Raw genomic sequence first — 72089 nt, 5'->3', positions numbered from 1 at the left:
ATTTCATGTGTAGACAAACAAAACTTCACAAGGAGGTATAGCACTTATGTTTCAATCATTATTTAGCATCTCCCTCAAAAGGAGAACATTTCCAATTCTGTAATTCAGTCATATTTCATTTCTATTTCATGTTTAATTCCAAAATTGGAGTTTGACCTAAGGAAAACCCCTATTTCCAACCTATTTCCCTTCTCTACTATGTGTAGGAATGGAGCTATGATCTTCAGGATAAACTTTATTTACAGAGATAAATCGATCCCACATTGGAGTGCAAAAAGTGTGGAGGACTAGAGCGACCATAACAACGGTCTCGACAAATCAAAAGCTCCTTCTGGGAACAAATGTGAATCCTCTTACAATCCTCAGATCCAAGTTCATGTCTAGATCTAACGATTGTAGCTTATTGTTCATACATTTCTACATGAATTCTAGCACATTTACCCTAATTTTAGCATTTTTACAATTCAACTTAAAAGAGGGCAATTCAATCCGAACCCCTAGTAAATCTAATAGAATTCTCAACCCTTAGCCTTGCTGGTTTGTAACTAGATCTATTAGGTTTACATCCCTCATTTAATGTAATTCTCCCTAAGTCACAAAACTAGTGGTTTCTTCCTTCTATAGTGGAAACCCTAATTTTTTACCATTACATATATATATACATATATACATATATATGTATATATATATACATGTATGTATATATATATATACATGTATGTATGTATATATATATATATACACATGTATGTATATATATATATATACATGTATGTATGTATATATATATAGATACATGTATGTATGTATATATACATACATACATGTATATATACATGTATCTATATATATATACATACATACATGTATATATATATATATACATACATGTATATATATATACATATATATGTATATATATTTATAGACATATACATGTTATATATATACATATACATATACATATACATATATGTATATACACATGTATATGCATATGTATATGTATATGTATGCACATATCTATACATATATATACATACATATATACATACATACATACATATATATATATATATATATATATATATATATATATATATATATATATATATATATATATATATATATATCCCTACTCACACAGAGTATCGATAAACAAAATTATTAAATTGTCCCCCCCTCCCCTCCTGTACTAACACCATGAGGTCAATTTTTCTAGGGAGTGGGCATTTAAAATTATTTTGACAAGCCTATTTAATAGTACCATGTGGGAAATTTCTCCCGCAATATCTCCTGTGCAGGCAATTTTGAAATCCCCTCACAATGACTCCCTTGCAACGTTGGACCCTATGTTGGGTGCTCCTTCTGTTGTTGTCATGGCCATGGGTAGTGGCAATGCTATAGTGGACATACCTGGTGGTGGATCTTTGTGGCCCTCAACTTCACTAGACTCTCTCCCGGCATCCCTTGTCGGGGGCCTTGTCTCCTCCTTGGTGGGTGATGTGGATGCTTCATCTCATCCCTCTACATTTGTCATCGGTGGTCTGCAAGGTGTGCGGTTTTCTGATCTCCCTCCTCCTATGTTTGCTAACGGAGGCTCTCTTATGTCTTCACACATGCCCTCTACGCAAGGGTTTCAGGCTGGGTCCCCCATGGCTGGTGTCTCTGACCCAGTTTTGGATTTGGAGGCCCTTGTTGTTGTTGCGGGTGATGCTCAGGGTGAAGATGATCTCCTAGGCCCTTTGCTGGAAAGCGTAGCTTTGCCCATGTGACTAAATATGCTGCCCAGACTTCTAAGGGAGTTCGTCCTCTCACTTGTGCCAAGACCTCTGCTTTTATGGTTTGTGGCTGAGAGGTTATGGAGAATGTTGATTTCTATCAACGTAGCGCTCTGTTTTGTAGATTTACTAGGTTTTGGCCTTCCCTCCTGAACCTTCATCGCTGGGTGAGTAATTCTTGGAAGTCCCTTGTTTCTTATGGCATTGAGATTTTCCCTTGTGCTAAGGGGTTTTTTGTTGCCTCCTTTACCTCTACTCATGAGTGTGATTTGATTTTGGGTAAGCTTTGGACTTGGGGGGATCCCTCCCTCTCTATCAAGCCCTAGAATCCTTCCTTAAACCCCCTTACGAAATTCCTATTTGTTCATCCAGTTTGGGTCTGCCTCCCCAATCTCCCCCTCCATTTTTGGGAACATTCTTATTTTGAGGCCATCGGTAACTCCATTAGAAACTTCTTGAAGGTTTATGATGCCACGTTCTCCATGGGTCATTCTACCTTTTCTCACCTTTTAATTGATGTTGACATATCTCTGGCCCTCCCTAGGGATGTGGTTCTTATGGTTGGAGATAGGCCTTGGATCCAACTACTAGATTATGAGTGCCTCCCTTTTCATTGTCGAAGGTGCTTCTCAATGGGTCACCTTGCTTCTGACTATTCTCTCTCTCATTGCACAGGTGTTGCTACTTGGTGGAAAGATGCTACGGAAGACCACTTGATGATTAATGCTTCAGATTCTATTTCGGTTGAATCATCTCATGATGAGGTGCCCCTTACTGTTGATGAAGGCCTGGTTGATGTTACTATTGTGGAGGACCCTTCCCCCTTGGTTCCTGCACCTGTTGCTCCTGCTCCTCACCTTCACTCTGCTCCTGGCGTTTGTTCTCTTGTTGTTGCTCCACTGCAACAGCCTATTGTAACTCTGCATCAGCAATCTGGCAGTGACCCTGCAAGGTCTTCCCCTCTTGATTCTTCTTTGAAAGTTCCTAATGATAGTGTTTCCTAGATGGTTGTTTGTCATAGGTGGAAAGGAAAATCTAACCCCCTTTCCCAAGCCCCCCTGGTCAAGTTCTAGGTTTTTCTCCCCACTCTTGATTTGGGTTGGGTTGTTGATGGTTTGATAGGTCAGTTTGGCCTATCCGACTTTGTTCTTTTGGGATTTGCTCCCCTGCTTGGTCTTTTTAATTTTGATAGCCTTTGTCTTTGTAAAGGGTTAGCGCCCTCTTTAACACTGCTTTTTTAATCAAAACCAGTACCATGTGGGGGATATTCCAGTTTAAACCAACCCACATATTATGGTTAAAAGAACAAACTTTGAACTTTTCATGGAGAATGGACTGGATTTCATAGCTAAATAATTTCTTCTATATATGTATGTATGTATGTATGTATGTATGTATGTATGTATGTATGTACATATATATATGTATACATATATACATACATGCATACATACATACATACATATACATATATATATATATATATATATACATATATGTATATGTATCTATATACATATATGTATATGTATGTATGTATGTATGTATGTATATGTATGTATGTATGTATGTATGTATGTATGTATGTATGTATGTATATATATTTATCATTTATTAACATGGAAATCAAAACATTTATGAATTGGTTGTTAAGAGAATTTTAAAAGTCTTTATCACCATGTAGTGGGAGACTTGGTCGAACCCCACATGGTGGGCTAGTTTGGGAAAATCCACCAATCACCATGTAATGGTGAGATGGATCACTATCCACATTTTTAGTGCTAGTAATGCAGGTAGAAAATACCATGTAATTGGTAGTAGTGTGAGGAAGGGTGCCCACCATGAAATCGGCATACCCTAGTCACATGAGAGTGGGGACTATTTCATGTGTGCCCTACTCACATGGAGTATGGGTAAACAAAATTATTAAACTCCGCCCCCCCCTCCTGTACTAGCACCACGAGGTCAAATTTTTTAGGGAGTGGGCATTTAAAATTATTTTGATAAGCCTATTTAATAGTACCATGTGGTGGGGGATATTCCAATTTAAACCAACCCACATATTATGGTTAAAAGAACACTTTAAACTTTTCATGGAGAATGGATAGGATTTCATAGCTAAATAATTTATTCTCCTTAGCATAGAAAAAGGGGTGTTTTTTGGAGGAGGCACACACTTGTGCTTGGGGGAAATTTTAGGAAATGAGAATTAGCTTTGTTTTGCAAAGTAGTTAGTTTGGTGTTTTCTCTTTCATAGTTAGGATAGAGGAGAGATTTTGCATTCGTCTTGCCTACTTAAGAAGTTTGGGAGAGATATTGGAGGAGCTTACTTTGTGAAGAATTCTAAGGCTCTCTTCTTCTTTCGTCTCAATTTTTTTGAAGCATTATCCAAGAATGTTCTACATCTTCTTGGAAGTCATTTTTATTCATTTTGATTGATAATATAGTTGCACATTATATATGCATAGAAAATGCATCTTTTTATTGAAATGCTTGTATGATAATATAGATAAAACTAATTTTGGTTTAGATATTATTGTATTATCATATGAATAGAAGCTCTCAATATGCATGTGTAATCGTGTCTATTTTCCTTCTTATGCATGTCTAGATATACCTGCATATATTATTCTATGAGAGTTATAGAACTTGAGAGTTGTTCTCCTCCTTGGAGAGAAAATTATTGTTTAATGGATAAATACCAGATTTCTCACTGACAACTGGTTCGATAATGAAGGTCTACCGCCCTGGGGGTGAAAACAAATAGGAGATGTACTGTCCAGCTCTTCAAAAAGCACTCCATTCGTTGGGCCCTATTAGAAAGGGCTCGCTTTGTTTAAAGGTGTTGCTAAACGAACTGCCGGTTGACGGAGATCCCTATAGAATGGTAGGCCTATAGAATGGTAGGGAGGCATCAGGAATGGTCCTACACCCCCTATCCTCCCATCCTACTCCTTTCCCTCCCCTGGATGGCCTTCAATCAACAAGAGAAACCGGATCTGCTGCTGTAACCGGGAAGACAGCCGGGCTTGCCTAAAGGTAGTTTCATTCTTCTAGCCCCATTCCAGCTTCTTCCGGGTTAACGCTCAGTCTACAACCAGCGAACTATATTGCCTCCCAACCTCAACTACTATAAAGACCTTTATCACCCGTTTCTCGCCCCCCCCTACAATTCTATGGGCTATACCCCACCAGGCCCCCTCAAATTCTATGGCCTTTGTTTCTATCCTGATCGATGTTTTGTTTCAGGTGTGTGCTGTAACAATCAGGATGGAAAGTTAACCCCTACTACTTTCTAGGCCAACTTTAGAAGACCCAGATTCCTGCCATTGGGGTAGAGCAGTTTAGAGGCAATTATTTAGGGAAATAGGTTGGGAAATCACTCTAATTCCTGCCATTGGGAGAGCATCGTTCATAAGAGATAATAAGGCGTGAAAGAGGAGATAGCACCTGGCGTTAAGCAGAGTTAGGTGCCTTTACTGCGAGATCACACCGTTAACAGTCCCCCTCCTGCCTGTCGTTTAGTGGGCTTCACATCCCGAATCACGACCTGCGGTTGAGATCGGCTTCCCTTTTCTTCCTAGTAATATCGCTTTCCTCCAGTAAGACCGCTTTATTCCCGTTATTGAAGAGGTGCCTTAAACATCTAGAAGAGGTACCTTTACTGCGAGGTAAGACCGTTAACCAGCCCAGTTCCTTCCTTGAACTAGGTCGGCTTCACATACCGAATTATGACCTCTGGCACCTCTCGGATTCTTCCTTCCACTCAATAGAGTATCATGATAGTATAATTAAGATATGTATATACTCAATAACTTATGGCCTAATTACTAGTTACAAGATAATGCAAGAAGTTACCATTAGTCCAATTAATAATATTTGGCCAAATGGGTTCTAGACAAAGAGTTATATGTTTATAATTTATATTATTAAGAAGTCTTATGTATAGGTCTGTATGGACTAAGTGTGGTAAACCCATAGCCTAGTTTGAAGATATTAAAGAGGGATTCTGTTAGATAGTGTACTTTAATAAATTTCATGTTTGGTTTTAAGACTGCTTTTTTGTCTTGAATAAAGAGTCAAAACTTTCTAAACCCTAGGATGAGAGTAGTCTCCAACTCGAGTAAGAGGTGAGTGAACTTATGAATATTTTAAAAATTAAACTTTGGACAAAGTGTTGCATTTGTCACTGCATGCAACTATTTAGTTCACAAGTGTCACGAGAACATAGATCTTCCAAATTGGTCATACTTAGAAGATATTCTATAGTAGTATGGTCTGAATGAGATATGTGGCACACAACACATGTACTCAGATGGATCGAGATAGGTCCCTTTGTGTATACTCCTCATCAAGGGTAGGGCCACTTCCAATAGGAAGGTGTGGAGGAGATTGTTGGTCTGTGGTTGGAAGAATAGCACTTGGATGATGCTCTCCCTCTTGTAGTTGACTAGTTGAGGCTTGCGAGGCAGATACAGGATTCCTAAGTGGGTAATTTTAGTATTTTTTGTTTATGCTATGTAATGTATTAAAATTTCAATGCAATAAAAAGAAATGATTACCTTTTCATAAAGTTTTATGTGAATATATTTATGCATTCTATTAAATGATTTTTTGCAATAAAATAATTTTTTTCATGATTTACTATCTTTTAACTTGTAAAAAGTAAAATGAAATTCATTTCTTTAGTAATCACCTTAGTAGTCGTTACATAATTGAAATTTTATCATTTGATAGTGCATGTATATATAAATTTTAAATATTATCTATTATCTAGCACAATTTACATATATCATCAATTAATCATAAATTATAATAAAAATGAAAGGTTGGCACTACCAAAATCCTTTCTATTTGCAAGGTTGTAGTCTAGCAGAGGTCAATTCAATAGTCACATCAAATAATAGTCTCAACTTCAAGTCCATGCCAATTGAATAACAATCACATCAAGTAATTTTGCAACATCGTGAATTTGAGGTGGGATCACTTTCATAAAGTTGTTGTATACAATTATTGTGTGATGTAATATAAAGGTGACACTTGTCTCAATTTCAGTGATGCTATTTAGGAAATTGGTTGTGGCAATGTATTGGCTTGGAATTAGATGTACATCCTTGATATTCAATCATCTAACAATGTTTATGTAAATATAAATTTTAAATATTATCTATTTTCTATTGTAATTCACAAATAGCATTAAAATACAAATTAATATAAAAAGGAAAAATTGGCACCACCAAATTCTTTTCCATTTTCAAGGCTATAGTTTTATAGAGGTGAATTTAGTAGTCACATCAAATAATAGTCTCAACTTCAAGTATGTCTCAAGTAAATACCAATCACATCAAGTATTTTTGCAGCATCAAGACTTTGACGTGGGACCACTTCCGTAAAGTTGTGATATGAAATCCTTACACAGTGCAATAGAAAGGTGACACTTTTCTCAATTAGTTAAGTTGTATGAGAATTGATTTGGCTAATCTCATGTCATTTATGGAAACTTGTGTGAATTACCTCATTTCTAGCTTACTATGGCTTGACCATTTCAAACTTAATGTACTTCTATCTATTTTTTTAACAATTTATCAAATTGAATAAACTAAATTAATGCAATAAAATATTTTCTTGTTGTTTACACTCATGTGAGCTTGATTTATTTTGACTTCAAATTCTCAAGGTTTCATTTGCCAAAACATGTAAAACTAGCTAGAGTTTCCTATTTGTATTTGGAAAACATTTTAGTCATGGACACACCAATTAGGTTGACAACAGATTTGAGGTAAATGGCCTTCCTAAGATCAATTTTAGATGGACATTTGAAACGGACTTATAAAATTGACATGTACTTGGTTATACGAGTAGTTAAATGGATCATGGGAGATGAGTTTTTGGTTTCAAAAACCAGATATAGAGTTAAAACATACATGTCCTTTCTCTTTGTAACATATCATCTCAAATTAGGTGAGGATAAGGATACTATCTTATAATTGAGTGAGGAAATTATCAAAGAGGATTTTTTAGGTGGCATGAATTGGAGTTTGTGTGACTCTAAAACAAGATATTAAAATATATCTTGAGACCGAGGCTCGTGTGCGCTGGTATTGGTTCCTAAGAGGCTTTGACCAAAATACTCTAGCTATGCATCACAACAAATCATGTAAGGTGTGTCAATTATTAAAGAGGCTACTTGTGATTGAGCCCATCAACAACATGTTGTATATTGACGAATTCATGGTTCAAGTTGTTGTAGAACAAAGACATCTTTGAGATGTATTAATGTCCTCTTTGTGTTGTTTTCTTACTATCTTTTGGTCACTCTCTTTGATTCCTTTAAATGCTTAGTGGGTTTTGGTCTATTTGTGTCATTTTTGAATTTTTGAATCCATTCACTCTATGTAATATCCTAGTGCTACTTAGTACTTTGTAAAATTTAAATTTTGGCCAAATATAATGAAATACTACTCGTTTCAATTATCATTTTGGCATATGAGTAATATAGTGAATAAATATCATATAAAAGAATTTTTTTATCTTTATGTCACATGAATTATTCCATTTTTGAAACCTTCAAATATATAAATTTAAATAATTTTTTTAGTGTTTTTAACTCTGAAAACTACCTTAATCTAATCTTTCAAATGCATGAACTTGGAAAAAAGATTGGTGTGCTTCATTTATGAATCTTTAAAACACATAATTATAACACAAGCTATTTTCATTTATTTTTGGAATGTTTAAACGCGTATATATATTAAACTTAAAATATGGACAAAAAATTATAATTGATGTAGGAGCATCCCCGGTTCACAACAATCTTGCATCAACCAAAAAAAACATTTTCTTTTCTGTTTTGTTTTTTGTTTGCAGTTTCAGTTTTCCTTTTTGTGTGTCCCGGTTTGGCTCACTAGATCCTGTGGAGTTGGATTCTACTTGATCAGATTTCCCGCTTTCAAACCACATCTCATTTGGATCACTTACCGACAAGATATTGCTACCAGTTTCCATGACAGTTTCTTGTTACCGGTTGTTCCTTTGTTATCGGCTACCTAAGACCTATTCTGGTGATCTATCGAAACCCATTCCAAAGTTTGCAGAGCCTTGAGCGTTGATCTCGATGTTTTTTTGGCATTTAGCTGACCTTCTTCATTTCATCCTTTGGATTTTTTGTAGTAATCTCTTGGTGGAGGCTGACCTTATTCATTTTTGCACATTAGGTCTTGTTCTTCAGGTTTTGATCCTTTTGGGCTGATTGGATCCTTTGGATCGATATATATATATTTGTAATCATGCTTTATAATGTAATCAATTAGAATCAATTAGAGTATCGGATAGATAAACTATGCCAAGAAGATATATCTTTCGATTCAAGGTCCCGGTTGTGACCTATTCTACCAAGCTTGTGGTGTTAGTATGTTGTAACCTGGTTGTTACCAGTTGGATGTAATAAAATTTCATTCAATAAAACTATTTGTTCTGCATTGCCTCCATCATATATGTGTGCTTTTGTTGTGTTTACTCTTGTTGCCTAGTCTGGGCTTATCTCATTGAGGTCCCTCCTCACTGGTAACTGCTTCAAGTGGTATCATAGTGAAGTTTTGTTCCAGAGGTTGTGTGTCCTAAAATTTTGTTGTAGGGTGGTGAATTGAACATCTGACCTATAATTGTAGAGGACTAGCGTGAATCAATGATGCGAAGAGGAAATAGGAATGGTGGATCACTTGGGAATGTAGACCCTGTTGTGATGGAGATGTTGCGAGGAATAGAAACCCAAAGAAGAGGCCGACATATTGAAGATGTAAGTGAAGATAAAGGAGAAGAAGCCCGGACAGAAAAAAGTGAACCTACCAATTTTTGATCTAGATGAAGAAAGGTTTTTAAGGGTTTTGAGTAGGGCGAACACTAAACCTCATTTTGCCCCACTGGAATATGATGGGAAGTCAGATTCAAATGAATTGATGGATTGGATCTTGGAGATGGAGAAGCATTTTGATTTTGAAAACATTGGAGAAGAGAGGAAGGTGAAATATGCTTGTACCCAGTTGAAAGGTCATGCATCTCTTTGGTAGGAGCATTTGCAAGTTTATAGACAAAAAAGAGGTAAAGAAAAGATTAAGACATGGGGTCAAATGATTGCTAAGTTAAAATAAAAGTTTGTCTCGGTGAATTATCAAGTGGATTTGTTTTGGAAATTGCAGAACCTGAGACAAAAGGAATCTAGTGTGAAAGAGTACACTGAAATAGTTTACAAATTGAACATCAGATTTGGACATGTTGATGATGAAGTTGAACAAAATACAAGATATTTGAATGGATTGCAGATGTCTATACAAGATGAACTCAGTATGATCCAATTGGAGAGTGTTGAAGAGGCTTACCAATATGCACTAAAGGCTGAAGAGAAATTAAATAAAAGACATGAGCAGAGACAAAGAGGTAGAGGTGAATGTTTTACCGAAGGAAGATTTGAAGGAGGAAGAGGAACCAGTACAAATTGGAAAAAGGACAAGGAAGTGAGAAAAGAAGGTAATTCATATCGGGAGGATGATACAAATTTCTACTGGAGGAGAGAACTAGATGGTTACCGGAATGAGAACTTTGGAAGACAAGATAAGAAGACATTTAGAGGAACCTACTTTAAATATGGAGGAGAAGGACACTACACATTTGAATGTAAGAAGATAGAGGCTACCGGAAGAGAAGCAATGGTGGAAGAAAAACCCATCGGATTGAACAATAAACTAGAAGATGGAGAATTGTTGATGATGATGAGAGCTTTGTGTCATACCAGAGGAGATGAAAAACCCTTGCAGAGGAAGAACTTGTTCAAGACCAAATGCAAGGTATTTGGTAAGTGTTATAAAGTTGTTATTGATAGTGGTAGTTCAAATAATCTGGTTTCAGAAGAGATGGTGAATAAGTTGAAATTGGAGAGATTGAAACACCCTAAGCCTTATCAGATAACATGGATTCAGGATGAATATAAGTTGTTAGTAAGTGAATAGTGTTTAGTAAAATTGAAAATCAGGAATTATCATGATGAAGTTTTGTGTGATATTATGCCTATGGATATTTATCATCTTTTGGGAAGACCTTGGCAGTTTGATAGATGGGAAATACATGATGGGAGGAATAATACCTACACTATTGTGGCCAATGGGATGAAGAAAACCTTATTAGCTTTGGAGGAACCTTTGAAGAGTGAATTATATATGAATACCAGAATCTGTTTAGTAGATGGAACGAAATTCATGGATGGACTGAGACATAAGAATGTGTATTTTGCCTTAATTCCTAAGAAGACTAAGAGACCAAAACCGGAAGGAGAACACCTGACAAAGATAAGAGATTTGCTGGCAGAATATGAGGACATCATTTCAGATAATGTACCTGATGGATTGCCACCTGTTAAAAGTATTAGTCATTGCATGGACTTGGTTCTTGGAGCTAGTTTGCCTAACAGAGTTGCACACCGGTTAACACCGATAGAAAATGAAGAACTGAGTAGACAAGTGTAGGAGTTGTTGAAAAAAGGTTTGATCAGGGAAACTCTGAGCCCTTGTGCATTGCCAACATTATTAGCACCTAAGAAGAATGGAGAATGGAGGATGTGTACCGATTCAAGAGAAATAAACAAGAACACAGTAAAATACTGATTTCCTTTGCCTAGGATGGATGACATAATGAAATGTTTGAGTGGAGAAAAATACTTTACAAACATAGATTTGAAGAGTGGATATCATCAGATCAGGATCAGAGAAGGTGATGAGTGGAAGACAACATTTAAGACAAACGAAGGACTATATGAATGGTTAGTGATGCCTTTTGGATTGACTAATGCACCAAGCACTTTCATGAGGCTACTGAAGAAATTATTGGGTAAGTTTATTATTATGTATTTGGATGACATTCTAATTTTCAATAGAATAAAAGAGGAGCATTTGTTGCAATTAAGACAAGTTTTGCAGAGGTTGAGAGAAGATAAGTTGTTGATCAATATCAAGAAGTGTACTTTCATGAAGGATGAGTTAGTCTATTTAGGATTTGTGATATCTGAGGATGGTTTGAAGATGGACCCTGAGAAAGTGAAAGTCATTGTTAAGTGGCCTAGACCAAAAATCATTAGAGACGTAAGATCATTTCATGGATTGGCTAATTTTTACTAGAAGTTTATCAAAAATTTCAGTTCAGTTTGTAACCCTATGCCTGAGACCCTGAGAGGAGATCAGAAGGAATTCAAGTGGACCACCAGAGAAAACAAAAGTTTTGAATTGTTGAAGCAGAAAGTGACTGAGCAGCCTGTGTTGGCTTTACCAGATTTCAATAAGGTATTTCAAGTGGATTGTGATGCAAGTGGAACAACAATAGGAGCAGTTTTGAGTCAAGAAGGGAGAGTAGTAGCCTATTTCAGTAATGATGCCCGAAAGAGATATTCAATGTATGATCAGGAATTTTATGTCATAGTTCAAGCCTTGAAGAAATGGAGACACTACTTGTTGCCTAAGGAGTTTGTATTGTTTACAAATCATCAAGCTTTGCAATATTTGAACAGTCAAAGTAAATTGAATCAAAGACATATGAGATGGGTAGAATTCTTGCTAAGTTACACCTTTGTGTTGAAGCATGGAAGTGGTAAATCTAACAAAGTTGTTGATGCATTGAGTAGGAGAAGGAATTTGCTGACAGAGATGAGAGTGACAGTATTAGGTTTTGAAGATTTGAAGACCTTGTATGATGAAGACTCGGATTTTGCAGAACATTGGAAAGCATGTAGAGAACTGATTATGGTTGATTGGAGAAAATGATTGGATGATTTTATTCAGGATGTGATGTTACTAAAAGGAGTTCAGTTATGCATACCTAAGAGTTCCATGAGAGAGAACCTAATCAAAGAGAAACATAGTAGAGGTTTAGCCAGATATTTTGGCACTGATAAAACAGTTGCATTAGTGAGTGAACAGTACTTTTGGCCCCAGATTCATAAGGATGTTAAGAGATATGTGCATAGTTGTAGAGTCTGTCAAGTTGCAAAAGGTAGTAGTCAGAATGTGGGAATGTATAAACCTTTGATAGTACCGGTAAGACCTTGGGAGGATATAAGGATGGATTTTGTACTTGGATTGCCTAAGACGTTGAGAGGGAATGATTTTATATTTGTGGTAGTGGATAGATTTTCAAAGAAGGCTCATTTAATACCTTGTAAGAAGACATCAGATGCATTACATGTAGCAGACCTATTTTTCAAAGAAGTGGTGAGATTGCATGGATTACCTAAGAGCATAGTTTAAGATAGAGATACTAACTTTGTTGGCTATTTTTGGAGAAAACTTTGGAAGAAGATGAAGACATATTTGAAGTTCAGTTCTACTTTTCATCCACAGACTGATGGACAGACAAAAGTAGTAGTTAACGGGATTTTGGGAAACTTGTTGAGATGTTTAGTGGGAGATAAAACCAGAAGTTGGGATTTGATCCTTGCACAAGTAGAGTTTTCCTATAACAATTCAGTGAATAGAAGTATCAGAAAAACACCTTTTGAGATTGTTACCAGAGTGCATCCTAGAGGAATAGCAGAATTGAGAGACATTAGCAACTTGAAGACTTGAAGAGTTCAAAAGTAGAAGAATTTGCAGATCACATAGCAGCATTGCATATTCAGGTTAAACAACATTTGGAAGACATGAATAGAAAATATAAGGAGAAGGCAGATGAGAAGAGGAGACATAAGGAATTTGAATTTGGCGATAAAGTGATGGTATAATTGAGAAAAGAGAGATTCCCATTTGGAACTTATAATAAGTTGTAGATGAAGAAGTTTGGACCTTGTAAGATTTTGAGGAAGTTTAGTTCGAGAAATGCATATGAAGTATGGCTACCAAATAATCTAAGTATTTCACCTATATTCAACATTGTAGATCTTCATGAGTACCATGAACTAGAATTCAATGAGGGCAGTGTTGCAGACCTTGAGAAATAATTGCCCTGAAAGGAACCAGATCAGATTAAAGAGATTTTGGATAGTACAATTGGGCGTAGTACCCGAAATAGTCAATACAAAAAATATCTTGTGAAGTGGAAGAGCAAACCAGTCAAAGATTCATCTTGGATTTCTCAGGAAGAGGTAGACCGCCTTGGTTTCCCTCTGACCCTAGAAATGTGAGAGGATCACTTTTTTATTAACCCTAGATGTCTGATGCAGGAGCATCCCCGGTTCACAACAATCTTGCATCAACCAAAAAAAACATTTTCTTTTATGTTTTGTTTTCTGTTTGTAGTTTCAGTTTTCCTTTCTGTGTGTCCCATTTTTGGCTCACCAGATCCTATGGAGTTGGATTCTACTTGAAGACTTGATCATCTTTCTTTCTTTCAAAACGTATCTCATTTGGATCAATTACTGACAATATATCGCTACCGATTTCCATGACAGTTTCTTGTTACCAGTTGTTCCTTTGTTACCGGTTGCCTGAGACCTATTTTGGTAATCTACCAGAACCCATTTCAAGGCTTGCAGAGCCTTGAGTATTGATATTGATGTTTATTCGTGTGTGGTCAACCTTCTTCATTTCATCCTTCAGAGTTTTCAGAGGAATCTCTTGGTGGAGGCCGACCTTATTCATTTTTGCACGTTAGGTCTTGTTCTTTGGGTTTTGATCCTTTTGGGCCAACTGGATCCTTTAGATCTATATATATATTTGTAATCATGCTTTAGAGTGTAATCAATTAGAATCAATCAGAGTATCATATAGATAGACTATGCCTAGAAGATAGATCTTTCAATTCAAGGTCCCGGTTGTGACCTATTCTACTAGGCTTGTGTGATGGTATGTTGTAACCTGATTGTTACCGGTTGGATGTAATCAAATTTCATGCAATAAAACTATCTATTATGCATTTCCTCCATCATATATGTGTGTTTCCGTTGTGTTTACTCTTGCTGACTAGTCTGGACTGGTCTCATTAAGGTCCCTCCTCACCATTGACTACTTTAGTAATAAACATATTGATTTCAATTCTAAGGACTTTCAAATTTATCTCAATATTAGAAATTAAATTCACCAAGTACATTAATTATTATCATTTAGCATTTTATATTTTTGCCAACAAAATTATTATCATTTTAATATTTATATAATTCATTAGTAAAATTGTTGTATTTGTTTTATATCAAAGCATAATTTTTGAGGTAAAACTTTATAGTTTTTTTTATTTATTTATAGAATTTGCCAAGTAAAACTATATAGTTTTGTATATTTATATAATTCACCAGTAAAATTATTTTATTTGTTTAATATCAAAGCATAACTTTCCAATTAATATAAACTTTTCAGTGACTTCGATCTCTTTTATAAAAAAAAAAGCGTAATTTGACAATGAAAACAATTATTCTAATTTTAAGAAATGCTTGATTTACCAAAAAAAAATTACATTTATTAGAATACAGTGAAGAATCACCAACAATATAATTTTTATTTTTTAAGAAAGATAAATATCTCCAACATTTTCTACTAAATTTGAGCGATTTCAAAAAATTCATCAATCACATTAATATTTCGATTCTATAAATAACTAAAAAATTACAAATACAATTTAATGTTAATTCTATAAGTAACAAAAAAATTATAAGATTTTATAACTTTTTGAGGGGAGTTCTTAAAGTTTTCGTTGATGGTAAAACCTTGACGTAGAAAGCTTAAGTCGTGACTTAAGCAACTGACTATATACACTACCTAGTCAATGAGCAAATATAACAAAAGTGCTCATGCCAAAGACTAAGACTTGCGGTTGAAGGATGTGATAAATATGCAAACCCTAATCAAACTAAAGAGCATAAAAAAATAGTTTAAGAGAATATTAACACTTCTACAATTAGAAACAAATAACACCATATAATTTCCTTGCATGAGTTCAATCTATAAACATCACTGCAAACAACAATCTCCTCTTATGGTGAACACTCTATTAGTCCTACACCATGACATCAATGATTCACTCTAACATCAATGACAACACTAATGACCAATAGTTTCTAGTGATTTTCTTTCTCTCACAAGTTTTATTGAAAATGTAATATGAGATTAGAATGATACAATTAATTAACCAGCTAATCAAATGCAAGTAAAGGGAAAAAAATTAGAAATGACTACATTCAAATCAAACATGATGGGTTCACCAAAATGAAATATTGGGAAATGGGATCATAGGCCAATCAATGCAAACTAAAGATTTCAATTTCTTTCATAACATTAGAACAAGAATGGGCCTAACCATAATCCTAAAAGGAGAAGTAGGCACTTGGATTGTGTTCCTTTGTCACAAAAGAAATGAGATAGTGAAGTGTGTGTAGGATCTAGGTTAATGATGATTAAATAACTAAATTTAACAATAACTAGCAGATACAAAGTCAATAGTTGAAATAGTAAGACAAACTTGGAATAAATATAAAAAGATGAACCAAAATTTGAAACTTAGAGTAGTATGTGCTAGACAAGGATGTTAGACAGGGATGTTGGATGCCCTAGTCTTAAGGTGTTTAAAATTGTGATAGATAATAAAAAATGTAGTCAAGAAAATAAGGTAGGGTTGGACATGAATCAGCATAAGTCTTTTTGTCTATTCAAATTCTATCGTAATATGTCAATGTCTACTTTGCACTCCTATAACCTTCTCATGTAGAAACATCCTAGGTGTTTGTGCAATCCTCATCTCATCATTTTTTTCTTCTTTATCTTATTTTAAATAATCTTGAAGCAATCCTAACTTACTTCTTTAAGGTTTCTTTTTTTCCTCAAAGTTACTCAAAGTTCTTTGTTCCTCTAACCTGATTTCATAACTTAGACCTTCAAGCTTTCTTTTTTTTCACAAAGTTACTCAAAGTTCTTTGTCCCTCTAACCTAGTTTCATAACTTAGACCGAAAGCCAATGAAGTTTTGATACCTCAAACTAGACCCAACAAGATTTCTCTAAATACAAAAGAGTGTCCGTCTAACTTGGTTTTGAAACTGAGCTCACAAACCCAAAAAATTCAAATTTGGTTTGAAATTCATCCATATTTCCAACAAAGAGATTTGCTTTGTTCTTAAGGCAGCAAAGGGACAAGTTCACGAACTACTTCATTTTCCTGAAAGGTTGCTCAAAGAGGTTCAGAACTTGACAATATTTTTAACAAGTGATTTATTTCATTCTCAAAGGCCTGTCGGAATTTGTAGGAGGTTTCTTAACTTGATTTGGAGCCTGTGGTTCTCTGTTTTGGTTCAGTGTTCGACCGTGTCTCTTTAATAAATGAATTTCTAAAATGTCGATACTCTTGCATATTATTATCAATGGTCATCAAAGAGGGTAAGTGGAGAGCATTTTTATTATATCACGTGTAAGAATTTGATTGAACTATTTGATTGATTATTGAGCTTTCACATTTTTATCATTATGTTGAGAGGCATTTATAGTGACATCAAAATGTCTGTAAACAAAAATTCATTTTTGAAACAATTTGATATGCAAATGACAGGTAAATGTATGAAATATGCCTTCTTTCAGCTTTTGTGGAGGTGTTATTTTATTACTCCAGATAAAATAGAACCCTCGCCACTTGTCTCCAGCTAGATTCACAACTTTTTACATCTAGGACTTTAATGGATTTGTATTCTTTGTTTTTAGTATTTTAGAAGAACATTTATTTTAAATATGATTCTCTTCTATTATAAGATATCTCTCGGTATATTTTACATATATTTTTTAAATAATAGTATACTGGTATAATTTCAATTGGTAGACAATTGAAGGTGCTACGTTAGATAGAAAGGAGAAGTAGGGAAGTTGCCATCAGAGGAGCTTGAGAAGGATTGTGGAGGGACTACTAATCTTGGAAGTTGCAACAAAGGAAAGATCAGATTTGTTGATTTGAACAATATAATAATAATTGGATCTTGATGAAAGTTCTTAAATTTTAATGTATTTCACAATGGTTCACTAAACAATTCATAAAGGATATCACTATTTTGTTGTTGTATATTTAAATTCTCTAATTGCATATGGTGTGTGGTGTGTGTTTAGGCTTATCTCTGGGCACAATCAATCCACTTTCTAACTATTAGATATGCATCTATACGCACAAAAAATAGGGAAAATTATTGTGTTGTTTAGGACCTTACCTAAGTCGAACTCTATGTTAGAGTTTCCACTTCCACCATGGATAATGATGAGATCTAAGTGTGTGACTTCTCAAGGGAAGAGGCTAAAGTAATAATGAAATGTTGAATTGATAGTACATATTACCTCAAGTATGAAACCCTTTCATGGAATCTCACACAAGGCTTGATATGATAGATTGAAGTCCTACAAGGTGTTAGCACATGCTTACACCATGAAGAAACATAATGTAATTGATCATTATTGTTGCAATAGAATTCAATGCTTGAATTATTTGCTCCTTGAATGTAAATTAGTACTTAAATGAATGTTAGGATTATGCAATTCTTATTTGAACTTGCTAGACTTTGAAATGGGAAAGGTAGTTATATTAAAATTACACCTTTTCAAAATATTTTCTTAGGAAAGATCAACAAAGAAAAGTAAATCTTCACTATTTATAAAAATGACTTCCATTTATCAAAAGTTGAGCTCTTTTTTCCTACTTAGGGGTACTGGGCACCCTATTCCTATAAAAACAAGCCATGAAAAAAGTCATGAATATGCAAACAAACTAGTTTTATAAAAATGATCTTAATATTGGGCATAATCACACACAAATTAGGCGCATCTGTCAAAATGGGTTCAAACCTAGTGTTAAGTTGTTAAGATCAACAATTTATGACACTACAACAACAAGAACTTCAATCACGTATATCTTAAGAATCTCACCATTGGGACATGCATATAGGGATAGAAGTAGGCTTTTAAAAATTCTTAGAACAATGTTTTTTGGAATATCATCTAATTTAATAACTCCCTCACTAGTGGGTTCATACGATAGACCTTAAAAAAAAATCTTAAGTGTTATAGAACTACTTGAACTAGACTCAACCATGAAAAGTAATGTAGTATGTTTTATTGGTATATACTAACATCAAATAGAATTGGTTTTCTATCATTTTTCTTACCTCACTTTAGATGATTTGTAGAAAAGTAGGAGGTTCTAAAATTACTTTCAATGCAGATCAATCATTTGATTCTTCTATTTTCTTTTCAACTTTATCAAGGATTCTCAGTCGCTTCCTCTAGCATTTTCATTTTCTTTTAGAATTGAGAGAAAGTACCATCATGTAATATTGAAGACAAATATTTTTAACCAATCAATGATGTTGACTACATTTTAATTATTCAAAATATACCACACTAGATGCCCAATACACTCTTAGTATTTCTATTATGTGATAAACTACTTCACTTTGTATTAGATGGGATAATTTAGATTTTTTTTTCTAAGATAACTAATATTTACACCAATTAATGGTAAAAACCTAAAATTATGGGTCATAGCCCCACCAAATAATCAAGCTTCCCCATTTTGTTATTTGGATAGTACTAGTTTCTTTATTTATTCTTAATCTCTACTACCTTCTTTTAATCTCTAATTAGGTAATTAGGCTAAACTTGTTGTTTCTCAATAGTCACTATAGGTGCACTCAAAGAATAAGATTCATAATATTCAAAAGTTAAGAAGGTTTATTTTGGTATTGATATTTATACATATAACTACCTATTGAGTATAACTGTTTTGGGATACTATTAGATTTATTTTGGGTTGTATTTATTATAATTATTACTCTATATAGGAACCAACCATTTTTTCATGTTGACCAAGTTCCTTGTTTAGCTACAAGGTCTTCCCTAATAATTATGACAATTTAGAGAGGGCCTATAACATTGGTTTAGATTGGTGACAATATTGTTTCAATTTCAGGTATTAATTTTTTGATATAATCATCTTTAAATAATATGTTATTGTATTTTAAGAAAACTAACCTCATTAAAAATATAGTTTCTAAGCAAGCTCCTCATTTTATCAAGGTTACTAAGGGTTGATAATTGAAAAAAATGGCATTATAGCATTGGACTTCATAGAAAAATATTTATAAGTGATACATTTTAGGTCACTCTACAAGTGTTAGTTCTTCTAAAGGCTACATTTTTTTTGCTTCTTAGTACTTGTCATAGGTTTATATAAAGAAAAAAATTCACAACCGACCCAAATCATGAAGGATTTTTTGGTATTGATCATTTTAGATAAGTCTTTTCCTTACGCAACTAGATAGTTTGATTGACACTTTGACTCTAGTAATAATAGGAGTTAATTTGAGATTAATATCATTTGGACATATAGAAAGAGCATGGGGTGTGGAACAGGGGTGACACCATAAATTTACCTCATGGGTATATTTTTTTGGTCTTGTATTAGATCTCCATTTTGGGTGTATATAATTTATTATAATGGATATTATATATGAACCAAATAATTTTGAAAATGACCAAGTCATTGCCTAGCTAAAAAGTAGGCCTTTGCTGCTAATTCAAATAATTTTAAAGATTTCTATAGCCTTGATTAGGTATGTGATTATATGGTTGCATATGAGGGCATTTATTGTTACGATATATTAGTCATTAATGATATGTTTAATCTTTTGAGAGTAAAAATATTATTTTAAATATTTATAAGCAATCTCCTTATTTCATCAAGTTCACTATGGGTTTATAGTTTACCAAAGTACTATTATAGTACCAACCTTTCTCTAATAGGATTCATAAGTGAGATATTTCTAGGTCACTCTATAGATGTGAGTTGGTATGGATTATAAACATTAGCAAGAAATTACATGAGAGGTGAGGTACCAATATTTCAATCTATATTAGATCATTGAACCACTAGCAATAACAATATAATATACACATGGAAAAGTGTTTCCCTCTTATATTTAATCATCATAGTAATTATAAATTTGTTAGGTCTTTAAAGAACATATATAAGAGATACTTCATATCTATGGTAGAATTTAATTATAAATTTGTTACCTTTAAAGAACATATATATGTGATACTTCATATCTAGGGTAGACTTTAATAAGGATTTATTACCACGTCTTCTAAAATCTAGTATTTAAATCATCTAACATCTCCATTAATTCCGTCATTGTAGTGTTGATTATCTCTAATAGTGACGTAATATATATTTATTCTCTATAAATATATTCACTATGGACTATGGATGTAGTAACACCCAAGAGCTTCATCCTTGAATGGATTGGATAGTAGTTTAATTCTAAATTTATTTCAACACGTTCCTCTTTAATATTATGAATTATGAAATTATCCAAATGTCATGCATACTCTTAGTAAAAATGGTTAGATATCTATATTTCAAATGTAGGAGAAAACACAATAGAACATATATAATACATCACTATACAAAAGGTTTTCTAAGCAATATAAGTGGATGTCTAATGCTCCATGTAAGGAATAATATTGTTGTTTCTTGTTATCTTTCGAATATATAATTAATTTCTTGGTTTGTGAGATTATGGTTGCACAGTATAGTTCATGACCTTAATCTTCTATGACAAACATAAGGGGTTGTACAAGGATATTTGGGTCCAATTCTTAATAATATTATGGTAGTTCTAAAGGTCACAACAATTCTACATTATTTCAAAAGGAGTCAATAGGTAATATCAAAATAGCTTATGGCCAAGAATCAACCCAAACTTGGACAACTATGGGTTTGACTTCTAGAATGAAAGTTGAAGCCTTGAATTGGTTCACATCCCAGTCTGTGTGTGAAATAATGTTGAGAGGTCTAAAGATCTTATTCAAGACCAATAACATAGTGGTTCTTGTTGGCTTTCCAAGATATAATTAATTTAATGGGCTTGAGATTATGGTTGTGGTATGGTTCATGACCTTATTCTTTTATGACAAACATAATGGGTTGTACAAGGATATTTGGATCTGATTCTTAATAAGCTTATGGTAGTTCCAAAGGTCACAACAATTCTATGTTGGTTAAAAAGGAGTCAATAGGTGATATTTGTCATGCCTGTGAAGTGTGTACCTGTTATACCTACATCTGCAACACAAAACAATCAATAGATCATTACAAGCATGGTTAGAAAATTTAAAACAAAGAAAGATAAACCATAGCTAAGTGATCTATTGCCTCCTAGTAAATGGGAGTATGATTTTTTCTCTCAGATATGCTTATGCAATTCCAGTGACTTTACTATACCTAGATGGAGGATTTAAGATGATAATGATGATGAATTTAAACTAGAAATGATGAGATTAACCTAGACGATAAGCAAATTAAGCTAGAAATAAGCTATATTTAAGCTAAAATTGATCATGATAACAATGCTAAAATGCTATATGCCTATAGTAACAATGCTTGAGTACAAATGAGATGGATTCAGGATCCTTTGAACTCCAAAATGGGGTCTATTTATAGGATTCCCAAGGCCAGGCGTGAGGTGGCAGGAATCAATGGTCAAGATTAAGTCTGAAGATATCAATGGTTAAATTGGAGGTGATTGGAGAAGAGGTTGGATTAAAGGGAGCACTTGGAGGTTGGTAGGAGAAGGGGTTGGATGAAAGGGGACAATGTCATCTCCATGGTGACAAGTGTCAAGAAGCTTCTAGAAGAGTTTGGTTGAAAGGGAACACTTAGTGACAAGTGTCACAAAGCTTCTAGAAGAGGTTGGATGAAAGAGAACACTTAGTGACAAGTGTCACAAAGCTTTGCTCATGAGAGGAAGAAATGTTCAAGGAAAGGGGACATGGTGGTTAGGATTTGCAAGCTAGGATGGGGTTAGGCAAACCCAGGGTTAGATGGAATAAGTTAGGTTAGATGGTTAGAAGTTAGGAGAATTTGAATTTAGAAATTCAAATAATAGGAAAAGGCTAATTAATTTCAACAACTCATTAATTGATTTGTTTTAATTAATTAAAGGATTTAGAAGAAATGAATTTGATGGAAGGAATTAATTAATTTGAATTAATTAATCAAAGGGAACTATTGAAATGAACCTATTAAATAAATCCTTAGATTTATTAATAAGTAGATGAAAGGGAGGAATTTAATCAAATTGTTGATGAATTCAATTAAATTAGGAAGGGAGATTAATTAAATAATTTCTTATTTAATTAATTATCTTCAGACCATTTTTAGGTGTATACATTTTGCCCCTCTTTAAAGTGAGGTGTAATGACACGTGGATTCAAAAAATAATTGTCTTTTGATGATGATATTGATTTGATAGGATGCCCCAGTCCTTGATTGATAGATTGCATTATGTTGATGTCCCCTCAGGAGATTAATTGAGATTTACAAGATTGATGTCCCGATTTAGAATTGATTTGATTTCTGCAATATTGATTAATGAAAATGTGATTTCTTTGATCTCGATGATACAATTCTGATTGATTGATAAAGCTTGATTTGATATGATAAGATTGATTGAGATTTATTCTAGTTTCAGGAAGGATACATCCTGTATAAGACAAAGCTGATCAGAGCATCTGGTTTCAAGAAGGATACATCCTTTATAAGACTAGATGAGAACGTCTGGTTTCAGGAAGGATACATCTTGTATAAGAATAGATCTGAATGTCTGGTTTCATGAAGGATACATCCTATATAAGACATAATCAGATAGATTAGATGTAATCGATTGACAGAATTGATAAGATTGATTAGATAAAGAACCGATAAATTCATTGATATCAGGTGCAAGACCAATTAGATATATTGATGGTAGTTCTGTTTGGTGCGGTGATAACATAAGATCTGGGCTGGGTTGACAACATCATGAGAGAGATGAGTCATCATTTTGATTGTGTATACTTTTGTGATGATGCTTCGCTGATTCCTGTGATAGACTTGACCTTGGATAAGATGAGCTTGTAGGATCTCATGCAAGAATGAAATGCAAGCTAAATGTAAATGCAAATGCAATGCAATGCAAACTATGACTAGACTAGTCACTGGATTATTGCTTTTAATCATCATTGAGCTTTATGAAATGTGGGAAGTGATTGCAAACATCGATGGTATAATTAAACCATGATGACCTGAGCATTATTTTCCTAGATTTTGATATGGAAAGTTAACACAAGCATCAAGGTATAAGTAAATAGAGATGACCTGAGTGTTGTTTGCATAAAATAGGTAGTATTAATCATTTCAATATGCAAATCAGAAATGTCTTCGATGATACACTGATGATCATGTCCCAAGATAAATTTGCACATATTAATGATTAATTTTCAAACAACAGACAAGAAAAATATTGTGTTTCTTCCTTGTTTCTCTAGTCAAAGACATCTTGGAGTCACTAAGAAATCATGATAGCGAAAATCAAAATAAAAAAGTTGAACAATCATGCTAAAATCATTATCCAAAAGATATTATCCATTGAAAAGGTGTGTGAATGTGCTTATACTGACTTTGTGATAGTTTGATGGTTGATAATTTGATCTCGTGTTCAATGTTGGATGTGTTTCAGTTTTTGCTTGATAAGAGTTGTCTAACGGTTTGTTCTACATGTTTGATTAAGCTCAAGATGATCAATAATTTTGCCCCCAGCTAAGTGTAGGATTTTGCCCCAGGACTAGAAACAAAGTCATTATGATATACTCAATGATCCAAACCATGGTGAGAGATTTAGCTGGGATGCCTACGTATGTACAAATGCTTATGATGGATATGGATAGTGTTGATGGAGGATGAATGCAAGCGAAAAGATACATGAACTAATAGATGGAAGAGCTAGCAAACAAATAGCGCCTATTTGCTAGGTTTTCACCATTTGTTTTTATTACACTTTTTCTCATATTTTTTTTATTTTATTATTTTTTTTGACTATTTTTTGATTTTTTGCTTTTTCACTGTTTTTTAATTTTTTTCTGCTTTTTCACTATTTTTTCGTTTTCTATTTTTTCAGACATAAAAATTCTTCAGATGCATGCCATTGATAGGTTCCTCGAGATGATCACCATCTTGTGTTGATAGTTGATATGCTTCTGACCCAAATACTATTGTGACCACAAACGGACCTAACCAATTTGGTTCAAATTTTCCTTTCTTTTCTCGATCTGACTGGTTTCATGGATTTTCCTTTTGTACTAGTTCCCCTACTTGAAAAATTTATGGTTTGACCCTGTGATTATAGCTCTGACACATTCTTTGCTGATATACCTTTAAATGATCAAAGGCATTTTGTCTTTGTTGATGGATCAATTCTAGTTCTTGCAGTCTAGATACTCGTTGTTCTTCATCTGGGATGAGACCTTTTAATGATACTCATAGAGAAGGTATCTCTACTTCTATTGGCAGTATTTCTTCTGATCCATAAACAAGAGAGAAAGGTGTGGCATCTGTTGATGTGTGAATACTGGTATGGTAGGCCCATAGAGCAAGGTTTAATTGAATATGCCAATCTTTTCCAACATCATTCACTATCTTTTTGAGGATTTTCAGAATAGTTTTGTTTGATGATTCTGCTTGCCCATTCCCTTGTGGATAGTAGGGTGTGGAGAATTGGTGTTGGATCTTGAACTTCTCACATAGCTCTTGTACATCCTGATTCTTGAATGGTCGCTCATTATCAATGATAATTGTCATTGGTATTCCATAGCGATAGATGATATAGTTCAAGATAAATGCAGCAAAAAAATTTCTTGTGATGTTGATGAGAGGTACTGCCTCAATCCATTTTGTAAAATATTTTATAGCTACAAGGATGAATTTGTGACATTTGATGAGGAAGGATTTATCTTTTCTACTAGATCAAGACCCCATTGACAAAAAGGCCAAGATGTTGCTAAAGCATGAAGTTCTTGTGCTGGTGCATGAATCAAATTCCCATGAATCTGACATTGTTTGCATCTTCAAGCTATCTGAAAGGAATCTTGTTTCATAGTCGGCCAATAATAGCCCAAGCATATGAGTTTTTTCGAAAGGATAAGACCACTTGAATGAGTGCCACAAATATCGTTATGTAATTCACATAAGGCCTTCTCAAATTATTCTTATTCAAGACATCTTAAAAGAGTATCGTCTAGACCTCGTTTAAATATGGTATCTGTGACGAGAGTAAAATGGGAGGATTGGCAAATAAAGTTTTTCTTTTGATTTTTTGATAAGTCAGGAGGTAAGATATTATCTTTTAGGTATGTGTAAATTTGGGCATAGCGGGAGGAATCATGCCCCACAAGGTGGCAAATAGTTTGGGAATCCGAACAATTATGAGCAGGGTAAAACAATTATTCCACCAAGAATTCATAACGTTGTTGATTTTCCTGTGTCTAAAGGAGAGAAGCAAGTGTTGCCATGGCATCTGCTGCTTTGTTATCATTCCTTGGAATCTGCTCAAAAGTTATTTCTACAAAGTATTTCTTGATATCATCAACCATCTTCTTATAAGGCATTAATTTTTTATTCTTTGTTTGATAGTCATCATTAATTTGATTAATGATGAGCTAAGAGTCTCCAAAGACTTGAGCTTGTGTAATGTTTCATTATATAGCCATTTTGATACCTGTTACCAAAGTTTCATATTCTATTGCATTGTTGGTACATGGAAAGCTTAATTTGTATGCTTTTGGGATTGTATGACCTTGTGGTGTGATGAATAGAATGCCTGCTCCTGATCCGCGTTGTGTATATGAACCATCAAAGTATAATTGCCATGTTTTAGTGGAAACTATTAGGATATCAGCATCGGGAAATTCTATTTGTAAAGGATGATCATCTTGAAGTGGTCCCTCTGTTAGTTTATCTGCAATGACTTGTCCTTTGATAGCATTTTTGTCAACATACTCAATATCAAACTTGCTTAGAATCATGATCTATTTCGCTAATCATCCTGTTAATGTTGCCTTGCTGAGTAAATATTTTAGAGGATCAATTTTAGCAATTAACTTGATGGAGTGAGATAGTAGATAGTGTCGTAATTTTTGAGAGAAAATACTATAGCCAAGCATTATTTTTATGTTGAAGAATAGTTGATCTCGTATCCCTCTAGTGTTCTGCTGATGTAATAGATTGCTTATTCTTTTCCTTCATTATCATGTCGTGCGAGAAAAAATCCTAATGATACTTCAGTGGTTGATATATAAAGCAACAATGGTTTTCCTGGAATAGGTGACATTAGGATGGGTGGTTGTATGAGATATGCCTTGATCTTGTTGAATGCATCCTCACATTGATGGTCCCACTTGAAATGAACATTTTTGTACAATAGATAAGTAAATGGTTGACATTTATCTGCTAACTGAGCAACAAATCTTCTGATTGACTAGAGTCTTCCTTGGAGTGATCTTAGTTGACTGATGTTCTTGGGAGATGTCATTTCCATGATTGCTTTAACCTTCATTGGATCCACTTCGATACCTCTAGCTGAAACAATGTATCCCAATAGCTTTCCTGAAGTTATACCAAAAGCACATTTCTTAGGGTTTAGACATAGCTTGTATTGTTCTAACTGGTCAAAGATCTTTTCCAGTGTCTCTATATGTTCTTCTCTGTTGTATGATTTAGCCAATATGTCATCCACATAGTCTTCCATGAATGTATGCATCATGTCATGAAATATAGTTGTCATAGGTCTTTGATATGTAGCGCTTGCATTCTTTAATCCAAAAGGCATGACGTTCCAACAGAAATTACCCCATGGACATGTGAAAGTTGTCTTTTCTTGGTCTTCGGGTGCTATTTTGATCTGATTGTATCCGAAGAAACCATCCATTAAAGAAAACATAGAGTGTCCAACAGTTAAATCTACAATGATGTCGATGTTAGGCAAAGGAAAGTCATCCTTTGGACATGTGTTATTAAGATCTCTGAAGTTTGTGCATATTCTGATGCTTTTATCTAGTTTTGAAATAGGAACGATGTTGGATACCCATTGAGGATAAGCTATTTGTCTGATGAATCCTACATCCAATAATTTCTTTAGTTCTGCTTTGACTACAAGAGTAATATGAGGATGCATTTTCCTTAACTTCTGTTTGATTGGTTTGGCTCCTGGACTAAAATTTAAGTGATGCATAATAAGCTTTGGATCTAACCCTAGCATGTCTGCATATGACCAGGTGAAGTTGATTTGTCACCACTTGAAGAATTCTATGTATTGTTGCATTTCTACCTTTGATAAAGATGTTGCTGGATGTAAGAATTTTTGTTGTTCTATTGTGCCAATATTAACTGCCTCTGTTGGTTCGATCAAAATGGATGACCTTTCTTAATAGTGCTCAGGTAAGGTGTCAAATCTCCCATCTTTCAATGCCTCGAGGAGGTTTTCACCATTAGATACATCCTTTATTTTTGCTTTTTTCCTGATCTAATGTTGCCAAGAAATGGTTTTTAGCATTAGACTTGATATTCTTTTCTTTATTTTCACTTTTGCGACTAGGAGATTTGGCACCCACTTGACTAGAAGATGCGTTGCTGAAATTTCTGGTGGAAGTTGTTACAGGTTCAATTGCATTCAGATATAAAGATATGTAATGGTCATTCAGAAAGGTATCAATGGCGATATTTCCTTCATTTTCCCAATCAATAAGCTCAGGGTGGATTAGAGGTAGGGGGTCTTCAGGTTGGGATGTTTCGAGGGTTCAAGAGTCACGATGGATGTATCAAAGTTTTGAATATGTATATCGATGTCTAGAATAGTACTCTCATTAGAATAATATCATGTAAGTAGCTCCTGATTATCCTTGATTAAGTCCAAGTCAGTCAAATGTGATTCTAATTTGAGTAGGCTAGTTCCTCACGTTTGTCCTGCATACGTGTGAACTACATCGATTCCTATATCTTCTTCAAAGAAATTTTCTTTAGCCGATTCTTCAGAATGATAGGAATCCCATTCCCATTCATTATAATCTATCTCACTTGTAGCTTGCAACTTACAGATTTGTTCATATAGCATTTCTTCTTCTTTTTTGACTATATCTTTTCTTCTTTCATATTCAACTTCTTCAGGACTGTGATTAAGTTCTATCAATCTTGCTATGAGCTCTCCTTGATCAATACTAGGTTCATGTTTGTTTTGATCGAGATGTAATACTACTGGGGTGGTACCCTTTGTCTGTGTGTCTTGTTGATTTGATGTTTGCTTCTTTTGCCATTTCTGGTTGATTTGAGATTGTTGTTTGAGAGATGTTTCTTCCCTTTTGATTGCAAGTTCTTGTCTATTCTCATATTCCTCTTATTGTTGACTAAAAGATGTGTCTTCTGGTAGAGTAACTTGTCCATATACTAAACCTATTTTGTCAATAGTCTGTTGAGTATGAGGCTGAATAGGTTCTGAGATGCCTTCTTTTCTTTTTCCTATTCTAGTGTATCCCATCCTTTGAAGAATGTTAAATCCTTTTCCATACTTTTCTGTAGGTATTCTGACATTGTTGACCTTTTGTTGAACTTCTTCAGCTTTGTATAGCCACTGTAGCACATCTTTGTCTTCTATCTCCTCTGATAAGGTTCCAACACTAATGAATGCTCCATCAAATATTGGAAGATGTTTCACAATTGGTTGTTCTTTAGAGTTTGATGGTTTTCCAAAGGATTTAGGAGAGAGTGGTAATTGTGATATTGAATATTCTCCATTTCCTCGATCTGTTAGCTGCATTTGTTTTTCCATACTTGATAAAATAGATGCAAATGATTGTTCCTTGGATTGTGTATTCAAAGATGTTGCCTCCCTATTATGCGGAACAATTACTTCTTGAGCCATTTTGAGATTGTTACGGTATTGAAATGGATTTGAGTCTACAAAGATTGTGATTTCTTGTCCATTGTAGGGAAATTTGACACACAGATGATATGTTGATGGGACAACTTGCAAGTCATGAATCCATGGTCTCCCCAGGAGTACATTATATGATAATTCCAAGTCTATAACTTGGCATGTTGTGTCTTTCTGCAAAGGTCCCACTCTGATGCGTAGTATCACAATTCCCTTGGAGGAACGTTCTTCTTCATCATAGGATTTTATGGTGATCTTTTTCCCAACATCAACTACATTTTCTAAATATCCTAAGGCACGAACAAGACTTAATGAACAAATATTTAGGCCAGCTCCACCATCTATTAGAACACGTTTAATGTGCATTTTGTGAATGAGGACTTCAATATGAAAAGGAGCATTGTGTGGATGTTGCAAAGACATGTCATCTTCTTTAATGAATGATAAGCAATGAGGGGTTGTGAGGTGTCCCACCATGGTTTGGAATTGATCGATATCAAGATCTTGGATAGTATGGTATCTACTAATGCTCATTCAAGAATTTCTTTGTGTGCAGGTGAAAGCTTTAAAAGTTCTAAGATGGATATTTTTGCAAGTGTTTTCTATAATTGCTCCACTACATTGTATTGTTTGGTAGTGGATGAGATGTTAGTTGTAGGACTAGGCAAAACAAATTTAGCTTTACTTCTTGTGATAGCATGAGCATGTTCTTGTGATTGTTTTTCTTTGACAACGATCACATTTACCACATTATCATAGGTATGAACATAGTTTACTTTTGCTTTACCTTTACCGTTATGTGTTGTTGATGATTCACCCTTCTCATAGTTTGGAAGAGGAGTTTTGAAAGTTGTATGTGATTCATTTGTTGTATGTCCATCCACAGTTATTACTCCATTATCAATTAAATATTGGATGACATGTCTTAGTTTCTGATAGTTATCTATATGATGTCCTTTGTTTTGATGGAAATTGCAATATTGACTATCATTCCACCAAGGGGGTTTCACTTGAGGTTCATAATTTCTTTCTTCTGGTAGAGTGATCAATTTGTTTGCAAGAAGTGTTTTTAATGCGGATCCAAGGGGTTCACCAATGTTTGTAAATTTTCTTCGAAAGAAATTTTTGATAGCCACTCTTGGGAAATTGTTTTCTTGTTGAGCTACTGTTGAGTGATTAGATAGATTAAAAATTGGTTGTTTTGATTTCACATTATTGTTATCCACTATCCCATCATTGATAACATTATGATTTATGTTCCAAAACTTTGGTTTATCATTGTTGTTGTTGTTGTTGTTGTTGTTGTTGTTGTTGTTGTTAGTGTTGTTATTAGGAGGATGAGCTCCTTCTTTGAATATTTTCAACTTGCCCTTCTTTATCATGGCTTCTTCCATTCTGATTCCATTATCTACCATATTTCCAAAACTTTGATGCCCTTGCATTTTTAGATGATAACTAATTTGATCATTTATATTGTCGATGAAGATATCCAATTTCTCATACTCTGGCACTGTACGGGGATATCATGAAGCTAACCATCTCCATCGTTGTAAAAATGTCATGAATGATTCTCCAGCCTTTTGTTTGGCATTACATAGGTCTAGCATTGTTATTTCATGTTGTGTGTTGTAAGAGTATTGTGAAACAAACTTATCCACCAACTTTGAGAATGATCTGATTCCAGGTGGAAGTTTGGAGAACCATTCCATAGCTAGTCCAGTTAAGCTTTTCATAAATAATCTCATTAAGCAGGTATCCTCATGTGTAAACTCCATACTCATTGTGCAAAATTATCGTATATGATCTTGAGGGTCAATGCTTCCATCATATTTTTTGTATCTAGGAGTTTCAAAACCTATAGGAAATGGTATCTTGTTTAGATTTATGTCAAATGGATAAGGACAGATTTCTTGAAGTGAGTATCGTCTAACATTCCCTCTTTGCATATCTTGAATTTGTGTTTTCATTGTTTATAGTTATTGTTTGGGAGTTGTGATAGGATTATCAACATGATTTGTTCTCGCATAACCATGATTTTGTATTCTAGGAGGATCTGGATCTCTTCTTGTGTCCTCTCTACTCTTTCTTATATCCTTATTGGGTTCAACATTATTTAGAATTTCTACGTCATCCCTTTTAGGAATGGAAGTATCCTCATTGTTTTTGGTAATACTAAGAATTGACGTGGTATTTATTTTGAGACCGAAGATATCTTCATTTTCTTTGTTGTTAAGAGGAGGGTCTCTTCTCTTTTGTGTCAATTCATTTATATTAGAATCTTGGGGGAGTGTAGCACCAAATTTTGCAAACATTAGGAAATATTTTTCTTTTTCTCCCTCCAATATTTTCTTCATAAATTTATCGAATTGAGGATCTCTCTTGATGTCTCTTACATGTTTCTCTGTTATTTCTTCTTCCATTTGTATTTCATTTTCAGGTTCCATGTTTCTATAGTCTTCGGTAATTTCCATGGTTTCGTTTTCTGTTTCTACGATTTTTCGTCTCTGAGCTCTAGATAAAATGGGCATACACGCGTGTTAGATATTGTGCTAGTATTTGATGTCTTCAAAAGTTGTTTTGATAGGTGATCAATTGTTAAGGTAGATACGATAGAGTGATATGACACTAAAAGAGGATTCAAGTGTTCAAAGGTTTGCAAGTTTTTCGATCTTCGATTTTGGAGTCCAATGGTGATGATTTGATAAGAACCAAGTCCAGTAGGAATGATATATCCTATGATGTGGGACAAGATTATCCTGACCAAGCTTTTCAGTTTCATGATAGAGGATGATAGATCTTGATGAGAAACTATGTTTGAGTGATTAGTTTATCAAATAGGGTGATAATGCACTTTAAGATGTTTAGATTTTGAACTTGTTGAGGGTGACCACTTGAAAATCTTGAGGTGTATATGTTCTAAAGTCTGATTTTGATGGATGATAACTTTGACCAAGCGAACCAAGAAGACAATCTAAGCACAGATTGACAAATAACAGGTGTTTATGCTTACTACAAATTGACCAAGCAGAAATGACAAATCTAAAAAAGTCATGTAAAGTAACAGCTCTAGATTGATAAAAACAAAGACTCGTACAACAATACTTCATGAACCATACGACAAAAGATACAACACTAGACGATAAATCAAAATTTTCATTTGAAAAAGCAGAGACTCGTACAATAAAACTTCATGAACCATATGACAAAACAACTTCCTCGTATGACAAATCACTTGACTCATATGACAAAGAACTAGACAATGAAAAATATGTTTGTTTTGCCGAATTTGATTAGTGAATTTTGGTGTTTTGCTTATGTTTTCCAGTTTTAGATGTCTAATTTTTCAACTTAGGGATGCATACATAGCAAACACATGATGTGATAAGTAACTACAATCAAGATAAACCCTATGGAAGTTGGCTGAGAATGAAAACCTTTGCTTGCTGACTTTGGTACACACCTAATAGCTAATTAGAATAAGGTCATTGAGCATCACGCAATGGATTCTCAACGTCATATTATCTGACTCCAAACGCTAATGGGGGCACGATATGGCAAGTATCTTGGGAGAGTTACTATCTCTCTTGCACAAAGATTATCACCCTTTTGGAGGTGAATCGGGTAGCTTCTATTTTAACTTGGTACTAGTAAGGGATTAATTCAACGCGTCGAGGTATAAAATCAATTAAGAGGTTTCCTAGCCTTGAAAACCAAGGTTTGATATACCCGAAGGTACAAAGGAGAGCTATTCCCGAGCACTGACATTGACTTCATTTTCATCAAATCACATTTATTTTATAGTGGGTTGGATTACTTGGAGTTAGCTATTCCCACTTAGGTCATTCCCCTCACACCAATTGTAATGGCTTTAAGAGTTTTTAGCTCCTCGGAAGGGCAGGCCTGCTAAAGATATTCACTAATGAAAGAAAAAGATGAGTCTAGCTTTCGGATCACCTAAAAAAGGTGAGAGAATACTCGCCTATCATCACAATCACATAAGACATGATGGTTCATTTTTAGCCAAAAAGACAAGTGTTCCTAGAAAGATTGAAGAAGACATAGAGTTTAGTTGAATTCTTTTAGGTAACCTGCAAAATAGATCCATTAGTACTTATTGATTGCTTTTGAATTATGTCTTTGACTAGCGTATCTTTGATAATTGTCCTGCAAAAAAGAGCTAGGCTGCCCAAAAATCTCACAAACAAGTTAGGGTTAGCATTAGCAATGATCGGATTAAAACTGAAAACCCTAAAAATGTAGTTTATTTAAAAAAACACAGGCAGAAACTCGTACGATATGATTTGACAGATCAAATGATAAAACTTTAGATTTCCCACAGGAGCAGAAACAGGCACGTACGACACAATAATAAGCTAATGCGAGTCAAAATAGATCCAGATAGAGACTCGTACTACACAACTTTAGACCTTGCATGACAAGCTAAATGATATCGTACTACATAGAAATCACCTGAAATGAGTCAGGATGAGGTTTTGTCCCATTTCACAAATAAGTTCGTATGAGCCAAAAAGGAAGCTCGTACGACATTCTGAACAAGACCCAGCAGAGATGAATGTTGATGAAGCTTAAGAGGCCAAAAATGATGAATTCGGCCCCACAGTGGGTGCCAAAATGTCGTGCTTGTGAAGTGTGTACCTGTTATACTTGTAGATGCAACACAAAACACTCAATAGATCATTACAAGCATGGTTAGAACATTTAAAACAAAGAAAGATAAACCATAGCTAAGCGATCGATTGCCTCCTAGTAAATGCGAGTATGAATTTTTCTCTCAGATCTAGTTATGCAATTCCAGTGACTTGACTACACCTAGATGGAGGATTTAAGATGATAATGATGATGCATTTAAACTAGAAATGATGAGATTAACTAGATTATAAGCAAATTAAGCTAGAAATAAGCTATATTTAAGCTAAAATTGATCATGATAACAATGCTAAAATGTTATATGCCTATAGTAACAATGATTGAATGCAAATGAGATGGATTCGGGATCCTTTGAACTCCAAAATGGGGTCTATTTATAGGATTTCCAAGGCCAGGGGTGAGGTGGCAGGAATCAACGGTCAAGATTAAGTCTGAAGATATCAATGGTTAAATTGAAGGTGATTGGAGAAGAGGTTGGATTAAAGGGAACAATTGGAGGTTGGTAGGAGAAGGGGTTGGATGAAAGGGGACAATGTCATCTCTATGGTGACAAGTGTCAAGAAGCTTCTAGAAGAGGTTGGATGAAAGGGAACACTTAGTGACAAGTGTCACAAAGCTTTTCTCATGAGAGGGCAAAGTGTTCAAGGAAAGGGGATATGGTGGTTAGGATGTGCAAGCTAGGACGGGGTTAGGCAAACCCAAGGTTAGATGGAATGGGTTAGGTTAGGTGGTTAGAAGTTAGGAGAATTTGAATTTAGAAATTCAAATAATAGGAAAAGGCTAATTAATTTCAACAACTCATTAATTGATTTGTTTTAATTAATTAAAGGATTTAGAAGAAATGAATTTGATGGAAGGAATTAATTAATCAAAGGGAACTATTGAAATGAACCTATTAAATAAATCCTTAGATTTATTAATAAGTAGATGAAAAAGAGGAATTTAATCAAATTGTTGATGAATTCAATTAAATTAGGAAGGGGGATTAATTAAATAATTGCTTATTATTTAATTAATTATCTTCAGACCATTTTTAGGTGTATACAATATCATAATAATTTAAGGCAAAGAATCAACCCATACTTGGATAACTATGGGTTTGATTTCTAGAATGAAGGCTAAAGCCTCGAATTGGTTCACATCCCATTATGTGTGTGAAATAATGTGAGAGGTCTAAAGACCTTATTCAAGACCAATAACATGGAATGTCTAGATGCAATTAAATAGTAATGAATTGTAAATCCAATAAAAGTCGCAAATTCTTTTGTAAGGTATAACATCATCAACAAATAATTTTAAATCAAGAAAGATGATCATTTTGTGAGAAGTCATTTTAACCAAATAAAATATTTTAGACAACAATAATGCATAACTTATATATATTGAATCATTAGTCATCTTGAGTTTATGTTTTAAGTGTATATCCCATCTCTTAAAATTTATCTAATTTTAACAAAAAAAAATATTAATTACAAAATTTATATCTAAGAAAAAGAAGTATTAAAAAAAATTGTTATCTTTCTTATTTATTTGACATAATTTAATATCAATATTTTCAAATTTTTAAATTTTATTTTTTTCTTCAACACATCGCACTTTTTATCAAAATGATAATAACTTAATAACAAATCAATTCAATATTAGACCTAACTAAAAAGATAAATATTTAACTGAGACTATGATGCATAGGAAGGAATGGAAAGAGAACCCATTATTATTTTAGTAGGATTCAACCACATTAATTAAGAATGTGGCAGTCCCCTCCTTTTTTATAGGCAACTAAAAGATAAAGCAACCAAAATAATTTATGATGAATTGCATACGTCAACACTTAAAAAAACACAACTATTGGTGAATCAATTATGATAGAACTTTTCACCATCCAAATATCTGTATGCAGTGTAGCTGACAACCTGGAATCCCAAATGATGAAAATTACATGATAGGAAATCTGTATACCATGATAACATTAACATCTCCTGAAATGGCTCTCCTCCGCCATTATAGCAGCTATCATTCCACTTTACATTTCAAGGATTTTACATTGTTGGCTGATTGCTTTGTGACTTTGAGGTGCTACAGTTATTCTGATAAAGAGATCAATGAGTTTTAGAAAAGGTGACCAAGTTGAAGTTTGCAGTGATGAAGAAGGTTTTAAGGGAGCCTGGTTCCCTGCAACCATAGTTAGGAAGGCTGGTCTAGGGTTTCTTGTTGAATTCAGAGATTTAGTGACTGATGATGGGAAATCGAAACTGAGAGAAAAAATTGAGGTTGATGAGATAAGGCCTCAACCACCTTATATGAACAGGCAGCATTTTGTGATAGATGAACAAGTTGATGCATATGATCAAGATGGTTGGTGGGAAGGAGTAATAGGAAATGTTCTAGATGATAATAACTATGTTATTTTCTTTAGCCACTTTGGTGAGAAAGGTGAATTCAATGTATCTCAACTTCGCCTTCATCTGGACTGGGTAGATGAAAAGTGGCTTCAGCCTTCACAGGTATTGGATATACATTAAAAATTGTACTACCTCTTTTAACTTTCATGTTTATAATGGTGGTTGTTTTAATGTTTATTGCTGTTCTCTAGCTTCCATGGTATTGGGTATATTGTTTGTTGTGATGTTTTGCCTATTGGGTTGAACTTTTTCAAGCAATATAATACAGTTTTGGATTTTTTTCACTTGCACAAAGTGAGGTTTTGTGTTCCTTCAGATATGCTTTGACAGGTATGCTGCACATAAAGACCAAAATGTATTATCTTTAAAGTTTCAGTGATACTGATTAGAGCTCTTAGAAGTGTAAGATGGTGATTTCTTTCAGTCAATTCATTTGATTCTTTGATAATATTTGTGTGATGTGATTTTCTGGTCAAGTTTGTTCGCCTTCACCAGAAATAGTTCTGAAATTTTTGTGTGGAATTCCATAAGCTACAGAATTAAGGCACCATCATGGTCAAATAAACGAGTTTCGTATGGATGATTTAGTAGAGTAAATGAATTCAGTGTATATAGCAAACATTTCTACCAATCTGTACAGTTTTTGTAGGTAATCCTCTGTAAGGATTATGCTCCAAAAAATAAAACATTCTTTGCTGGTATTTCCTTTTGAAATGTCACAGTTGGATTTTACCTTTGTCTAAGGTTAGTTTTCAAGGGCACTTCTATTCTCTTTGATGGATGTTGAATAATTTATTTAACTCCACAAATGTAGACATGATTATTATATGTTTCTTTATGCTCATACATAGTTGGAGCTTATTAATGGATATACATGCAGACAACAATACAACATCATGTGCCCTGTCCAAATTGTCAGGAGAACATGGAACATATTTCTCCAAGGCCAGAAAGAAGATCGACTAGGTTGAACAAAGGCAAAAGTAAAACCTACGATGATGAAATCCCAGAACAAGATAAGGCAGATGCACCATGTGGGTATTTACAAAGTGCAGGAACTAAGCTGAATGAGAAAACAGGAAAGAGAAAACTGAGTGCTAATAATCAGTTGCATGATGATTCTCTTGAAAAGGAAAAAATGGGTGTAGCAGGAAAGGATGTGGAAAGTGCAGAGACTTTCTCTACATCTAAGAAACAAATTATTGATTTGTGCAAGTCACAAGCAGAATTTTCAATAGACACCGAAGTTACACTTTCTGAAGATATGGAGAAAACTACTGGTTATCCTGTTAATACTCCTGAAATAAGTGCAAGTGCAAATTTGAAAAAGAGTGAGCTCCATGCTTATCATTCAATTCTTAAGGCATTGTATCTTCAGGGAAATCATACTTGGGAAATTGAAGTTCTTCTTACAGATATTAGAGAAGTGTTACATATTACTCAGGAGGAGCATGCAACCCAGCTCAGACACATAATTTCTGCTCAACGTAAGTGAGATGCTTTGTTTTCAATGATACTAGATTTTCATAATCTATAGTTTTAGATTATGTCGCGGTTTTTTATCAACATTTCAAATCACACTTGATGATGTATCATCAGATCCATATCCAAATATGTAATAAGTTGTCTTCAGGCTTATGCTGCTTAACAAATGTCCTATATGACTAAAAATACAGCTCTTGTATGACTCATTTTCAATAGAGTCCATGCACAAACTGTCAAAACATTCTGTGTTCACTACTATAACAGTATTTCTTCTATGGTTTGCATGTAGGAACTTGAATGATGACAGTCATCATTCACTGCATTTCATGAACTTTATTATGGGACTTATATAATTAGAGATTTTTTAACCCTATTGTAACGAAGTCTATATTTAACTCTACCATGTTCTCGTGCTATTTCTGTACCTGGAACTTCTAAAGGTTGTTTTCAGTTTGGATTCGAATGGGAAAGATCATGTTTCATGAGAATTGATTGTTCTGAAATCTAAAGCTCTAAGAGTCATTATCAACTGGTATTTAATGAATTGTCTTTACCACTAAGTTATTTTGTTTGTTATTCTATTGTAAAGAAAACATGTATGACTAATATTGTTTAATGTATGGTTTTTTAATACTCCTTTAAAAAGGAACCAGTCTTCTACTGCTTTTAACTTGCATAAGTGTGCTCTATACATTCTTTGTCTTACCTTTCAGTTCTACCGCATGTTTATTTGTGAACATTAATATTTATTTATTCCTTAACAAATTCTAATTAGGTTTCTTCTAGAGGAGTCATAACTTTAATTACGATTAAGTACAATGGAATATACAATTAGTGAAATGTGATTTTTAAAGTACAAGTTACATAGTTAAAAATTAATATTTATTTATTCCTTAACAAATTCTAGTTAGGTTTCTTCTAGAGGAGTCATAACTTTAATTATGATTAAGTACAATGGAATATACAATTAGTGAAATGTGATCTTTAAAGTACAAATTACAGAGTTAAAAATTATAAGATATCAAATATTTATAAGGGTGATTTTAAATTTTATAATTATACTAAAAAAATATATTATTGTGATGTTAAAATTTATGTGTGTTAATTTTTATTTAATTTTATATCTATTTCAAAATAATGTTTTAATGTTATTAAATAGTGATATGTTTCACATTTTTATTTTAAGTTTCTATTCTTTTCTAATTCTAATTCAATATTTTCATCTTTAATTTCACACCGTTCCATAATTCAATCTAAATCTTAAATTATATTCTAATTTGTTTTGTGCATATTTTAGCACATCTGTCTAGTACACTTTTCTTTGCACATGATCCATGCCTCAAGATCCCATATTCCTTGTCTTGTGTTGATCCCATAATGTGTGACTTTACTCCCATAGACCCGCTATGTTTTTATGTTAGAGATATTTCATTCTTGATTTTGGGGATTTTGATCTATATTTTTTGATTGATTAATCGTGATCTAGATTTTAACTAGTGGTTGTATTTCTATTTAGGGTTGCATTCAAACATATCTAATTTATAATATTGATTTTTTAATTTATTAAATCTAAAAGTGTTTTACAATTCCTTATCTCTCTATGTTTTATAATGCATGTTGCATTTTTAATTGTAGGAGTCATTTGGGATCTTAACCTTCATTTGAGAATATATACCTATGTAAATCTTATGCTATGGTTGGCTACTCTAATGATACAAAAAAATTCTTTATATATTTTCTTTAATTCGTAAACAATATCACATGTTGGCTCATTACATATGATGTGGACACTTGTCACTAGCTAGTCTAACCTTCATCTAGGGTTTCTTTATCCTTTCTATAAGGATTCATGTTTCATTGTAATCATTCATTATCTTTTGTGCATCAATATAGTTCTTATGTTGTAGAGAAAATATATCTTGATTGATTTATAGTTAGAAGTATTTTGCCTATGTAAGTGATTGTTGGGATTTGTTGGGTTGGATCAATAAATTCAACATGGTATCAAGGCTTCAATTCTACAAGTTGTTTAAATTTTAAGGAATCAAACCTTGAGCAATTTTTTGGTGCACTTTGAGCTCAAACAAATGTTGTCATCTAAAATAAAGGGAAATGGGATCTCTAAGACTAAATAATGCAACCTAAATATCTCAAATCCTTTTATGACATTAGGAACATGAATAGGCCTAGGCTACTATCCCCAAGGAAAAGCTAGATAGAAGGTTTCCTATTCCATTTGTTCGAAAAGATTGAGATACTAAAGTCTATTCAAGTAAAGTAGATTAACAATGATGATGACTAAATGTGACAAAATGCAACAAATACAAAATGATATATTGAAACAATAAAAAAAATATGAGATAGAGACATGGAGAGGAACTTGGAACTGAAATCGAGAGTTGAGTGTGTTGGATAGAAGTGTTAGGTTCTTGTGTCTGAAGGTGATGAAGGTCTCAAGAGACAATAGAAAATGAAACCAAGAAGTTCTAAACATGTCTCCTAAAAATCTAGGTCAAACTAGAAAGATAGGGGTGTTGGGTGCTCTAGTCTAAGGTTTTTTGTACATTCAAAGTCTATTAATGTCTCTAACTATCTTCTTTGCATGCCTGTAACTTTCCCACTATCAAATCTACACCTATAGACACAAAAATTGGGGGAAAAGTGTTGTACATGGCTTGCCTAAGCCAAACCTTGTGTTAGTATTCTCATTTCAACAATAGTGATTATGAGATAGGATGTGTTCCCTCAGAAGGACAAAGGCTAAATAAATGACGAATGTTTATATGATAAGATTTTACCTTTGGTATGAAATCCTTTCAAGTCCAATCTCACAAAAAAAGTTCAATGTGATTGACTAATGCACCAAGAACTTTCATGAGGCTAATGAACGAGGTATTGAAGAAATTCTTGTGTAAGTTTATTATTGTGTTTTTGGATGACATTCTAATTTTCAATAGAACAAAAGAGGAGCATTTGTTGTAGTTAAGACAAGTTTTGTAGAGGTTGAGAGAAGAAAAATTGTTGATCAATATCAAGAAGTGTACTTTCATGAAGGATGAGTTAGTCTATTTAGGATTTATGATATCTGAGGATGGTTTGAAGATAGAACCTGAGAAAGTGAAAGCCATTATTGAGTGGCCTACACCAGAAAGCATTGGAGAGGTAAGATTATTTCATGGATTGGCTAGTTTTTATCGGAAGTTTATAAGAAATTTCAGTTCAGTTTGTAACCCTATGACTAAGACCATGAGAGGAGATCGGAAGGAATTCAAGTGGACCACCGGAGAAAACAAAATTTTTGAATTGTTGAAGCAGAAAGTGACTGAGCAGCTTGTGTTGGCTTTACTGGATTTCAATAAAGTAATTCAAGTGGACTGTGATGCAAGTGGAACAGCAATAGGAGCAATTTTGAGTCAAGAAGGGAGAACAATAGCCTATTTCAGTGAGAAATTGAATAATGCCTGGAAGAGATATTCAATGTATGATCAGGAATTTTATGCCATAGTTCAAGCCTTGAAGAAATGGAGACACTACTTGTTGCCTAAGGAATTTGTATTGTATACTAATCATCAAGCTTTGTAGTATTTTAACAGTCAGAGTAAATTGAATCAAAGACATATGAAATGGGTAGAATTATTGCATAGTTACACCTTTGTGTTGAAGCATAGAAGTGGGAAATCTAAAAAAGTTGTTGATGCATTGAGTAGGAGAAGGAATTTGCTGAAAGAGATGAGAGTGACAGTATTAGGTTTTGAAGATTTGAAGACCTTGTATGATGAAGACTCGAATTCTGCAGAACCTTGGAAAGCATGTAGAAAACCGGTTATGGTTTATAGGAGCAAATGGTTGGATTATTTCATACAGGATGGGATGTTATTCAAGGGAGTTCAGTTATGCATACCTAAGAGTTCCATGAGAGAGGACCTAATCAAAGAGAAACATAGTGGAGGTTTAGCCGGACATTTTGTCATTGATAAAACAGTTGCATTGGTGAGTGAAGAGTAATTTTGGCCCCATATTCATAAGGATGTTAAGAGATATGTGCAGAGTTGTAGAGTTTGTCAAGTTGCAAAAGGTAGTAGTCAAAATGTGGGATTATATAAACCTTTGATAGTACCGGTAAGACCTTGGGAGGATATAAGCATGGATTTTGTACTTGGATTGCCTAAGACACTGAGAGGGAAAGATTCTATATTTGTGGTAGTGGATGGATTTTCAAAGATGGCTCATTTAATACCTTGTAAGAAGACATAAGATGCATTACATCTAGCAGACCTATTTTTCAAAGAAGTGGTGAGATTGCATGGATTACCTAACAGCATAGTTTCAGACAAAGATACTAAGTTTGTTGGTTATTTTTTGAGAACACTTTGGAAGAAGATGAAGATAGATTTGTGTTGGAATGTGTGCAGAGTTTGATGACATGATGGGATTGTATGTTGTCATTGATGTCAATATGCTAAAGTATGAACCGGTATATTGAACTAAGCAAATTGGCAAGTGAACCGGTATGATGGTATGAACCGGTATATTGAAGTAAGCAAACTGGCAAGTGAACTGGTATGATGGTATTAATGGGTGTATGCAAAAAGTGAACCGATATGTTGGAGTGTGAACCGGTATATGTAAAGTTTGTATCAGAGTTTCATTTAATATGACTGTCAGTTGGTAGTCTTAGCTTCAAGGTTTCCGGTTGATGCATTCCAAGTCTGTGTGATTTGACTAACGACATCCTGTGATGAGTTAACATTGAAATGAAGATTAGATTGCATTGCCATGTCAACCTTGTGCGTGTGAAGAATCTCCTTGAGGATCTTGCATGAAGAAGATTGATTCTATCTACCTCAAGAATGTGCGAAATCTTAGTAAACAGTGGAGAGCGCGTGATGGGCTATCAGCTTCCAGAAGCGGTGAAGAACGGATGATGGAAAATGTCTTGTGATTTGTTCAAGATTGTTTTACCCTATGTAATGTGTTTAAACGGCCAATATTGGACCGATTGTATTGTTAACCTAGATTCTTAGGGCTTTAGGTTTTGGCCACCGACCTAATTGTTGTCTATAAGATCGATGATGATTTTCATTTGAAGTTGTTGGCAAATGAATGTATGTGAGGTGATTCTTGCTAGACCAAAGGAGTAAGCAGAGATTTGCAGAGTGTGATTACAGATGTAAAGAAACTGAAGCGGATCTGCCTTGGCATTAAGTGCTATTATCATATCAGTTTATTACCTATTGACTTCTAACCATTTTAGAAGATGGAAAATCCCTTTACTGGGTAGCTTTAACAGGCTTTCTATAAATCCTTTAACAGGGTGACTCAAAATCATTGAGTTCTTCAAATCCTCTTACAAGGTAACCTTTAATAGGGTTTTAACTTCTAACCAGGTATTTAGCCATCCCTTAACTAGTTGATCCCTAGCAGGATCGGTTCCTAGCAAAACCTGTTGTAAAGTCTTTAACCAGACTAGGCTCCTAACAGAGAGAACTTCATAAGAGTTCAAGAACAACTTGTGGGTATTCATCCCCATTGTGGTTTTCCCCAGTTGGGTTTCCACGTGAAAAATAGTGTGTTATGTGTTATGCTTTTTCATGTGATGTTTTAGTGTTTTCTATTAAGTGATAATGCAAGCTGATCCAATGGTCATTGTATTTCTGATGTATTACTTTCTTAAGCATATGGGTGAAGTTGAGATGAGATATTAGGTTTTGAGAAGATCTAGATGTTACCGGTTTATGTCTTTTACAGTCATACTTTGTTTTATAGACAGTGCCTTGATTTAGATTGGTGTTATTGTTTACCAGTTAGTACAGTCTTTGTAGTTTAAGTTGTTTAAGAAGTTTTTGTTCATACTGATTCACCCCCCCCTCTCAGTATCTGTTGGGTATTTACTATTCATCATTATTCATCAATTGGTATCAGAGCGTCCTCCAGGTCCTCTATGTTATAGGCTTAACCGCTTGAGGAAAAGATCCTATTCTAATGATGAAGAGGGAAGGTCCTAAGTTCAACAGATATAACTTTAAGATATGGAAGGACAAAATGAAGATCTACACTAAAAGCATGGGTGCTCAACACTGGAACTATGTTGACAATACTTATGTTGTCCCTACTGGTACTCTCACCGATGATCAAAGAAGAGAAATTTAGGAGAATGGGCAAGTCATGGAAGCTCTTATCAGCAGTCTATCTGATATTGAGTTTATAGATGTTCAGGATAAAGACAATCCCAAAGATGTATGGGATACTCTAGAGACTATCTATGGCGATGATGAGCATGTGAAGAAAGCTAAGGAAGAAAGCCTTAGAGGAAAATTTGAAGACATACAGATGGTTGAAGGAGAGACCATTCAACAATAAGGGATAAGTATTAAAACTATTGTAGGAGACATCAAGATTGCAGGAGGAAAAATAGATGATCCCACTGTTGTTAGCAAAGTTTTGAGATCCTTATTATTGATCTATGCAATAAGGGTTGCCGCTATTCAGGAGTTGAGATCTATTGATAAGACAAAGGTATCCCTTGACTCCATCATTGCTAAGTTGACCACATATGAGCTAAACGGTTATGATGGAAGTGTTTAGAAGACTGAATTAGGATTTAGAGCATATGTTGCACTATCTAGAAAGGGAAAAGAGGTTGGTACTAGCTGTGAACCCAAACAAAGCAAGGATATGGATGATGAGGAGATCCTGATGGAGTTTGAAGCTCTTCTTGCCAAAAAACTTCCTAAAGGAACTAGACAATACAAAGGTAAGCTCCCTTTGAAATATTTTTCTTGCAATAAGATAGGACACATTGCTGTCAACTGTCCCAACAATGATAATAAGGACAAACCGGAGAAGTTTAAAAAGTTCAAAGGAGGAAATAGGAGAAACTGTCTTGTTGTAGTTGATGAAGGTGTCATTGATGATGAATTAGGAGATGAAGAAAGCGAAGACATAGTGTTTGTAGCCTTTAAGGAAGATGTGTCAGACAAGAAGGCTCTTGTCTCTCGCTTTGATAATTCTAATGAGTGGATTATTGATAGTGGATGTTCTCACCACATGATTGGTGACTGGAGGAAGTTTTTGTCTCTGGAAGAGTACGATGGAGGTGTAGTCCGATTTGGTAATGATGCACCATGTATGGTAAAAGGAAAAGGGTCCATTTCTCTAAATGGAAAAAGCAGTGCTGATAATGTGTATTGGGGAGAAGGTCTCAGGCATAACCTTTTGAGTGTTTCCCAGTTGAATGATAAAGGACTCACTTTGGAATTCAAAGATGGAGTGTGCAAAATAAAAGGAAAGAGTGGTGAACTAATGGCCACCGGTATGCAGACCAAAGGTAACTTATTTCAGTTAAATACAAATATCAGTCAATGTCTAATGGCTAAGTTTGATGACGGTTGGATATGGCATAGGAGACTTTGCCATGTAAATTTTTATAATATTGTGAAAGCCAGTAAGATCAAGGCAGTTAGAAGATTTCCTGTGCTAAACAAACTGAAGAATCCTTTGTGCAGAGAATCAACTGGGGAAAATGTCTTCCTCAACCTTCAAAGGTAAATCTTTCATAGCAGATAATTTACTTGATCTTGTGCACACTGATTTGTGTGGTCCTATGAAAACTAGGAGTGTTCAGGGAGATAGGTACTTTATGATTCTTACTGATGATTGCTCAAGAATTATGTGGGTCACATTCTTGAAAGACAAGTCTAAAGCTTTTGGAAAGTTTAAAGCCTTCAAAGCACTAGTTGAAAAGGAAAGCGGTAAGAGGATTAAATGTCTTAGAACTGACCAAGGAGGTGAGTTCATTTATGGTGAATTCAATAAGTACTGTGAAGAGAATGGCATCAAGAGGCAACTGTCAACCCCCCGGCTCCATAGCAAAATGGCCTAGTAGAAAGGAATAACTGGACTATATTTGAAGCAGCCAGAACGATGTTGATTCAAAGGAAGGTTGCTCACACTTTTTGGAGAGAAGCGGTGGGCACTGTAGTCTACACTATGAACTGGGTACTCATCAAGAAAGGTAAGGATAAAACTCCTTATGAGTATTGGACCAGTAAGACTCTGGTAGTAAGTTATTTTAGAGTGTTTGGTAGCAAGTGTTATATCAAGAGAAGTGAATACCAGAGCAAGTTTGATGCAAAATGTGATGAGGGAATATTCCTAGGGTATTCCACCAAGAGCAAAGATCTCAAGTGTTTTAACAATAGGACTCAGAGAATTGTTGAAAGTATCATTGTTAGAGTTGATGAAACCTCTGAGAAACCTAAAGAAACTAGTAGCGAGCGAGCAGTAGATGAACTGAATGTAACCTTCTGGGAACCGATTGCAAAACAACCAAGTACAAGTAACAGTGCTCCTACACCAATAGATGTTGATGAAGATGAGGATGAAGAGGAAAAGAAAGAGGAATTAGTTAAGATCATTCCTAGGTATGTAAAGTTGCATCATGATCCAAAGCAGATCATAGGAGATAAGGATGCAAGAATACTTACAAGAAGAAAGGTCCGAGAGAATTCTTGCATGATTTCTAAATTTGAGTCCAAAACATTTAAAGAGGCACACAATGATGAAGACTCGATTAAGGCTATGGAAGAGGAACTTGACCGGATAGAAAAGAATGGTACATGGTCTTTGGTACCCAGACCTGAGCACAAAAATGTTATTGGCACCAAATGGGTTCTTAGAAACAAGCTGAATGAAGATGGCATAGTGGTAAGAAACAAAGCAAGATTGGTATGTAAGGGATATGCTCAAGAAGAAGGAGAAGACTATGGAGAAACCTTTGCTCCAGTAGCTAGATTGGAAGGAGTTTGAATGCTACTTGCATATGAAACCTTCAAGGGATTCAAAGTGTATCAGATGGATGTGAAATCTGCATTCCTAAATGGAATACTTGAAGAGGAAGTGTATATAGAGTAACCAGATGGGTTTTCCCTATCAGAAGACAGTGATATGGTGTGTAGGCTACATAAAGCCTTGTATGGATTGAAGAAAGCACCTAGAGCATGGTATGAATGTTTACACTCCCATCTTGTGAAGATTGGATTTGAAAGAATAAGTGAAGATAACAATATCTAACTGAAGACAGAAGGAGATTAGATTTTGATCTGTAAAGTGTTTTTTGATGACATATTTTTTGGTGGAGATGACAAGATGAGCCATGCGTTTGCAAATGAAATGAAGAAGGAATTCAAGATGTCACTAATTAGAGAGATTAAGTTCTTCATTGTATTATAGATTCAACAAATGAAAGATGGTATCTTTATCACATAGTCCAAGTATGTCAAAGAGGTGTTGAAGACCTTTGGCATGGAAGACAGCAAACCGGATGGTACACTGATGATGGCTGGTTGTAAATTGTCAAAAGAAGATGACTCGGTGTTGGTGAATGAGAAGGAACACCGGTCAATGATTGGTAAGTTGCACTATGTAGTACACAGCAGATCGGACATTGCACATGCAGTGGGAATTGCTACACATTTCTAGAAAAGTCCAAGAGAATCCCACTTGGTAGCAATTAAGTGGATTATTAGATATCTGAAGGGCACTATAGATTATGGATTGTGGTATCCATACAATAATGATTTCAATCTCAAAGTGTTTACTGATGCCAATTGGGATGGTAATGTGGATGACCGGAAGAGCACAACCGGTGGTGCATTCTTTCTCGGTGGTAGACTAGTCTCATGGATGAGCAAGAAGCAAAGTTGTATCTCTCAGTCCACAGTAGAAGCAGAATATGTAGCAACATTTATGAACTTCACTCAAACAATTTGGATGAAGCATGTATTAAGTGGTTTCAAAGTCCATGTATCTGAACCGGTGAGTATATTTTGCGATAACACAAGTGCAATTAATATTTCCAAGAATCTGGTATTGCATGCTAGAACCAAGCACTTCAAGCTCAAGTATCATTTCTTGAGGGAAAAAGTTCAAAACAAAGAGGTTGTATTGGAACATGTTTCCAGTAAAGAGTAGTTTGCAAATATATTCACCAAACCTCTACCGAAGGCTACATTTACCTATTTAAGAGGTGAATTAGGGGTGCTACCCCTTCAAGAGGTGAACTAAAGGTATGTGATCCACATCAGTCAGGTATTACATTGTCAAATAATTTTTAGGATTGATGTGTTGAAGGATGCTACTCCTCATGGGGAGCAGCATAGTAGATCATGGATGTTTGTGCCTCCACTTTGGCATTGTTGTCAAAGGGGGAGAAGATGTGAAGCAGAGAAGATATCTGTAGTATTGAAGACATATTATATGGAAGAAGATGTAGAGATATCTTTGTGTATTGCCATCAATGCCAAAGGGGGAGATTGTTGGCATATGTGCAAAGTTTGATGACATGATGGGATTGTATGTTGTCATTGATGTCAATATACTGAAGTATGAACCAATATATTGAAGTAAGAAAACTAGCAAGTGAACCAGTATGATGGTATGAACTAGTATATGCAAAAAGTGAACCGGTATGTTGGAGTGTGAACCGGTATATGCAAAGTTTGTATCAGGGTTTCATTTGATATGACCACCGGTTGGTAGTCTCAGCTTCAGGGTTTTGGTTGACGCATTCCAAGTCTGTGTGATTCGACTGACGACATCCTATGATGAGTTAGCATTTAAATGAAGATTAGATCATGTTGCCATGTCAATCTTGTGCGCGTGAAGAATCTTCTTGAGGATCTTGCATGAAGAAGATTGATTCTATCTACCTTGGGAATGTGCAAAATCTTAGTAAACGATGGAGAGTGCGTGATGGGTTATTAGCTTCCAGAAGCGGTAAAGAACAAATGATGGAGAAAGTCTTGTGATTTGTTCAATATCATTTAACCCTATTTAATGTGTTTAAACGGCCAGGATTGGACTGACTGTATTGTTAACCTAGATGCTTAGGGTTTTAGGTTTTGGCCACCGACCTAATTGTTGTCTATAAGGTCGATAATGATTTTCATTTCAAGTTGTTGGCAAATGAATGTATGTGAGGTGATTCTTTCCAAACCAAAGGAGTAAGAAGAGATTTGTAGAGTGTGATTGCAGATGTAAAGAAACTGAAGTAGATCTTCCTTGGCATTAAGTGTTGTTATCATATCAGTGTATTACCTGTTGACTTCTAACCATTTCAGCAGATGGAAAATCCCTTTATCAGGTAGCTTTAACAGGCTTTTTGTAAATCCTTTAACAGGGTGACTCAAAATAATTGAGTTCTTCAAATCCTCTTACAAGGTAATCTTTAACAGGGTTTTAACCTCTAACCAAGTATTTAGCCATCCCTTAACCAGGTGATCCTTAGCAGGATCGGTTCCTAGCAGAACCTATTGTAAAGTCTTTAACTGAACTAGGCTCCTAACAGAGAGAACTTCATAAGAGTTCAAGAACAACTTGTGGGTATTCATCCCCATCATGGTTTTTCCCAATTGGGTTTCCATGTGCAAAAAAGTGTGTTATGTGTTATGCTTTTTTATGTGATGTTTTAGTGTTTTCTGTTAAGCGGTAATGCAAGTTGATCCAATGGTCATTGTATTTTTGATGTATTACTTTCTTAAGCATATGGGTGAATTTGAGATGAGATATTTGGTTTTGAGAAGATCTAGATGTTATCGGTTTATGTCTTTTACAGTCATACTGTGTTCTACCGGTAGTGCCTTGATTTAGATTGGTGATATTGTTTACCAGTTGGTATAGTCTTTGCAGTTTAAGTTGTTAAAGAAGTTCTTGTCCATATTGATTCACCCCCCCCCTCTCAGTATCTGTTGGGTATTTATTGTTCATCATTATTCATCAGTTTGAAGTTCAGTTCTACTTTTCATCCACAGACTGATGGATAGACAAAAGTAGTTAACTGGAGTTTGGGAAACTTGTTGAGATGTTTAGTGGGATATAAAACTAGAAGTTGGGATTTGATCCTTGCACAACTAGAGTTTGCCTATAACAATTCAGTAAATAGAAGTACTGGAAAAAAACCTTTTGAGATTGTTACTGGAGTGCATCCTAGAGGAATAGCAGAATTGAGAGACATTAGGAGTGAAGACCGGAAGAATTTAGAAGCAGAATAATTTGCAGATCACACGGCAGCATTACATATTCAGGTTAAACCACATTTGGAAGACATGAATAGAAAATATAAGGAGAAGACAGATGAGAAGAGGAGACATAAGGAATTTGAAGGTGGTGATGAAGTGATGGTATAGCTGAGAAAAGAGAGATTCCCAGTTGGAACTTATAATAAGTTGCAGATGAAGAAGTTTGGATCCTGTAAGATTTTGCGGAAGTTTAGTTTTGGAAATGCATATGAAATAGGGCTACTAGATAGTCTAAGTATTTCACCTATATTCAGCATTACAGATTTTCATGAGTACCATGAACTATAATTTAGTGAGGATAGTGTTGCAGACCTTGAGAAACAATTGCCTCGGAAGGAACCAGATCCTATTGAAGAGATTTTGGATAGTAGGATAGGGTGTAGTACTCGGAACAGTCAGTACAAATAATATCTTGTGAAGTAAAAGAGCAGACCAGTCAAAGATTCATCTTGGATTTCTCAGGCAGAGGTAGACCGTGTTGGTTTCCCTCTAACCCCATAAAAGTGAGAGGCTCACTTTTTCATTAACCACGGATGTTTGATGGAGGAGCATCCTTGGTTCACAACAATCTTGCATCAACACAAAAAAACATTTTCTTTTTTGTTTACAGTTTTAGTTTTCCTTTCTGTGTGTCCCACTTTTGGCTCACCAAATCCTGTGGAGTTGGTTTCTACTTGAAGACTTGATCATCTTTCTTTCTTTCAAGCCGCATCTCATTTGGATCACTTACCACCAAGATATCGCTACCGGTTTCCATGACAGTTTCTTGTTACCGGTTGCCTAAGACCTATTCGAGTGATCTATCAAAACCCATTCTGAAGCTTATGGAGCCTTGAGCGTTGATCTCAATGTTTCTTGGCGTGTGGCTGACCTTCTTTATTTCATCCTTTGGATTTTTTGGAGGAATCTCTTGGTGGAGGCTGACCTTATTCATTTTTGCACGTTAGGTCTTGTTCTTTGGGTTTTGATCCTTTTGGGCCGACTAGATCCTTTGGATCAATATATATATTTGTAATCATGCTTTAGAATGTAATTAATCAGAATCAATTAGAGTATCAGATAGATAGACTATACCTAGAAGATAGATCTTTTGATTCAAGGTCCCGGTTGTGACCTATTCTACCAGGCATGTGTGTCGATATGTTGTAACCCAGTTGTTACCAGTTAGATGTAATCAAATTTAATCCAATAAAACAATCTATTATGCATTTCCTCCATCATATTTGTGTATTTTTGTTGTGTTTACTCCTGCTGACCGATCTGGACTGATCTCCTTAAGGTCCCTCCTCATCGGTGACTACTTCAGTAATAAACATATTGATTTCAATTCTAAGGACTTTCAAATTTATCTCAACATTAGAAATTAAATTCACCAAGTACATTAATTATTATCATTTAGCATTTTATATTTTTGCCAACAAAATTATTATCATTTTTATATTTATATAATTCATTAGTAAAATTATTGTATTTGTTTTATATCAAAACATAATTTGACAGGTAAAACTTTCTAGTTTTTTTTAATCTATAGAATTTGCCAGGTAAAACTCTATAGTTTTTTTTATTTATAGAATTTACCAAGTAAAACTATATAGTTTTGTATATTTATATAATTCACCAGTAAAATTATTTTATTTATTTAATATCAAAGCATAATTTGCCAATTAATATAAACTTTTCAGTGACTTCGGTCACTTTTATCAAAAGAAAAAAAGCGTAATTTGACAATGAAAAAAATTCTTCTAATTTTAAGAAATGCTTGATTTACCAAAAAAAATTACATTTGTTAGAATACAATGAAGAATCACCAACAATATTATTTTTTATTTTTCAAGAAAGATAAATATCTCCAATATTTTCTACTAATTTTGAGCGATTTCAAAAAATTCATCAATCACATTAATATTTTGTTTCTATGAATAACTAAAAAATTACAAATACAATTAAATATTAATTCTATAAGTAAGAAAAAAATTTCTAGGATTTAATAACTTTTTGAGGGGAGTTCTTAAAGTTTTCGTTGCTGGTAAAAACTTGACGTAGAAAGCTTAAGTCATGACTTAAGCAAATGGCTATGTGCACTACCTAGTCAATGAGCAAATATAACAAAAGTGCTCATGCCAAATACTGAGACCTACAGTTTAAGGATGTGATAAATATGCAAACCCTAATCAAGCCAAAGAGCATAAAAAATAGTTTAACGGCCAAAAGTGATCAAGCCACATAGTCTAAAGCATATTAACACTTCTAAAATTATATAAAAATAACACCATATAATTTCTTTGCATGAGTTCAATCTATAAAAATCACTGCAAACAACAATCTCCTCTTATGGTGAACACTCTATTAGTCCTACACCATGATGTTAATGATACACTCTAACATCAATGACAACACTAATGGCCAATAGTTTCTAGTGATTTTCTTTCTCTCACAAGTTTTATTGAAAATGTAATAGGAGATAAGAATGATACAATTAATTAACGAGCTAATTAAATGCAAGTAAAGCAATTAAATTTAGAAATGAGTACATTCAAATCAAACATGATGGGTTCACCAAAATGAAATATTGTGAAATGGGATCATAACCCAATCAATGCAAACTAAAGATTTCAATTTCTTTCATAACATTAGAACAAGAATAGGCCTAACGATAATCCTAAAAGGAGAACTAGGCACTTGGATTTTGTTCTTTTATCACAAAAGAAATGAGATAGTGAAGTGTGTGTAGGGTCTAGGTTAATGATGATCAAATAACTAAATTTAACAGTAACTAGCAGATACAAAGTGAATAGTTGAAATAGTAAGACAAACTTGTAATAGATATACAAAGATGAACCTAAATTTGAAACTTGGAGTAGACTGTGCTAGACAAGGATGTTGGATGCCCTAGTCTTAAGGTGTTTAAAATTGTTCAATAGATAATAAAAAATGTAGTCAAGAAAATAAGGTAGGGTTGGGCATGAATTAGCATAAGTCTTTTTGTCTATTCAAATTCTATCGTAATATGTCAATGTCTACTTTGTACTCCTATAACCTTCTCATGCAGAAACATCCTAGGTGTTTGTGCAATCCTCATCTCATCATTTTTGTTTTCTTTATTTTATTTTAAATAAGATTGAAGCAATCCTAACTTGTCTCTTTAAGCTTTTTACTCACAAAGTTACTCAAAGTTCTTTGTTCCTCTAGCCTGATGTCATAACTTAAACCTTTAAGCTTTCTTTTTTTTAACAAAGTTACTCAAAATTCTTTGTCCCTCCCTTTAACCTAGTTTCATAACTTAGACCAAAAGCCAATGAAGTTTTGATAACTCAAAATAGACCCAACAAGATTTCTCTACGTGCGAAGGAGCATCCATCTAACTTGGTGTTGAAACTGAGTTCACAAACCCAAAAAAAATCAAATTTGGTTTGAAATTCGTCCATATTTCCAACAAAGAGATTTTCTTTGTTCTTAAGGCAACAAAGGGACAAGTTCACGAACTACTTCATTTTCCTGAAAGGTTGCTCGAAGAAGTTCAGAACTTAACAATATTTTTAACAAGTGATTTATTTCATTCTCAAAGGCCTGTCTGAATTTGTAGGAGGTTTCTTAACTCGATTTGGAGCCCGTGGTTCTCTTTTTTGGTTCAGGGTTCGACCGTGTCTCTTTAATAAATGAATTTCTAAATGGTCGATACTCTTGCATATTATTATCAATGGTCATCAAAGAGGGTAAATAGAGAGTGTTTTTCTTATATCATGTGTAAGAATTTGATTGAACCATTTGATTGACTACTGAGCTTTCACATCTTTTTATTATGGGGAGAGGCATATGACATCAAAATGTCTGTAAACAAAAATTTATTTTTGAAACAATTTGATATGCAAATGACAGGTAAATGCATGAAATATTCCATGTTTCAGCTTTTGTGGAGGTGTTATTTTATTACTCTAAATAAAATAGAACCCTTGCCACTTGTCTCTAGCTAGATTCACAACTTTTTGCATGCAGGACTTTAATGGATTTGTATTCTTGGTTTTAGTATTTTAGAAGAACATTTATTTTAAAGATGATTCTCTTCTATTATAAGATATCTCTTCGCATATTTTACATAGATTTTTTAAATATAGGTATACTAGTATAATTTCAATTGGCACACAATTGAAGGTGCTACGTTAGATAGAAATGAGAAGTAGGGAAGTTGCCATCAAAGGAGTTTGAGAATGATTGTGGAGGGACTACTAAGCTTGGAAGTTGCAACAAAGGAGAGATCAGATTTGTTGATTTGAACATAATAATAATTGGATCTTGATGTAAGTTCTTAAATTAATGTATTTCACAATGGTTGACTGAACAATTCATAAAGGATATCACTATTTTGTTGTTGTATATTTAAATTTTCTAATTGCATATTGTTTGTGTTGTGTGTTTAGGCTTATTTTTAGGTACAATTAATCCACTTTCTTGCTATTAGATATGCATCTATACACACAAAAAATGGGGAAAATTATTGTGTCATTTAGGAGCTTACCTAAGTCAAACTCTATGTTAGTGTTTTCACTAACATAGAAAACATGTATGGCTAATATTGTTTAATGTGGTTTTGTAATACTCTTTTAAAAGGGGACTTTAAAAGGGAACCACTCTTCTACTTCTTTTAACTTGCATAAGTGTGCTCTATACATTCTTTGTCTTACCTTTTAGTTCTACCACATGTTTATTTGTGAAATTCTAGTTAGGTTTCTTCTAGAAGGAGCCACAACCTTAATTATGATTAAGTACAATGGAATATACAATTAGTGAAATGTGATCTATAAAGAAGTACAAGTTACATAGTTAAAAATTATAAGGTATCAAATATTTATAATAGTGATTTTAAATTTTAATATTTATACTAAAAAAATATATTATTGTGACTTTAAAATTTATGTGTTAATTTTATTTAATTTTATATCTATTTCAAAATAATGTTTTAATATTATTAAATAGTGATATGTTTCACATTTTTATTTTAAGTTTGTTTTCTTTTCTATTTCTAATTCTATATTTTCATCTTTACTTTCACACAGTTCTATAATTCAATCTAAATCTTAAATCATATTTTAAATTGTTTTGTGCATATTTCAGCACATTTGTCTTACCACCAGTACATTTTTCTTTGCACATGATCTTTGCCTCAAGATTCCACATTCCTTGTCTTGGGTTGACCCCATAATGTGTGGCTTTACTCCCATAGACATGGATCTAAGTCTAAATTTAAATTTGAATATTTAAAATATTGATCCACCATTATTAGTAGTCATTTAGAGTTCACTTGACCCACATTTGTGTGACATTTCATTGCGTTGATATTTGAAGGCATTTTTTTAAGCATTTAAACACATCCAAGAATCATCAAGAAATCGTGAAGCATATACACTTCAAGAAGAATTATTTTGATTTGGAATACTAAAAAGAACCAACATTTAAATTAGAATAATCTAGAACTATTTTTTTTTTAATTTGTCTTTGTACACTTTCCAAATGCCTAGTTTTCTTCATTTAATTTTCTACTATTTATTTATTTCAAATACTAATTTCTAAATGATATTAATTTTCTAAGTTAATTTTTGTTTCATTTGTTTACACTTATTCAATTCCACGTCAGATTAACATTAGGAAAAAAAATAGAAAATTTCTCTACATCATTGGTGGTCTTGTCTACCCTTAGACCCACTATGTTTTTATCTTAGAGATATTTCATTCTTGATTTTGGAGATTTTGATCTATATTTTTTGATTGATTAATCGTGATCTAGATTTTACTAGTAGCTATATTCCTATTTAGGGTTGTATTCAAACATATCTAATTTAGAATATTGATTTTTTATTTTATTAAATCTAAAAGTGTTTTACAATTCCTTATCTTTCTATGTTTTATAATGAATGTTGCATTTTTAATGTTAGGAGTCACTTGGGATCTTAACCATCATTTGAGAATATATACTTATGTAAATCTTATGCTATGGTTGCCTAGTCTAATGATACAAAAAATTTCTGTACATATTTTCTTTAATTCCTAAACAATGTCACATGTTGTCTCATTACATATGATGTGGACACTTGTCACTAGCTAGTCTAATCTTCATCTGGGGTTTCTTTATCCTTTCTATAAGGATTCATGTTTCATTGTAATCATTCATTATCTTTTGTGCATCAATATAGTTCTTATGTTGTAGAGAAAATATATCTTGATTGATCTCTACTTATGATAGGGATTTTGACTATGGAAGTGATTATTGGGATTTGTGGGGTTGAATCAATAAATCCAACATGGTATCAAAGCTTCAATTCTACAAGTTGTTGTTTAAATTTTAAGGAATCCAACCTTGAGCAATTTTTTGGTGCACTTTGAGCTCAAACAAATATTTTCATCTAAAATAAATGGAAATGGGATCTCTAAGACTCAATAATGCAGCCTATATATCCCAAATCCTTTTTTGACATTAGGAACATGAATAGGCCTAGCCTACTATCCCCAAGGAAGAGCTAGGTATAAGGTTTCCTATTCCATTTGTTCTAAAAGATTAAGATAGCGAAGTCTATTCAAGTGTAGTAGATTAACAATGATGATGACTAAATGTGATAAAATACAACAAATACAAAATGATATATTGAAACAAAAAAAAAAAACTGAGATAGAGACAAGGAGAGGAACTTGGAACTGAAATTGAGAGTTGAGTGTGTTGGACATAAGTGTTAGGTTCTTGTGTCTGAAGGTGGTGAAGGGATCAAGAGACAATATAAAATTAAAGCAAGAATTTCTAAACATGTCTCTTAAAAGTCTAGGTCAAACTAGAAAGATACGGGTGTTGGGTGCTCTAGTCTGAGATTTTTTGTGCATTCAAAGTCTATCAATGTCTGTAACTATCTTCTCTGCATGTTTGTAACTTTCCCACTATCAAATATACACCTATAGACACAAAATTTGGGGAAAACGTGGTGTACATATAAGGGCTTGCCTAAGCCAAACCTTGTGTTAGTGTTCTCATTTCAACAATAGTGATTATGAGATAGGATGTGTTCCCTCACAAGGACAAAGGCTAAATAAATGATGAATGTTTATATGACAATATTTTACCTTTGGTATGAAATCCTTTCAAGTCCAATCTCACAAAAAAGTTCAATGTGATGCTTGTGAAGTCTTGTAACATGTTAGTGCATGCTTACAACATGAAATGACATATTATGCTTGATCATATTTTCTATACGAGACTTGAATTATTGAATTTTATTTATTGCTATGCTCTTTGAATGCGCTTGTTTGATTGGAACTGGATTGCATAGATTAAATTGCTTGCTCAGCTATACTAGAATTTAAAATGGGAAACCCAATTGTATTTATAATCAACTTACACTTTTTAAAAACAAAATTCTAGGATAGGGTGACAAATCAAGATTGAATCACATAAACTACAAGTCCAACTTTCATCTCTCAAAATTTTAGGCTATTTTAGTAAGAATGGGATACTAAGAACCCTAGTCTTAGTAAAGTATGCTAGCAAAACTCCTAGGAATATGGGAAATAACCCAGTTTATAAAAGCGATTTTGAAATCAGGCACAAACATGCATAAATTAGGCATATACATGTAAATTAGTTGTAAAGCTGTTGTGAAATTATTAAGGTCAAAAGTTTATGATGCTACATAATCATGTTTACAAAAGACAGAAACCTATAGATCAATTATTGTTCCATCAAAATATGAGAAGTTGAATTTTAGGTTTTTTTTTCTAAGGGCATGATATCTAAGGCAAGTTCTAAAGTTTAGTGAAAAAACAGTGCATCTTGAGGTACAATGGATTGTGTCATGACATTTGCAATAGTTAAAAACCTAAGGATCACCTTTGGTTTTGATATGTTTAATTTGAGATCCTAGCCTAAGAATACAAATGAAGGTCTTAATTATCCATGGTATATCATTAGAAGAATAAACTAGGTTCAACTGCAGTCCTAAAAGGAGAGCTTAATACTTGTGGGTTTATTACTACTTTGTTGTAATAGAATTAAGATTGTGAAGTGTGTGTGAATAAACTAGATCAAATGATAAAATAATGATGATTTTTAGTAATAATAAAGAAATGTAAAAATCGAAATTAACACACTAGCTCGGTTTTAGAAATTGAAGATAATTGGAGGGTACCCTAATCTAATTTTATCTATGTTAACAATAAGTCCCAGCTTCCAGATTAGGAGGTCATGTAGATATGTCTCTCTAAAAAAATCAAAAAAGTGTTGGACATAGTTGGAGGGTTCCTTAGCCCAAGTGTTTCCTCATGTTCAAATTTTAAGATCACCTCTCATTGTTTTATTTGTGCACCTATAACCCTATCTACTTTTAGATATAAACTTGCACACATAAAAAACATGGAAAAAGGGTGGTGCTATTTAGGGTCTTACCTAATTCAAACCTTGTGTTGGTGTTCCCGGCTCCATAAAAACTATGATAGTTCAAAAGGAGATCTTATTCTCATAAAGAATAGAGGCTAAATTATAATTTAAATGCTAAAATGAAATAATATTACCTTAGAAATGGTAATGGTTGTAACACAATTCTCTTTAAACAATTCCTATAAGCTTTGATGCAATATCATGACAATCATAACAAAATCAATCATGAAATCATATTTAAATGTAGGCTATCATAGCTTGCTACTCAATATCTAGGATGCTTAGATATGAAGATTTTGTATTGATCATAATACTCTCCTAGATTGTACCTTCTAACTTATAAATGATAAAATATTTCGGTATATAGTTTTCATAAGGTATTTATGAATTTAGGCTAACATCCAATGGTCAAATGAATATATCAGGATTAGATCACAAATGATAGAGGTCAACACTTGCACATGTTTTGAATTTGGGCCCCTTTTGCAGGTAGTAGGGTGTTGGGTGCCCTAGTACACACAAATTATGGATTGGGGCACACTAAACAACTCAAAAATGGACCAAAAAAGGGGTGGCAAAGTATCAAGATCTAGAATATAGGATCTAGTCTCAAAATTATCATATGATGATAATTAGGTAGGATTGGGGCCAGATAGGTGTAAAATTATCTAGGAGAAAGAACACTAAAATTGGGGCCCAAGTAGAGTGTGAATTTGTAAAGGGTTACAATTTACTACACTACGTATTTCATAAAAATATAAGACTTCAATTTCTAGGCAATGTTTTGGTGGGCACATTCAATGAGGCAAAAAAAATTACAATAGTATAGATACATATGGATCTATATAGTCATATGCCATACACTTAGGCCAATATTAGCACTTCATAAGCATCATAAACTTTCTAGTGAAAACAAGTGAAGCAACATAAATTTTTTGAGATTTCAACGTGCTAACATGATTTACTAATGGGTTTATGTAGTGTATTGATACAAAATATTTTTTTACAATATTTTCTCATTCTATTATTGAACTTGTACCACACCACTACAAGTCACATGTATTTCCTTTGTCACCCCTATCCCACTAGACTACCCACCCTTTTGGCCTATACAATGGTTAAATCAATGACTTGGGTCTAAGACCCAACCACTAGCACCTAAACATGACCCCTTGGTCCATGATAGGACTAAAGGCAAATTATTTTAGCCCCTACTTGCTCTAGACACTAGATTGGATAAGTTTTGGTAAATCAAATATATCTCAAGTGTTCAATATTTGATTTTTATAAACTATATATCGTTGGAAGGCTTGTTCCAAGCCTAATCTAGTTCTACAAGTGATTTTTCTTGTTTTTTTTTCCTTGGTGCATTCAACAATCCTTTGAAATTAGATAAAAGTTGTTTCACTTTTAGGGTCATATCTTGCTCATATGAACTCTATTTTTTTATGATTATTGTAGCATCAAAAATATTGTTGAATCCTCTACATAGATCATAGGCCTATTTTTATAGATTTTTATGTAATACATAGAAATTCTATCTAAAGTGATTTCTTGAATTTGTAGCTTTTCTATTTTGAAAGTTGAAAAAAGGTTTTGTTTTTCTTCTTTTGGAGGGGATGGTAAAATTTTCTCTTTTACCTACTCATACTGCCCTAACCTATACACATTCTAGAAAATGTAAAACCAATGGTGGATACCTCTTCTATTAAGCTTCTTATTCCACATAATGATCATAAATAGAAATCTGAAATGACCAAATTGCTTATCCCTAAAGGTTTATGGTCAACATTAGATGAGACTCAACCAACATTAACCCATCAGTTGAGATATTTTATCATAAAAAAATAGATGGGGCTATCTTTTTTATTACAATGCATGTTTCAGATAGTCTCATATCTCACTTTGAAGGTTCTATTACTCCTAGGGCTATAGGACAAATTTGAGGAGCTTCATTGTACAATTAATGAGTTCAAGGCACTTAATCTTTATATAGATTTGATATATTTTAGTACCTTATTCCTTCTCCTTCATTGAGGTTTATTTGATGATATTTAAGTCTACTAGATCAATTTTAGAGTGCTTTGAAAGAATAAAACTAATAAAGAGTTCATCTTTTTTTCTAATCTTTGAGTTCCCAAGTGTGCTTATTTTCTTCTAAATTTTATGCCACTATAGATGATTTGGGTGCTTACTTTAGTTCTCAGTCATTTGATATTATTTGTGAATATTTGACATGGGAACAAGCTAAGTTGACTTAATTCATGTTCTAGTCCCAAAACCCAAGCTTTAGTTGTATAGTCATCTACAAGGAAATAAAAGAAGAAATAGAAGCACTAAGATTCCAAATCTAATTAGCATCCCACAAAATCACATGCACGATATAAATCATTATTTTCTTCTTCTTCCAAAATTTATTCATCTAATAAGAACAAACCAAAGTATGCATATTGCTAAAAGATAGGACATGATGAGAATCAAAGTTATGCAAATTAGATTGATGATTTGAAGCATCTTCTATAGAAGAATCATATTTAGCTACCTTCATCTATCTCTTCCTCTTATTTCACTTTAGTACCTACATAATCTAGGTTACTTTCTATGGCATGTGGCCAAGCAAATATGAAAGTTCATTTCTCTTTCCATCAAACATGTTCAATCCAAGTGATGGGTTATTAATTCAAAAGCCTTTCAGCATATGGACTCATCTAAGGGTATGTTGTCTTCATTTTAGTCTTACACTCTACCATGTATATTTAAGAGTAATAATACTAATACATGTGTAATTGAGATATGATCTATAGAAGTTGATGATGATATGCTTAATTATGTACTATGTTTCCCTTCATCACCTTACAATATAATTTCTATCTACCAAATTACACATAGTGGGCCAAGTAAGATAGTAGAGTTCACACATGATTTAGCATTTATCAAGGACTTTCATAGTAGAGATATTATTGTAATTGGGGTTGTTGATCAGGCATCTCAATTGTATGAATTGTCTCATTTTCCTCCTAATGAACTTGCAAATCCATTAACTGGTCTATACTCCCATGCACCTTGAGTGGATCATCCATCTAAGGAGAAGTTTGGTCACTTGAACCTATCTGCTCTTCTATCATCCACCTTAGTTCTTGAGAATTGTGTAGAAATTCCTCCTCCACTTCTTTCTTACTTAGTCATTAGTTCATTTTAGTAGGATGATACTTCACTTCTAGTTTCAATTTTGTGGGATGAATTCTTGCTAGATATTATAGGGTTATTTATTGAGTTGCACGTCAATGCCAACACTAGGGAAATGCATGAGGATATTCACTTCCTTTTTATGGTATCTAAAACTCACCTGTCATCTCCTCACATCTTGTGGTTGTAAAGTGGAAAATTGGATCTTAGTGACTCCCCACCTAGGAGAGAGAAAGGAAGCCACTAGGATGATTTTCACTTGGAGGAACTTTACATTCAAAAGAGGGGCTTGAATCCACTAGATCCAAATCCAAGGGAAACAAGGATGTGAATTCCAAGTGGATTGCAAGGGTTGAGTGTGATTTACCCTCTTTTGTAAATGAGAAAGTTGACTTGTTGACTATGCAAAAAACATAGAGAAAATGAGTGAAATGAGGAGCTACCAGTTTGGGATCATGTTGTAACTTTGGATCTGAGCTAATTAGACTGATACAGATCTGCCAAGTAAATTTGGAGAAAAGTCATCAAGACCATGGCGGGAATGTATATGGTCCTCCATAAAATATGTGAAATGAAAAGGGTTCTTCCATCTCTTCAAATGAAGCCCAAACCTGCAATTACAGTTGCATGCTAGTAACCTACACATAGAAAAGAGAGGGAGAATGGTTATGGATAGGGGTTTGCCTCAGTCAAACCCCGATTGACGAATCAACCTTGAAAGAAAGTAATTTTAAATGCTTGAATGTAAACAATGGAAATGTATACCTTGTAGATCTACAAAGTTTGTTGATGATGATTGCTTTTCTTCTTGAATGTAACCACAAATCTTGTATGAAATGGCATGTATCATAACAAAACCCTAGCACACACACATACTTGCAAATGAATGTTGTAATGTTGCTCCAATAGATGAATGAAGAAGACATGAATGCTTGAATGATTGATGATGAACTTTAAATCATGTATCTTATCCTTATGCCTCTCATCCTCCCAAATGAGGGAATTGAATCCCCTTTTATACATGCCTTGAGGATTAATTTTCAACCATCGAAGGCCGACAAAGAGGAATTACAAACCCTGAAGAAACATTATGAATAGGAGATTGGGCAGACCTAACTTAGGGCCACCCTAAGGGGTGGGAACAGGGGCGTTGTGCCACTGTCCTGCCCTATTTTGGGGCCCAGACAGGGTCTAGAGAAGCCACGGGTCTTGAAGGAAGAAGGGTGAAGGGGTGAGAATAAAGAAATAGGTCTTGGTTAGGGAAGGAGATGACATCACCGAGGTGAGGACCTAAAATGTGGTTAAAATTACAGGGGTTAAAATTTTATGACACTAAAGTGGTTTTTCTATAAGTATCTTCACAATTATTTATATTTTTTTCATTTTATTTGTGTTAGCGCAACTTAGAATATCACCATGAAAGGTAACACAAGGTATACCTTTTGAAAACCCTCAAGAGAAAAATTGAACCTCCAAAAGCATCCATCACTCATGTATTATTCAGAAATGTAAACATTACACTATATATGCAGAGTATTCATGAATATTTATGAAGAATAAAAATTTGTATATACACTTCTTGTGAATAAGCATGTAGCCACGCATCCCATGACATTCTTCAAACTCTCACAAATATAATCTAAAGATGAGAAAATGTTAAGAAGGTTAGATTCATAAACAAAACATAAAATACTAATAAAGCAATCAAAATAGAAAATAACCTCTTATACCTTTCTCTTCCTCCTCCGATTGAGCTTAAAGTGGAGTGTGACCTTGATGTCCACTTGATTTTCTCCTTGAATGAAGAGTGTGGATTTCTCTCCACTACATAACAAGATTGTATTGGATTGGATGGTTGAGTGATGGATAGATAATGCTGAGATGGAGGATTAATTTGACATTATGATGGTGTGATTGGTGGATTGCAAGACTCGAATAAGCAGCATGAGATTGCATGAAAATTGGATGATTTGTGAGGAAATGAGACTCCAATTTATAGATTGGAGGAGGCCATAATGAAGGGCCAAGATTGATTTGGAAAGAAGGGTTGATATTGATTTGAAATGGAGGAGAGGATTGAGAGGACAAGGTGTGGGAGATTTGAGAGATTTTCCATAAAGGCATTTCTTGTCTCCATACCTCAAAAAGTACATGGGGAAGAGTTCCACAAGTACATTGGGAGAGAAAAGGAATATTAAATTCCTTGGGGGAAGGGAGGAGGAATTAAAAATTCCAAAATAGAGGATGTGTGGGAAGAATAAATGGGAAAAGGAATTAAAAATTCCTTGGCAAGAGGAGGCATGGGGAGATTCAAAGAATTTGAATTTCTTTGAAAGGATCAAAGTGGGTAGCATTTAAGGTTGGGAGGATGAGATGGGAAATCCATTTATGGGAAAGAGCCGACTCATCCCTAATCAAGGTGATTAGGAATGTGTAAATGATTAAGGGGAGTGATTAGGTGGGTTGATGAGGACTAGAGTGCAATTAGGCAAGTTAGGCGGATGTGACATCAAGAGAGAGAATGAGTGAAGGAATATAAAATTAGAGAATAATGATAAGCATGATTAAGGAAGAATTAATAAGGCTAGATGATAGGATTAGGAAAAGTGATTTGTAGAAATCAGGGAATTAGTTTAGTTACTTAAAATTAATTAACTAGTCAGGGTTTAGAAGAAATAATGAAGGTTGGGATGATTTTGAAGAATAAGGCATAATTAATTTTGATGAATTAATCATGAGGCTATAGTGGTAAAATCAATTAAATTTAATTTAATTAATTTAAGAAGATCAAGACCAACACAATTAAATTAATTAATTATGTGGAAAGAAATAAATTATTTAAATATTAATTTAATTAATTTTAGACATCTACATTTTGCTCCTCTTTGATATGGCATCATGAAGTGGTCTTATATCAAAGAAGAGTAAAACATAGTGGATGGAAATGGTAAGGACTAGTAGCATGATTCCCTAGTCATAGGTGAGATGAGGAAGAATGAGGAGGAGGTAGTGGTATGCTCCCTCGAGAGGACATGCGGGTTTCAAGAACGCGGGTGTGCTCTTGAAATGGATTAGAGGACTAGAGGATAAAAGGATGAGGATGACGAATGGGAAATGGTGTTGGCCATTTGGAGGAATTGATTATGTGTTGCATTGATGTATTGTCATTGACGTCAACACTAGTTGTTTTGGATGCTTTATCAGCACCCTTCTAGTCCCAGTAGGATGTGTAGTTTTTGGTTGGATTGGATCCGACATGATCCAGTATGCTCAGGTATGATTTGGTTATGGAATTGGCTTATTCATGTTCATATTAAGTCAATTGGTTTTGGTCTAGTGATCGGATGCTATCATGCTTGTTTGGAAGCTTGGTTTGTGGTACCGGTGAGGGTTTCACCGGCATAACTTTATTGAATATCTCTGATGATATGCATAAGTGGCATTGGTGCAGCATCTGGTATGGATTCAGGATGTTGATGGTGATCATATTCGAGACTTGGTTGATGGAGAACATTTCTTTACCGTGTGGACCTAAATTGGGTCCCGGTTGATCTAGGTTATGGACTAGCTTAATGTATGTGGATTGGACCTCTCGATGTATTTTCGGGATGTCTTATGGGTTGGATATTATTTTTTTGGTCTAAAGCTAACATGTTTTGTAATTACGTAATTGGTTTATTGTCTGGTGACTGACCTGATTGTTTATGGTCGAGAGTTTGTATATATATGATGTAAGATCTCATTGTAGAACATCATGGTCATAGGAAAGGGATATGGATATGTAATGTGAAAATAATTTAATATCATTCAGGCAGAGGATTTGGTCGATCATTGGAGATCGAGTTGGGTTTATGTAAGAGGATTTAGTTCTCTAGTATCGAGATAAACCAGAACAGTACTCAGGCATAGGAGATGTTATCTTTTCAGTTCATTCATTCTTTCGGATTGTAGTTTGGATTTCTATGTAGTCAGTGAGACTCCTTTTGTGATGAGAAGTGCACTCTAGGTTGTTGGCCTTCCGGCAAGTGCAAGCCCCTCAATTGTAATTCACATACTTACTGCAAAAGTATTATCTAACTGTGGGTAGGTTTCCCACCATGGATTTTTCCTTTAACGGGCTTTCCACATATAAATTTTGGTGTCATGTTGATGGTATTTACTCTTTGATTATTGTTTATGCTTAATTGGTTTATTTGTCATTATGGTATTTGGTTTAAGCATTATGGTATTAATGTTTTGGGTTTCAGTATTAAAGTTTTAAAAGATTAATGTTCTGGTAATTTGAGACAACTGATTCACCCCCCCCCCCTCTCTCAAATGTCTTCTGGTTATTTGAATTGTCTAACAATTGGTATCAGATATTTGGTCCTCTCTATACAAAGCTTAACCACTTGAGGAAGATCCTACAGTGACTAATAGTTCAAGTTCATCTAGTTCATCTAGAGATATCTTTCAGAGAGATATTCCTAGGCTTGATGGAACAAATTACATAGTTTTCAAGATTTGGATGTAGACTCATTTGAGATGTCTTGGTAAGGAGATTTGGGAGATCACACAGAATGGTGTTACACCTTATAACCTGGCATTTGTCAATCCTCCTTCAGAAAACTTGGATAAGGATCTTGAGAATGAGTGTAGAGCAAGAAAAGCCCTCTTGTGTCCACTTTCTAATCAACAAATAATGAGACTTACTGACAAATCATCTGCAAAGGCTATATGGGATAAGTTGGAGACTCTTAATGAAGGTGACCCTACTATGAATATTGCTTAACTTGATGGTTACCAAGTGAGATATGAAAACTTGAAGATGGAAGAAGATGAAAGGATTACTACATTCATGGAAAGGGTAAATGAGATTGTTACAGGAATTCAATGTTGTGGTAGAACTCTGAGTGAAGATGAAATTATTTCTAAATTTTTGAGAGCCCTACCACCGGCTTACAAGATGAAGGTTACTGCAAGTAATGAATTGAGAATAATAGCTAATACTCATGTCAAAAGAGATACCTTGGTTTAGAAATTATATGTGTTTGAGCTTCAAGAATTTGGACCCTCTGGAGCTAAAAAGTTTGAACCTGCTTTTTATGTATCTGCATCATCAAATGGCAAGCAAGATTGGAGAGCTTTAGATGAAAAAGAATTGGATAATTTGAAGAGAGAAGATGAAGAATTTGAGCAACTTGAAGACCTATTTGCTAGAAGAGTACCTAAAGGACTGGTAGGAAGTAAGTATGAAGGAAAAGCACCTTTTAAATATTTTGCATGTAATAAGATCAGTCATTTTGCATCTAGATGTCCCGAAAGGAATTCAATATTTGAAGAGAGAGCTAGAAGATATTTTAAACCTAACCCTAGATATCAGAACAAGTATAAGTACAGACAAATAGGGATAAATCATGCTACATAGCGGATGAGGAAGGTGTGACTGACTCTGATGATGAACCAGCAGAAGACTCTTCTAGTGGTTTTAAAAATGGGAAGGAATGGGTGTTCTTGGCTATCAGGGAAGATGTTCTGACACTGGAAGAGAATGTTCCTGAAGAGAAGGCACTTGCTACTAAAATTCAAGACAAGGATGAATGGGTAATTGATAGTAGTTGTTCACATCATATTTCTGGAGATAAAAGGAAATTTTTATCTTTGCAAGAATTTGATGGCGGTCTGGTTAGATTTGGAGATAACAAAGCTTGTATGATCAAAGGAAAAGGAACTATATCATTGGATGGTAAGCACAATACTAATAATGTTTATTTTGTTGAATGTTTGAAGCATAATCTTTTGAGTGTAGGACAATTGGTGGATAAGGGATTTCAATTACAATTCAAGGATGGAAGATGCAAAATCATTAATAGATCTGATTTGGAGATTGTAACCAGTACATGGACAAAAGGTAATATATTTCATTTGAATTTCAGTGAGAAGACATGTTTGATTGCACAAATTGATGATAGTTGGCTATGGCATAAGAGGCTATGTCATGTGAATTTTGATTTCATTTTTAAGATTAGTTCAACTAAGGTAGTTAGAGATATACCTAATATTGTGAAACACTATAATCCAGTATGGGTAAACAAATCGGAACCTCTTTTAGGAGTATACAAGATAAATCTAATGATGTTCTTGATCTTATTCATACTAATTTGTGTGGCCCTGCTAGAGTTAAAAGTTTTCAAGGTGATAGATATTTCATGTTAATCATTGACGATTATTCTAGAATGATGTGGGTTACTTTTCTAAGGGAGAAATATGAGGCTTTTGAAAAAAATTAAATCTTTAAGGCTAAAGTGGAAATTGAGACAGGATTGAAGATACAATGTTTGAGGTCAAATCATGGTGGAGAATTCACATCCGGTGATTTTACTAACTTTTGTGAGAAGCATGGTATAAGGAGACAATTTTTTGCTCCCCGGACACCTTAGCAAAATGGAGTTGTGGAAAGGAAGAACAAAACTATCTTGGATGCTTCTAGAACAATGATGATGCAAGTTGGTCTACCTCATATCTACAGGAGAGAAGTAGTGAGAGCATCAATTTATACATTCAACATAGTACATATCAAAGGAGAAACCAGTAAGACACCTTATGAATTGTGGTTTGGCAATACACCTACAGTTAAATATTTCAGAATATTTGGTAGTAAATGTTATATCAAAAGAGATGATATCATTGGAAAATTTGATCCTAGATGTGATGAAGGCATATTTATTGGTTATTCTAATGAAAGCAAAGCATATAGATGTTATAACAAGAGATTGCAGATAATTGTGGAGAGTGCTAATGTCAAGATTGATGAGCTGAATAGAGGTCAAATTAGATTTTATGAGCAAGAACTGGCAGTGGAAATGATCATATCTGAACTGGTAGCACCTTTGCTGAAACAGAATGTTGAACCAGTTACTTCAGTAGTATCAATAAATTCAACAGTAACTGAAGAACCGAGAAGAGGAATAGAGAGTCAGAAGACTCCTAGGTATGTGAGATTGAATCATTTAGAATATCAGATCATTGGGAATAAGAGCAATGGAGTGATGACAAGAAGAAGACTCGCAACTAATGAGGTATGTTTAATTTCTCAAGTTGAACCGGTATCAATATAACTGAAGCATGTAAAGATGAATGTTGGTAGAAATCTATGGAAGAAGAATTAGATCAGATTGAGAAGAATAACACATGGACTTTAGTTCCCCAACCTAAAAATATGAATGTTATTGGAACTAAATGGGTTTTTAGGAATAAATTGAATGAGGATGGTCAAGTTGTAAGGAATAAGGATAGATTAGTTTGTAAAGGATATTCTCAGAAGGAAGGAATTGATTATGGTGAGACTTTTGCACCTGTGGCTAGGATTGAAGCTATAAGATTATTTCTTGCCTATGTTGCCCATAAAAACTACAAGGTTTATTAGATGGATGTTAAGTGTGCATTTTTTAATGGGGATCTTGATGAGGAATTTTATATTGAGCAACCTGATGGTTTTTCACTTTCAGATGATAAAAACATGGTTTGCAGGTTAAGGAAAGTTTTATATGGATTGAAACAAGCACCTAGAGCTTGGTATGCAAGGTTAGATAAATATCTTTTGAATCTTGGTTTTACCAAAGGTAATGCTGCCAATAATTTATATTATAAGGTCACTGATGATGATATATTGATTATTAAAGTATTTGTTGATGACATTATTTTTGGAGGTGAAGATAAGTTGTGCATAGAATTTTCTAAGAATATGGAGAAAGAATTTGAAATGTCTATGATTGGGGAAATGAATTTTTTCTTTGGTTTGCAGATTAATCAGACTGACAAAGGTATTTTCATCTATCAAACTAAGCATGCTAGGGAATCATTGAAGAAATTTGGTATGGGAGACTCTAAACCGATAAGTACTCCTATGGTTACAAGTGAGAAATTATCAAGGAAATATGTTTCTGCATCGGTAAATCCTACAAGATACAAATATATGATTGGAGGTCTTCTTTATTTGACTTAGACTAGGCCTGACATAATGAATGTTGTTAGTATTGCATCTAGATTTCAGAGTGATCCTAGAGAAAATCATGAGAGTGCAGTGGAAAGGATTTTTAGATACTTGCAAGGTACATCTGAATATGGTTTGTGGTATCATAAGGATGGTGAATTTTCTTTATGTGCATATAAAGATGTTGATTGGGCTAGAGATGTTGATGATCAGAAAAGTACTTCCGATGGAACTTTCTTTCTTGGAAAGAAGTTGGTTTCATGGATCAGAAAGAAACACTCATGTACTTCTTTATCTACTGCTAAAGTTGAGTATGTTGTTGTTTCTACTAACTGTACACAGGTTCTATGGATGAAGCAAAGGGTATGTGTAGGATCATATTGTGCCAAAACAGGCCCTTAAGTGGCAATGAAATTTCAGAAAATCACAGTTATGCAACTTGACATGAAAATTTGAATAAGTTGTGAACATTATTATTAAAATAAGTAAGAGAATATATAGAAAATTGAATGTAGTTTCTAATCTACTAGTTGTTTTTTGGAAAAAAAAAATCCTATTTGATGAAAATTTCAAATTTCAATGCAGTGGTACAAAAGTTTCAAGAAAAAAATAAGAAGTAGACATATGTCTGACCACCCTAATCACAATCAAATCATAATATTTTTTACAATATTTATAACATAAGTATTAGACTCATTTCCGGATGTGACAAATATTTTTTTTTAATTTTTTATAAATTAAATAATTATTTATGAATTTTTTACTACAGCTTTTTAGAAATTCAGAAACTCCTATGTCTGACCACCTTAACTTGGTCAAAACCTTATGAAATTTAATTTTTTAATTTTTCCCTATAGTAGACGAAGCATAGGATGTGACACATGTTTCGGATTCAAAAAATGTTATACCATTTGAAAGTTATCAGTGTTTTTCAATCAATATATCAATTAGTACTATTGTCAAAATTCAATTAGAAAATAAATAATAATTATTTATTAAAGTCGAAATAAGACAAGCCTTATATTTTTGGAAAGTTGGGAACGTCCTTAAAAAACCCTTTTCGTTTTATCAATTTTAGCTACAAAAAAGTCGTCAGCCACTAGTGTAAAGTCTGAAAAATCAAGGAATACTGAAAAACACATTTTTTCAGTTGAGTTTCCAAGCTTGTCACTTCCAAGACAAATACCAAAGCATTCCTGAGCCGAAATTTGAAATTTGAAAATTTGACTACAAAAATTGGATATCCGATTTTAATATATAAATTTGTGGTCCCCAAAAATTTTCCCGTTGCTGCCTTTTATTTATTGAACTGCCACATTAATGGTGATAGCAGAAATCTGATATCCGATTTTATCTGATATCAGATTTTGTTAGTCATATTTTAGAGAGAGAGAGAGAGAGAGAAGGAGAGAAGGAGAGGGAGAGAGAGAGAGAGAGAGAGAGAGAGAGAGAGAGAGAGAGAGAGAGAGAGAGAGAGAGAGAGAGAGAGAGAGAGAGGAGGAGAGAGAGAGAGAGAGAGAGAGACAAGAGAGAGAGAGAGACAAGGAGAGAGAGAGAGAGAATAGGGGAGAGGGATAGAGAGAGATTAGGGGGGAGAGACACACGTACACACACACACACAAATTGTGTCGTTATGGGTCATATGTTGTCCTAAGAGGTCGTAAGACACAATATGACCCCTTAGAGATGTGTAGGGGGAGGGAGAGAGAGAGAGAGAGAAAGAGAGAGAGAGAGAGAGAGAGAGAGAGAATAGGGGAGAGGGATAGAGAGAGATTAGGGGGAGAGAGAGAGAGAGATGGGGAGGGGGAAGGGAGAGAGATGGAGAGAGAGGGAGGGAGGGAGCGAAGGGAAGGTAGAGAGAGATAAAGAGATTAGCGGAGAGAGAGAGAGAGAAAGATTAGTGGAGAGATTAGGGGAGAGAGAGATAGAGAGACAGAGGGAGAGAGATGGGGAGGGGGAAGGGAGCGAAAGAGATAGAGAGAGATTAGGGGAGAGAAGGAGAGGGAGAGAGAGAGAGAGATTAGGGGAGAGGGGGAGAGAGAGAGATTAAGACATCATACGACATCATGAACCCTTATGACATTAAGACATCATGAAACCTTATGAGATTAGGGGAGAGAGAGAGAGAGATTAAGACATCGTGAACCCTTATGACCTCTTAGGACACCATATGACCCCTAATGACACCATATTGGGTCGTTTTGGGTCATATTGTGTCCTAAGGGATCATATTGTGGCCTACAACCCCTTAGGACACCATATGACCTCTAACGAAATGAATTGGTGTCTTAAGGGGTCCTCTGGTGTCATTAGGGGTCATATGGTGTCGTAGGACACCATATGACCCCTTAAGACACCAAATTGTGTGTTATGGGTCATA

General features: G+C 34.2%; 1 protein-coding gene across 1 annotated transcript; it reads left to right on the top strand.

Moving 5' to 3' along the window:
- Positions 1-36279: 36279 nt before the first annotated feature.
- LOC131876032 (uncharacterized) lies at positions 36280-38074 on the top strand. The gene is made up of 5 exons (XM_059220796.1): positions 36280-36681; positions 36771-36785; positions 36896-36909; positions 37302-37323; positions 37460-38074. The coding sequence occupies exons 1-5, from the start codon at positions 36280-36282 to the stop codon at positions 38072-38074; spliced, it is 1068 nt and encodes a 355-aa protein (XP_059076779.1).
- Positions 38075-72089: the final 34015 nt, after the last annotated feature.

Source organism: Cryptomeria japonica, chromosome 5 (assembly GCF_030272615.1).
Source record: "Cryptomeria japonica chromosome 5, Sugi_1.0, whole genome shotgun sequence".
NCBI lineage: Eukaryota > Viridiplantae > Streptophyta > Pinopsida > Cupressales > Cupressaceae > Cryptomeria > Cryptomeria japonica.
This window is presented reverse-complemented; position numbering and strand designations above follow the sequence as displayed.

What these genes read in the sequence shown, in the direction of transcription:
- LOC131876032 (XM_059220796.1), top strand. Translation starts at nt 36,280, where the DNA reads ATGAGTTTTAGAAAAGGTGACCAAGTTGAAGTTTGCAGTGATGAAGAA. An exon ending in GGATTTTACCTTTGTCTAAG is followed by an intron (nt 37,324 to 37,459) that starts GTTAGTTTTCAA and finishes ATATACATGCAG; the next exon opens with ACAACAATACAACATCATGT.